At 32.0% G+C, this 57,277-nt stretch overlaps 3 protein-coding genes across 4 annotated transcripts; all 3 read right to left on the reverse strand.

Moving 5' to 3' along the window:
- Nucleotides 1-10,322: 10,322 nt before the first annotated feature.
- LOC112515573 (floral homeotic protein APETALA 2) lies at nucleotides 10,323-15,069 on the reverse strand. Its single transcript, XM_025122468.1, has 10 exons — nucleotides 14,519-15,069; nucleotides 14,294-14,319; nucleotides 14,167-14,197; nucleotides 13,953-14,040; nucleotides 13,471-13,616; nucleotides 12,650-12,694; nucleotides 12,466-12,557; nucleotides 12,190-12,302; nucleotides 11,593-11,781; nucleotides 10,323-10,806 (listed from the first exon to the last, which is right to left on the reverse strand). Exons 1-10 carry the CDS (start codon nucleotides 15,067-15,069, stop codon nucleotides 10,627-10,629), a joined length of 1,461 nt encoding a protein of 486 aa, XP_024978236.1. The 3' UTR covers nucleotides 10,323-10,626.
- Nucleotides 15,070-33,737: 18,668 nt separating this feature from the next.
- On the reverse strand, nucleotides 33,738-40,831 carry LOC112515588 (CBS domain-containing protein CBSX1, chloroplastic-like). Of its 2 annotated transcripts, XR_003069536.1 has the most exons (9): nucleotides 40,538-40,831; nucleotides 39,208-39,295; nucleotides 39,063-39,127; nucleotides 38,377-38,425; nucleotides 37,228-37,280; nucleotides 35,828-35,943; nucleotides 35,648-35,705; nucleotides 35,043-35,193; nucleotides 33,738-33,980 (listed from the first exon to the last, which is right to left on the reverse strand). XR_003069536.1 is itself a non-coding variant. In XM_025122483.1 (8 exons), exons 1-8 carry the CDS (start codon nucleotides 40,739-40,741, stop codon nucleotides 35,119-35,121), a joined length of 708 nt encoding a protein of 235 aa, XP_024978251.1. In that variant the 5' UTR covers nucleotides 40,742-40,831; the 3' UTR covers nucleotides 34,918-35,118. The 2 variants fall into 2 exon arrangements, 1 of the variants encoding a protein (XP_024978251.1); XM_025122483.1 differs by lacking the exon at nucleotides 33,738-33,980 and having other exon boundaries at nucleotides 34,918-35,193.
- A 6,437-nt stretch (nucleotides 40,832-47,268) lies between these two features.
- On the reverse strand, nucleotides 47,269-48,258 carry LOC112515783 (ethylene-responsive transcription factor ERF008). The gene has a single exon (XM_025122710.1). The coding sequence runs from the start codon at nucleotides 47,988-47,990 to the stop codon at nucleotides 47,505-47,507; it is 486 nt and encodes a 161-aa protein (XP_024978478.1). The 5' UTR covers nucleotides 47,991-48,258; the 3' UTR covers nucleotides 47,269-47,504.
- Nucleotides 48,259-57,277: the final 9,019 nt, after the last annotated feature.

A 57,277-nucleotide genomic window follows, 5' to 3' on the forward strand; every position in this document is an offset into this window, starting at 1 on the left:
TCGAGTTCGAGCTTGATTCGAGCTTGATTCGAGTTCAAGTTCGAGCTTGATTCGAGCTTGATTCGAGTTCGAGTTCGAGCTTGATTCGAGCTTGATTCGAGTTCGAGCCTGAAAAATAGTTTTCGAGTTCGAGTCGAGCTTCGATTTCGACTACTCGCGAGTTTTCGAGTCGAGTTCGAGCTTCGAGATTAGGTTTCGAGTTCGAGTCGAGTATAATGATACTCGAGCTCGACTCGCATCATTTACACCCCTAATCCAGACTTCAAGATTAGTCTTTAGTGGCCTTGTTTTGGTATGGCTTTGCTCTGATTGGAGATCCAGAAGAGCTTTGGTCCTTAAGAGCTAGAGGAGCTCTGGTCCTTAAGAGTCAGAGGAACTCTGGGTGATCCCGCTTAGTGTGATGCGAGGACTTTGAGGATCTCGTACATAGTAATGCGAGGAACTAAGTGATCATGTTCCCTGTATGGCGAGAAAGATTTATAAATTCATGTGTGAACGTGATATTTGAGTTATGTCTTATAAAAAGGTTATATATATTTGTATAATTACAAATATGATTTTTAACAAGTTTTGGTGATTTTCAGCCTGTAATTACATAAAAAAGGAATTCTCACTAGACCTCAAGGTCTAATTCTCATTTTGTGTTTCAAAAATGTATATTGCAGATCAAGTAATACCAAGGGATAACGAAAAGGGAAAAATATGAATTTTTCCTTTTGTGCTTTCATGGTTCATGAAGAAGAACTTATTATCTGTTGAGTTTGGAATACTTGTATTATATGCAAGTTATGTACAAGAATGTTATAGAAAACTTTGATTGTTATTTTTTTAATATAGCTTCTTGTACTTGTTGGGATCGAATGTGTACTATAAAATATACGGTTATATGCAAATGTGGATCTTGGAGTGTTACAAAGTTGGTATCAGAATCCGAGTTTAAGAAATTTAGGCATTCAACATGATACCTAGACTTAAACTGTATCATTTGCATATTAAGGGGATATGACATAGGTAGAACCATTGGAATAAATATGACAAGTTAAGAGAACGATATGCAAAGTAAATTCAAATTACAACTAGCCAATGTAATTATGAATTTACATGTACATATATGTACTTGTATACCTTATCATATTTGGGAATGTGATTATATGAATATTAATATTGAAAATTTACAGACGGCCAGTCATTCTCGAAGGTCTGAAAGGATCTCCCTCTCCCGCCCAAAGGACACATGGCATTGTTTAATTGGTGCTTTAAAGAAATTTTTAACAAAACAAAATGACTAAATTGCCCCCTAAGTTACCAGATTGGAGTTAACTTTATTAAAGACAGAGACATCCAATATATTTATTTTGAAAGAGAGATAATATCCAGATTCTGAGCAAACCAAAAAAACCTATAATGTAATTTACTCTAGATTTTAAAATATATTTTTACTTTTTAAAATCATTAATAATTGGTTTGACAAAAATATATATTAAAAAATTGGGCATAATACTAAAAAAAAGATAATCAAAGAGCTAAGATGGAAATATTTTATTCTGCTTGTTTTTTTTATAATATTACTATATATAGTAAGGTTTGTAGACAAACAATGTTGGATCCAACCAAAATTTATTTATCATAATATGTGAACCCCACTGGTTCTCTCTCTACATTTTTTAATAATTCCTACAACACAGCATGATTACTAATCAATGCTTCAACTGTTTATCTGAATATTTAAATATTTAAAACTTTACATTTTAGGTACCAAAATGAAAGTTTTGAAAATACGATACCCAAAATAAGAGTCAAGTTAAAGTACGTTATTTTTTCATGCAATTTGTCCTTTTTAATATATAGTAAGGGGCCGTTTACCAAATTCTTACTTGGGTAAACACTTATCAATTACCTTACCGTATGAATATGAAGAATCTTACCCGGTAAGAACGAAACAAATACCGATAGTCTTACTTGGTAAGTGAGGGCAATGACTGTTATCACAATTAGCGCTTACCGGATAAAATTGTTGCATATGATGACGTTTTTGTTGACTAAAAATTTTACCCGATAAGTAAATGATAGTGTTGAATTTTATCGATAAGTACTTACCGGGTAAGTGTTTGGTAAACGACCCCTAAAACTGATTAAATAAACTACCAAATCAGATTATACATAATATTATTATTATTTTGTTAATGACCCCAGATTTTTAATTCCACTTTTTTAAAAAGTTTGTGATATTAATTAAATAATATTATCTGGTATATTAAATAAGAATAAAACCGAATTTTATTATATTTTAATATATTTTTTCCTTAATTAAATAATCGGTATTATTGTTTTGTTTAAAAAATTAGGTGAGGTGTTATGATTTTAATTGCAAAAATATATTAATAGAAACCTTGGCAAATAATTGATGGACATGATTAATGATGTCTTAACCAACGTACATATTTTAATATGTAACGTAAGTTTTTTTCATCAAATTAATAAAAATGCTTAGGAATGTCCGAATATTCGAAAAAATAATCGTTATAAGGGGTATTGTTGACCAAACTTTGACTATGTCTAATTTCGTACCTGGACTGAACCGACTAACTAGGTTTTATTCAGACCGATTTTAACTGATTATGGTTTAAAAAAAGGAAGACTGATTTAGGGCTGAAAAACTAGACTAGGCTTGGGTTTGGTCCTTTGGTGTGTATCGTACCAGATTATACGGACGAGAGTGAGTCTAACGGATGATGAAAAATACGTGTAAGGTTTTAATGACCTTTTTGCCTAAACCTCCATTTCTTCTACCCGTTGTCCCCCTTTCTTGGCCTGCTTCGCCTATCAGCACGACGCCTCGTTATTAATATGTTTGCTCGCCGCAATTGTGGCTTTTTTTTTTTTTTTTTTTTTTTTTTTTGTAAGGGTGTCCGGGCCAAAGCCGACTAATCCCCGGCAAATTTGGAGGCTAAACATGGCCTCACTTAAATGTCGCCAACACTCCCCTCCCAGGGCTCGAACTCGGTTTCATGACTATGTCATGCTCAAGCCTTTACCACTAGGCTGGAAGGTCTTTGACAATTGTTTGATCTCTCATATTATGTTCCACCTATTAATTTTGATGAAAGTAGAAAAATGCGTTTTGTTCTCTCGGTCTCGTTCTGTTCTAGTTTAATGACGTATCAAATTTAAGACAACTTGTTTTTTATTTGTCAAACAGGGGAAGACCCAGTGTATAAGATAAGGTGGTACATGCCCTGCTTCGTTCCTCTGTTTTAAGGTAAAAGAACAGGGTCGTGAAAGGTGTCACTATATATATTTTGAAACTACAATATAATAACAAAAATTTGTCTTGTGGAGTTGGTTTGAACGGTTTTTTCCCCATCCTGGACACGGGTTCGAATCGGGTTTCAATGAATTTTCTAAGTCTTTAGTTAATTTCAAATTTGTTATCTTTTTGCAAAAAAAATCGCGAAAAAAGACTCAAACACAGGACCTCAAAATACCAAAAGTAAGAAACTAATCAACAAACGTCGTTGTAATAACGTTTATCAACCACATATTTTATTTAACGTATTGTATATACATGATGAACAATGTTCATCAACAACATGCTTTTACGTAATGAAGTTAATCAATTAAACAAGACCCGTACGATAAGGCACACGAAGGTAACTTGAGTCGACTAGACACTAGAATAAAGTTGGGTTTATAAGACGTCATAACGTCTAAACGTCATAATAAACGACTTTATAAGACTTACATATATAAGACCAAAAAATTATGTTTCCTATGAAAAGTATTGCAATAAGTTTGTAGGACGTTTTTAGAGATCTTAACAAGTTTTTAATACACCTTTGAAATAAAACCTCATACTAAATCTTATTTTTATATGACATTATTTCTCAAAAAATTTCCTGCAAAAGAACTAATTTTGAAAAGTGTCTTAAAAACTCAGTAAAACGTCCTATAAATTTAGTTTAACACTTTTACATATGACACATAATTTATATGAAGTAGTTTATTAAGACACTTAGGGGTTGTAGACTTGCGGCTTAATTAGGCTTATTGGTCTATCTGACTTATTCACACAGCTCATTTTGGTTGTTTACTTACGGCTTATTCGCACAGAACATGGTTTAATCGTACAGATAAAAATGGTGTGTTGTCCTCATTCAACCACAAAAATGACACTCATACCCCTTATTTAAAGCATCGTCTCCTTCCCAAATGAGACACCCCCCATCGTCAACCTCTTTATGATTTTTTTGATGTTTAAATAATTAATATTGGAGGGTAAATCGGTCATTTATGTTATTCAGACTGTTGATTCAGATAAAAAAAATAACATCACCCATTTATCCAGACAGACAAATTTATCCATACAGGACTTAATAAAAAATTCGGTAAACAACCTCTTAGACATTTTCGACATTCAGTAAATCCACTTTTGTTGTCGTGGGAATTAACCTTTACTCTATAACGATTTGAATTTCAAACCAGTTAAGACTCGAACCCAGAAATTTTCACATACGGTCCAAATCTGAAGTCGATCGATGGAATCATTTGTGCATTTTAAAGTTGCATTATATTTAATTATAATATATGATATTTTATAAGTAGCATTAGAGAAATAAATAAAAGTAATAATAAAAAGAAGAGAAAATGAAAGGTGGTTGATTTTTATATGGGAGGGGTGACGCACCTCATGACGAAGTTGCATCTCAATTAGATGGTTTGGTTGGTTACCATTTTTTTTGTTTCAATAAAATGCAACCTATGCTATTGGATCATTATATTTATATGTTTTTAAAAAAATTGCACGTCTTTCTAAAAGTACATTACTTATATATATATATATATATATATATATATATATATATATATATATAGGGATGGGTTCACTTGTCACCTATGGTTTTTCGTGAGACCCGTAAGATCAATTTACGTTCATTGATCAACTTTATAAGCTAATGATCTAACGGTCTAAAATTGCACGGTGACAATTTTGTGATTATTGATAAGTCTCGTGGTGTTTGTGAATGTTCAAATCTGACGATTGTAGATCTAATCCAAGGGTTGAGAATTGGTATTACGGGTCTCACAAAAAACCCTTGGTCTCACACGATTCCAAGTCTCTCTCTCTCTCTCTCTCTCTCTATATATATATATATATATATATTTGGGATCATGTGAGACCAAGAGTTTTCCGTGAGACCCGTAAGACTAATTTTCAACCATTGGATTAGATTTACAGTCTAAATATTCATAATCACAAAATTGTTACAAGACTTCTCAATAATCATAAAATTGCCACCATGCAACTTTAGAACATTAGATGATTAGCTTATAAACTCGATTAATGAACATAAATTAGTCTTATAGGGGTTCATTGAAAAAAGAACTGACTAGTTTGTGATAACCATGAGATCCAATATGAAATACTCGTTTTGAGATATTTAAGGATATTTCTGAAATAAGTTAAAAGGGTAATATAGTAATTTTACTTTTGACAACTCAAAATATTTAATTTTTTTTTTAGAAAAAGAAAATATTTAATTAAAATTATATACCTAGTATATCAATTACCTAATATACATCATATTTTAACGACATTTGTGAATTAAAGTGTATCATAGTGATAACGTTCACAACGTTTCACGTGTATCACAATGTATTTTTATTTGTTTTATGAAATATATAATAGTGTGCATTTTCGTTGTTTTCATTGATTTACAAAGGGTATCACATTATGAATCTTGTATGTATATCTGGGTATCACTATACTATAAATGATTTTGGAATTATCTTTTTAAAACTATTGATTTTCAAGAAAACAAGTATTAAGTTTTATGTATAAAAGGTTGTCTATCAAATGATTAATGGGTAAGTTTTTAGTAACAAAAGTTACATTGCCTCTTACCGGATAAAAATTCTCGGTTTTTGCTATGCTCATATGGTAAGATAATTGGAATATTGAACGCTTATCTGATAAGTGTTTGGTAAATGACCTTTAAATTAATAATGTGTACTAAGGAGCTGTTTACCAAACGCTTACTCAGGTAAGTGAGCACCAAGTTACATTATCTTATCAGACAAATATGGTGAGGACCTAGAATCTTATCAGGTAAGAGCGAAATAAGGACCAAGAGTCTTACCCGGTATGTGAGGTGACGACTCTTACCATAATAAGCGCTTACCGGGTAAATTGTTGCATACGATACCGTTCTGGTGGACTAAAATCTTACATAGTAAGTAATGATAATGCTAAATTTTATTGGTAAGTAATTACCGGGTAAGTGTTTGATAAACGGACCCTAAATCTTATAAGTTTAATAATATTTATAAACAATAACACGTGAAAGTTTGAATATTGTTTAGGTGCATACAAAGGATTTATCTCAAATTTTTTAGAAAGATCTAAATCATCTTGAATGGGGTATTTTGATATAATTTGTTTAATTTTAAAAAATTAAATAAATTATATTAAAATATCGGGTATTTTGTCTCTTTAATTTGACTAGTTGTGTACCCGCGCAATGCGGCGTGAGCCATGAATTTTAACGATTTTGAAGTTCCATTGGTTTTATAAGATAAGATTTAACGGTGGTATAGGTTACACTTGGTCTTTACATATTAATACAATTTGAATAAATAAGAGTTACGGTTCCAATTACAGATTATCGATGAAAAAAATTGTATGACAGTTTAAAATCCAATATATTTAAAATCCAACATATTTAAACGACTCCACAAATGTGTTCGATTTACACAAAGAGCAAAGAACCAAGAAACTTGAGTTTTAAGATAAACACTCAAAACCAATAAGGAAAACTACAAATTTGACAGATCATAAGTCATGAAAAGACAAAAAAAGATGGGTTTTAGAATGAAATTTCAACTGCTTACCCTCTTTCTTGTCCAGAAACTCAGATTAAAGTTGAATTAATACATGTATATATATATTTCAAAAAAACCCAAGAACATATTAATTCATAACATATTATACAGTGCAATTTGGACGCCAGATAGCTGCCAAAAAGCACAACCCAGAAAACATAATATGCTCTCCAGCCAGCCTAATCCCAAAATATAATATATATATATATATATATATATATCATAAATATTAAAAATATTTTTTCACAATATATATAACATATAATAATATAATTAAGTCAAAAACTATTCAATATTGGACTCGTTTCGAAGGTATTAACGAGACGATTATAATGATGTAACTTGTTAAAATAAAAATGTATTTTTAAACATGTTTTAATTGATATACGATTATGTATGTTAATTTGATAAAGGTTTAAAATGAAACATTTAAAAACAAAGGACGTAAAATAAATTAATTAACTAATTATAGGGGTATAAAGTGAAAAAGTAATATAAAGGGTATCTTGGTCATTTAGAATTTTAAGATTTTAAGACTTTTGATAAATTTGCTTAATAAGATAGTATAGATAACCGTATTAATAATTTTTTTAAAATTTTTTTAACCCGATTTTTAAAATTTCAATCCCGGGTATACTAATCCAACAATATTACAATATTATATAACATTCACAAATTATTAATACTAGAAGGGTACTCGCACAAATCGCAATGCATCGAGATACATTTTGATTTTAATATTTTATTTTATTCTTTATCTCAGTCGATGTTATAATATGATCTTATGTGATTTTGAAAAAAACGATGATGTTTTTATTTTTAATAAAATATAAATTTGAAGATATCATAAAAATTTGACAAAAATATATCGATATTAGTATCAAATTAACTATTTAAAATTCCTTATTTTTTGTGTAATTTTTATTTCAGTTTTTTATTATAATTTAATTTAAGTTCAATAACGAAGTAATATATATTTTGTTTAATAATATAATTTTCTTATACTGATAATAACTAATTATTTTGTTAAAACTCGATAATCATTCTAATTATATTTTAGATTTTTTATATTTTAAAAATGAGATGTTTATCCTTAATTTGATTATGTTTATCCGTAGTTAATTACACGAATTCAAACATGGAGCTTTAATAAGTTGTACTTGTGCATAATTTACTTGTAATCTGAAATTTTAAGTAATATGCATCAATGTACAGTACTTCATACATAAAAAATAGTTTTTGTTAAATACTTTATAATATACTATAGATGTTTGAACCTTATAAAATTAAATTAAATAACCAACATGTAAGTAAATATATTCAAATATAATATAAGTATTGAGCCTACTAATATAACAAAATACTCCATAAAACTGATGGTCAACAAAAGACTGTTCTTTGTAAAAAAGAATTAAAGAAACAAAATTTAGATGTATTACATTATAATATTGCACAGATACACTTCTAATTACGAAAACACAAGAACATGTAATACTATAGGCCATCACATGTGATACCAAATGGAAGGAAGAAACCAGAGGTGTGGACGCAACTTTGTCTTGTGACCTAGTTTGCTGTCAAATGGGCTATTTGATAGTTACTGAATGATTTACTACAAAATGATTAAGAAGTTCTCATGATATAGTGCAAAATGAAGTATAATTGTTTGGTAATTATTTACAATGAAATTAGAACGCTGAATGGTTAAGGGAAACCCAAGATACAAAATCATTTAGAGGGTTTTAGAACCATTAAGAGACAGACTTTTTTTTTGCCAAACAAGATTCACCTCTTCACGATTAAGAATGACTCTTAATGAAACTATTAAGAGGTAAACAAACAACTCAATCCCCCCAAATTTCTAATTAATGTAGTATCACATATAATACAAGTATTCCCGTATTCTCGTAAAATGGTGGTATTCATATTTGAACAGATCCCTATATACATTTTCCATAGAATCACACACACAAAAACAAACATACAAGAACAAAATATATGAAATAAGATGATTCATAACTTAAAAATCAAATTAATTCAAAGATTTGGATTGGTTTGTACGGGTTTATAACAAATATTGATTGAATTTCTGTTTGATAAGAGATCTCCTCCCTTAGATGCACGTTAAGATGAGATGCACCAGACCAATCCTTGTATCAAGTATGATTCATGAATGAGTTTGAGATTAAAGGTGATCAATGGTCTGGATCATTTCATATGTTTCTCGCCTTAACTCTCATTCTCACACGAATCTTTACCTATATATATATATATATATATATATATATATATATATATGGGCTTAATCAAATGAGAACTAATTAGTTTGTGGTAACTGTGAGAACCAATATTGACCACAAATTAATTGATAAATTAGGAAATTTATAATTTTGACAATTTTGAATTAAAATTTTAATGCAAATATATTTTTGGTATCTTAAAACTTTTCTCCCTCCTCTGTTCTCTCTCCGGCCACCGTCCTCCGGCCACCGTCCGCCGGCCACCGTCCGCCGGTGATACTGCAATGGTATCACAATGCATCATATATGTGCTTGGGTATCATATTGATGTCGTTTGCGTGGTCGATCGAAGATGTAACACAGTGGTATCACTATGCATCTTATATATGATTAGGTATCACAATGTATCTTTTGTTTAACATAGTCAATATTTTTAGATATCACAGTGGTATCACTGGAGGACGGTGGTCGGAGACCGGAGGACGGTGGCCGGAGAGAGAAGAGAGGAGAGATGAGAGTTTTAGAATACCAAAAATATCCTTGCATTAAGATTTTAATTTAAAATTACCAAATTTATAAATTTCCTAATTTATCTATTGATTTGTGGTTAATATTGGTTCTCACAGTTACCACAAACAATTCAGTTCTCCCTTGAATAGGCCCCTATATATATATATATATATATATATATATATAACATGTCCATTTGTACAACCAATGCAACCCAATTAATTGAGATATTTATAGAAATGATGAGAGTTYATTTATTATGAATATATATATATATATATAACATGTCCATTTGTACAACCAATGCAACCCAATTAATTGAGATATTTATAGAAATGATGAGAGTTTATTTATTATGATTTGAATATTTATGAAAGATTAATAGAGTTCATTAATTATGATCAATACTTTATATTATGAAACAATCAAAACTTATATGAAATCACATATTCATCAAATTAAAWGRACRGTTRAGATTRARTTGTATTAGTTGTACAAATGTAAAATGTTATATAATAACCAACCTATATATATATGTATTATATATATATATAGATATTATATATATACATATATATAGGTGGAGGTTCAAACGAGAACACATCCATTTTACGAAAATGCGAGAACACTCTTATCATATATATATATATAAGAAAGAAAGAAAGAAAAAAGAATCAGTAAATAGGTTGATGATGATCCAAAACCAATAAAATTTCTTTAAAATTTCCTTAAATAACACCCAAATCCAAAGAAAGGAAATCATTCTATGTTTGGGTACCAACACATCCTGAAGATGAAGAACCCTAGCTAGAGGGGAGGGGGGTAGGTAGCTACTCTTAACACAAAACGTTGATATCTTTACAGGCAAACAAACAAAACAAGAACTGGCGGTGCAATTTTTTCAGACAGAAGATCTTTCAAGACTTGTACGAGTGATAGGGGTACGTAGGGGGTAGCAACAAGTGTGTGTGTGTGTGTGTGATTGATAGCTGAATCATCAAGACAGAGTGGTGGTGAAGCCATTCTTGTGCAGCTGCCATGTTTGATGAGCATGGGGTGGGGCGGGGGGCTGTCTCATGTTAAATCTTTGTTGCGGGAATCCTGATGATGCTGCACCACTATTTGCATACAATAAACCTCCATTACCATTGCCATTGCCATTTGACCACTGCTCAACCTATACATACATTTTTATATATCTCATAACCAAGAAATTGCTCTAATCGCACATGTATATATACATACATATATATATATATGTATGTACGTATAAGATGCAACAAACGCTCACTACAACAAAATATATACTTTATAGGGCACATAGAGAGAGGGAGGTTTAAATGAGAATCGTAACCAAATAAATTAATAAGAAAACGACCAAATCACATGTGATTTTAGTTTTATACTAACGGTCAATGCAAGATTGTGGGGTGACATGGCTAGTGACCAAAGATACGTGAATCACATGTGATTTTAGTGTAAAATCATATGTAGACCGTTTTCTTAAATACTTATTTGGTTGTTGTTCTCGTATAAACCTGACTATCTCTCTCTCTCTCTCTAGCCTGTTTTTTAGGTCTTAAAGTTTATAAGACCAAACATAGCAGGTGTCTCATATAAAGTGTTATAGTAAGTTGATTGGACGTTTTTGAGTATCTTAACAAGTTTTTATAATAATTTTGAAATAAAATATCTTGGTTATTAGTATTTTTACATGACATAATTTGAAAATGTTTCATAAAAACAAGTGTCTATAAAATAATTTATTATGACATTTAGACATTCTGACGTCCTATAAAATCGATTTTGTGGCAGTGACTTTTGTGTAAAACACACGAAACAATTGTTTCATTCACGATTAAAATACCCGTGATCAAAACTTCGAATTCTTGACTAAACCAAACAGCAGGAAGGTTGGAAAACCGAAAGAAATGAAGGCATGCGAACAAATAGAAGGACTCACTTGGTGATTTGGAGAATTGAGGGGCGGTGGGCGTAACATATGAAACATGGAGGGGTCACCGGGTCTCGTTAAATGCCCATATCCATGCGATTCGTTGCTACGACCCTCAGATGATCCAGCGGATTGAAGATGTGTCTGGCTTATAAGCTGTAATGTCTCCGTTTCGTTATATCGACCCACTCCAAATGCCTTCTTTACACGAATGTAAGGTTATAATTAACCAATCGATCACACAAAACTTGGAATAACTTGTAAATAACATAAATCTAAGGGTCATTGACCCAGCGGTACCCAGGTTACCAGCAAAACTTGGTTTTCTAAGAAGTCAATGTTTTTTTTAATTAACTTGTATATCCAATCCACTATGTGAGCCGACTAATCCCAGTGCGACCACCTGCTTTGCAAATAGCCCGGAGTCACCGCATTTGAATCTCCGTGGCCACAAGGGGATTTTTATTCTTATTTGGATTTGAACATGGGACCTCCTGGTACTTTTGACCTTCGAAGCCAGACTCAAACCAATCAGAAACCACCTTTGTGGTTTTTCACCTCACTAAATGTGAGAATTGTATGCGAGTGTCAAAAAGAAAAACATACCCCGGGTCTGAATCCAAGATCTCGATTACTTTGCTTATTCGGGGCAGAATTGTGCCCTAAGCTCAAATCAAGATTGTGATAAGAAGACGCATGATTGTCGTTATTCGAACATTCTACACAAAAACCATGCATTTTACAGTCAACATAAACAAAAAAATTCAAAACAAAACAACATAAAAAAGCATATATATATATATATATATATATATATATTAAAGTATATAATATTTATATACGACAAATGCAACAAATAAACTCACACACCCTTATTATTACCGGTGACATTAGACTCCTTTTCATAAATCTTGGGATCAAAATTGGTAACAGCATCCTTTCCATTGTATTTGATGGCAGCCTTGTCATAAGCCCTAATAAAAACATATATATTTTCATTTAACCCCCCTTAAATACAAACAATTGACATATCAGTCCTTCAAAAATGAAAAATACTCATATTTACCTGGCAGCTTCAACTTCAGTGTCAAACAGACCCAGATATACATACCTATAAGTGCAATGAAAGAAAAATAAGCCAAAAATGGAAAAATATCAAGTGTCTTTGAAGTGATTTAACTTTGATGAAATGAATACAAGTAGGTAGATAGGTCTAGCCATAGTTCATAGCTAGCCAGCTTTATATATAAATAGAAATACAAGTACACCTTCTTTATAGGGTTAGTTTTGAAATAACTACACTCTTATCCAATTAAATAATCACTTTATTTTTTTTAAGTAGACGACAGATTTGCATAAAATAAAACCAGTTTTAACTGTACCACGACAAATATCTGTATACAATGCCACTGATCTATAGAACCAAACAACTATACGTCCTATATATATATATATATATATTATTGTAAGACATTTTCATAGAACATACATTGTTTGACCCGTTAAACATAATTCCTATAAAGGCGGTTGCATTTAGACGTCTTTGATGTCATAATAAAGTCAATTTTGTTGCTTTGAGATACATGTGATACTAGGGGGGTGTTTGGGATTGCTTATAAAAACAACTTATTGACTTATTTCGGTATGACACCGGTAATGAACACTTCTGAGTGTTTGGATAAACACCCTGTATCGGTGTCAAACCAGTAATAAAAAGTTTTTGAATAAGTTAAAACCTTTATGACTTATAATAAGTTGATATAAGTTGTTTCAAATAAGCAATCTCAAACACCCCTTGAATGTTAATCTATTGAAGAAGTTGTATGAGTGAAATCTTGAAGTTTTGACGACAGATTTCAAGAAAATGGTGGGTTGAAAAGAAGGTACTTTTTGCCCAAGAATTGGCCCATTCTTGCTTCCCATCTACCACATTTGTGCAAGGTAACACCTCTATACTTGGAACTCCCTCTTGGAAATCCAGTACTTTGTCTCCTTAGTACATGCACAAACTCTTCCTTGGTTAGATTACTCATCTGTTTCCAAAAAACCCAAAAGTCACAACAACAAAAACAACAAAAACAAAAACAGTTAAATAATGATATAGTTGCAGGTAGCTTTCTCATATGGTAAACAAAGTGTGGATCTTTCTTTTTGAAAACAAAAACAACAACAGTTTGTGGAAAGTCTTGAGGGAAATTAAAGACTGTGGGTGGGTGTGTGTGTGTGTGGGTGTGTTTTCTTGAAAAACAGCAACAGAAGAAACATGTTTCAAGATAAGGTAACAGATGATTACTGTTCAAGATAAGGGGAAAATCTAAAAACACACACACTAAAAAGTGAAAACACACACAGTGACACCAACCAGTTACCTGTTTCAGGTCATCTTCGTAATCTTGTAGGCTGAAATTTATATCGGCTTCGATTCCACGGAACTTGATAGCTGCCCTATCGTATGCACTGCAACACCATATTTTTGGTTGATTTATTTATTTAAAATATTTGTTTTTTTTAATTTAAATTAATTAATTAATTGTAAAAGAAATTAAATAAAAGGGTTTTGATTAATTGTTTCGCAGTTCTCACCGTGCAGCTGCATGTGCGGTGTCGAACCCACCTGTGTAACAACGACGAATTTATATTAATTTCCTTAATAAAAATGGTGCTAATTTATGGAAAATAATTTATAAAATTAAAAGGAAATAGAACGTACCCAGATACACCTGTTTTCCACAATCCCTAAATCATGAAAAACATGATTTAATTAGACTATAAATCGTTAACCTAAAAAGGGTTTAAAAGAAGACGAATTTTGTTTAAGAAAAATCGAATTTTTATTTCGGAAAATTAAATTCAAGGTTTATTTTATTATAATATTTATTGTTATTAGATTTTTGGTTGCAAAAAATAATTAATTTAAAAAGGGTGAGAAATCAACCATATGTGCGATTCCCATCGGCCGGTTCGTCGGTAAAAAGTGACTCCACGATACTGTGAGCTTCTAGAACGTGGTCCACGGCGGCTTTTCTTGAGTGGCTGGGGAACTTCCGGCACGGCAGCTTTCCCGAGAAACCCACCGACGCTGCTGGCGGCGGTGGCGCCGGAAATAGGACCGGGAGACTGGTGGCAGAATTGAACACCGACCCAGTGAGCCGCAGGGAAAGCCGTGGCCGGGGAGATACCAACGGCGAGGGAGGTTGTGGGACCCACTTGAGGATCATCGATAGGGAAGAACTGATGGGTTACCGGCGGCGGATCGCCGTCCATAGAGAACCCAAACAACCGTTTTCTTGAAGTCATCCTCTCGGAATCGTCCTCGTCGGAGGCGTCGTCTTCCTCCATAACCACGACGGAGGAACTGGAATTGGATACGGATCCGACCCGTTTACCTTTACTATTAGGTTCCTCATCTACTTCCACCGGCGAAGAACAAGCGTTGGATCCTTCTTGGTCCTTTCTCAGATCGGGTGACCCGTTTAGATCCCACATTTCTCCGGCCAAAAAAAGGGAACAAAATCGATTTGCAGAAAGCAGAAGAAGTGATCAAAAGAGGTCTCTACATGTGAATGATGATCAGAAAGAGAAAGGGAGTGTTTGTTTGTTCATCATCTTATGACTAATAATTTGAAGTCTAAAAAGAAGAGGTGAGAAGAAGAATAGGAAGAAAAAGAAACCTAGGATTCATAAAGAAAGATAGGAAGAAGGTGGGCTATAGATACATATATGTATCTATCTATGAAAGTATAGATTGTGGCGGGGAGGGGGGGTGGGGTTGGGGTTGGATTGGGTTATAGCTTCTCCCAGCACCTTCCCTCTCTTACTAGATCTTGTCTAAAATTTTCTCTGCCAAATACTCTCTCTCTCTCTCTCTCTCTCTATATCTATACGTATATATATATATATACACATATATATAATTTACATGTATATTGATTCAAAATAGTTTAATTAATAAAAAAATAGTGCAATTTTCTATTTTAAAGTTTGAAATTCGAATCATTCCTATTAAAAAGGGATCATCTGCAGTTTTTTTTTATAAATTATTTAGGTTAAATTTTAGGTATTGTTTTGTAGTTATTGAAAGGTTTGATGCAGAATAAAACATATAAATATGTGATAATTATTTACAACGAAATTTGGACGCTGAATGGTTAAGAGAGACTCATAATATAAAATCATTTAAAGGGTTTTAGAACCATTAAGAAACAATTTTTTTTTGTCAAACGAGATTCACCTCTTAACGATTCAGAGACTGCCTCTAAATGGATTTATTAATAGGTAAACAAACAACTCTTTAGTACTATATAAATCAAGAGAGAGTTTTAAAGAGAAATTGTTTAATTAGTATAAACCATACAAATTAAATCAAATTAGATATGTATGGAAATGATAAAAATTTATTTATTATGATTTAAATATTTATAGAATATGATCAGGAGTTTATTCATTATGATTAACGTTTTAGATTAAGAAATAATCGAGATATTTAAGAAATCATATATTCATTAGAAGATATACAGTTAAAATTGGTTTGTACTGATTAAAAAGTTTGTATTTACAACTCTCCTGTAAATCAATAATGTATTATAGGTTATGATTTACCATTAAATGTATTTTAGATATTTGATTTTTTATTATTTTCTTTGGAGTGTAAAAAATGTAAAAATGATAAAAATTTAATTGATTTTTCCCTCTTAATAAAATTTTATTTCTTCTTATTTTGTTAAAGGATACATCAAATAAAATACTAACTTTTAAGTGCTAAAGTAATCAAAATAATAATAATAATAATAATAATAATTCAAAATCAGATCAAATTATGTATTAAAAACGTAAAAAACAAGTTTTGATATTAATATCTGTAAGAAGAAAATTAATAAATAGAAGTGTATATAACAATATATAGTGGGTTGGGTTCACACGAGACCAACTTGTTTTCATGAGACCAGTGAGACCATTTTTTTACACTCGAAATTTCACAGCAAAATGCTGTGAAGGTAACCTTCACAATGTATTTGTTGTTAGATTCGACTTTTTTTACCTTCACAATATTTTTGTGGTGAAGGTTTGGCTTTTTTTTTTCCTTCACAGGGGTTTGTTATAAAATTTCAAGTGTAAAAAAATGGTCTTACAAGTATCATGAAAATATATTGTTATCACGTGATCCCAAGTCATATATAATAATGGATTTACTTTTTTAAAATACATACGTTATCAAATACAATACGTCTAGAATTATAAAATAAATTATAATAACAAAAATATAAATATGTAATTGATAAATTTTTATATTATCATATGTAAATAAAGACTTTTTTTCCAAATAAAAAACCAAAGAATTTTCCAAAATGAATAGATTTTAAATCGCAAACTATTTTCTTATAAAATATAAAATTCACAAAAAAAACACCATACTTAGAAAAAAATTACGTTGGTGTTTTTCACGTGATCAGTTAAATAAAAGATATAATTTCTCAACCAATAATCTCGGGACCAAATTTTAAGAAACACTTTATGAGGGTCGACAATGGTTTTTTGTTTGTAACGTCATGCTTGTAAATAGTAGTGGTGGTCATGGTTTTAGTGATGATGACTTATAAAACATTTTCCGATAGAGGACAAGAAAATTACGTAGAACAAAGATGTAAGATGCCGAAGTTGAAAATAAATGTCTACTAAGAGAATATTTCCTATACATATTTCAATCATTATTCATTAAGTAAATTGCATGAAAAAATAACATACTTTAACTTGAGCGATTCTTATTTTAAGTAACGTACTTTTAAAACTTTCATTTTGGTTCCTAAGATGTAAAGCTTTAAATTTGCATAAAACAGAAGTCGAACAAATAAATAAATATTGGATATGGTTTTTATTTAAAAATAAATTATTAAAAAATATTAAAAAGAAAAAAGTAAATGGAAAATTAAAGAGATGTCCAGGAAAGGAAAGAGACAAGACGAGGAGTAGAAAGATGACTTATTATTTAATTTCCTTAATTAGCTACTGTTTAATTATTATCATACATTCACTTTCAACATCAACTTTCTTTTTACACTTTTGGCCTTTCCTTTTCTATCCAAACCCTATTTCTTTCATTTCTATACACATTTTTTTTAAATATGTTATTAAATAATAATAATAATAATAATAAAGTATGGAGGGTTGGATTTACGTAAGACCAACTTATTTTCGTAAGACCATTTTTTTTACACTTGAAATTTCAAAGCAAAATGTTGTGAAGGTAAAAAAAATCGAACATTCACAGCGTTTTGCTATAAAGTTTCAAGTGTAAAAAAATGGTTTCACGGGTCTCAAGAAAACAAGTTGGTTTCACGTGATCCCAAGTCAAGCATGGAAGAGATACAAAGCACAAAAATACCAAAACATTTATGACAAATGCATAACAAGAGATAACACGAGTTATCTTTGATAAACTAGGTGAAAAGGTAGTTGTTATTTGATAAAAAAAATAGTTGATAAATTAGATGATAATATAAATAGAGATGGCCAAATGGGCCCGGTTCAGACCGGGACCGACTTAGGACCGACCCGGCCCGGGACTGATTGGGGCCACTGGTTAAGGACCAGTTATGGTTTTCATCCAAAAACAAGGACCGGCCCGATTTTTTTTTTAAAAAAAATATTTTTAAATGTTTTTCTAACTTTTTCTAAGTGTCTTTGATTGAAAATCAAAAAATTTACGATAAAACACATTTTTTAAATGTATTTGACTGAAAACCAATTATATAATTGTAATAAAACGTAATTTTTAAGTGCATTTGATTGAAAATCAATTATAAAATTGCAATAAAACGTATTTTTTAAGTGTATTTGATTGATCTAATTATATATTTTAAAGTGTATTAGAATAACATTAAAGTATTTTTAAAATTTTATCAAAAAAAATTAAAAATATGTATATAAAAGAAAATGTTTTTTTAATATAGAACCGGTTTGGGTCCGGTTACAAGTACCTTTAACCGGGCCTTACTATTTTCGACGGGACCGATCCGAATTGTTACTGTTCCGGCCTGGGACCGGCTTCAGCCCTACTCGAGACCGAATTTTAGCCATCGCTGATATAAATTACCCAAAAGATGGAGTTTTGATCGGTTATGTTAAATACAAAGAGCAAGTTTTATAAAAAAAAATTGAAACTTATTGACATGCTACATTAAGTAGTTATTCAAAAAAGTCGTCTATAAACTATGGGTAAATTTTCAACCAAACTAGTTACAACTAAACATGTGTACCAACCGTACCAGTTAAATTGATAATATTGCACCAAGTATGCAAACTGAATTAATACGTGATATTAAAAGTCGCGTACCAATTATGGTAGCACCATCATATTGAATTATTTAATTAGTTATAAACACATTTCTTGATTCTTAAGTTTTGTACTACCGACTACTACTTTGTTTGAAGATTTGAATGTTTACAAATTTTATTCCTTACAACTGAAAACCCTTAAACATAATATGCGTTACTTGCAAACTCTAAAAAATTCACTTAAAACTTGAACAAATTGACAAATTTTTATATATGTAATTTAAAATTGGTACAAAACTAGTACTAACATGTACCAACCGAAATATATGTTGGTACCAATTAGTTGGTATCAAATATACTTGGTTGATATACGGTATAAAACTTGACTTGTATATCAATTATAATTGATCGATATACAACAGTGAATGTGAAAAGACCTAAATTCCTTTTATTATCTAGATTTTAAAATTTCACTAGATCCAGGAATTCTAATATTCTATGTTTTTAGTTTATATTGTAATTGTAAATCATCTAACAAATGATATTACCTGTAAAAAAAATAACGTATATAAAAGTAGGGATTTAGGGGCCGTTTATCAAATGTTTACCCGGGTAAGTGCTTACCAAGTCACATTACCTTACCAGATAAATATGGTTAGGACCAAAAATCTTACCCGGTAAGAGGCCAACAAGGACCGAAAGTCTTACCAGGTAAGTGAGGACGATGACTCTTACCATGGTAAGCACTTACTCTGTAAATTGTTGCATACGATACCGTTTTGGTGGACTAAGGTCTTACCCGGTAAGTAAGTGGTAGTGTAAAATTTTACCGGTAAACGCTTACCGGATAAATATTTGGTAAACGGCCACTTAGTGCAGTTTGGAGTCAAACCAAACTGCACATGTGGTTTGAGCATTTTCCCAAACCATAAACTGCACCGCATATATCTCACTGTAAAAAATCGCACCCCATATGTTGTTTGTAACTAATGCACTTTACATTTACAATCCAATAATTATAAGATTAAAAATTTATTATAATCTGATTCTCAAATATATATTACATAATTAAAAAGAGTTCAAGAAAACTAAAATTATTACATAATTAAAAATAATCTAAAAATATTAAATAATTAAAAATAATCTAAAAAACTAAAAATATTAAATAATTAAAAATAATCTAAAAAAACTAAAAGTATTGCCTAATTATTATATATTATATTAGTATATATATATATATATATATATATATATATTGTGCGGCGTGGTTTTTGAATTGTGGTTTGACAACTGAAAACCGTAAACAAAAATGTAAATCACAAATTGCATTACAGAAGTTATAAATCACGTCTTATAGTATAATATCGTACGGTTTAGATGAATACCTATATATGAAAAACCTTTGATAAGCTTATAAAGTATTACGGAACATAATATCATTCCTCTAAATCTTGCTTGAATAACTTGGAAATCTAATCCGCTATACGAGCCGACTAATTACAGGGCAACCACATGTTTTGCGAGTAGCTCGGAGTCACCGCATTTTAACATCTGTTGCCACAAGTGGATTTTTATTTCTTCCTGGATTTGAACCTGAAATCTCCAGACATTTTTGACCTTTGGAGCCTAAACTCAAACCAATCAAACACCACTTTTATGTTTCATAATTTTTATTTATTAAAATCAAAGTTATCAACAATTATTAATTAATTAATATGCACACCAAATAAAAGTTTGGATCGAAAACTACAAAAATATTATTGCATTTTCGGATACATTTTGTTTCTATTAAATAGACAAGTCAAATTAATAATCAAACAAATAAATTTTACATTTAAATTTACCCAAAAATAAGAGTTTTTCTGTTTTTTTTTAGTTTAAAATAAAAACTATTTTAATATTTTTTTATAATTATATATTTGATTTTTGATCGATTAAATTCATGAAGTTATTGCTATTATCACATATATACCAGAGAATGATGCAAAGTTTTTCAATATGAAATGGTCGACTATAAATACTCAAATTCAAACAAGAAATTGCATGCGTTTGACGTATTGGACATATGCTTCTTACCATGTTGGCCACCACTTTGGGTTCCTCAATGCTCTTGTTAACATGTACAACAGATGAAAATATACATAGAAAATTTGATCTGACTTGGTAAATGTGCAACCAGATTAAGTTTAATATTTCAGTATTTTACGTTCAAAGAAATATATGTAACTGAATCTAATAGAAGGTTTTAATTTACCAGTTGTTAAGAGTATTGGTTATATATGATAATGATAGTTTTTATATTTATTGTTTTTTTTTTCCGTCTCAATACATTTCTATTTAGTTTATATCAAATAAGTGACTATTTTTCAGTAGTATTTGGTCGTTTGTCAAATGTGTATATATCAGATAAACACTTACCAATAAGAATCTTCGCTCTTAGTTGCCTTATTCTGTGCAACATTTTTTTGCTATCAAAATGGATTGTTAGCAGGTGTCTCCTACCAATAAGCGTTAACTGGGTAAGAGTTTTCTCTGTAGACGGATAAATTTTTTCAAGTTGTAACATCATTTGACTATAAAAAACAAAGTTATGGATATTTTTTTCTTATACAAAAGCATCATTGGTTTTTTGGTCAGTTTCTTTTTTTTTGTATGTTAGGTCATGTGTTCGAGTTTTTTTATCCCAAAGTATTACCGAATCATGATAAACTTGAAGCTAAAAACTAAAAAGTTAAGGAAATGATACCAATGAGATTTAAACCCACACGTGGAGGGAAAGTAAAGACCAATTAAACCACCTCTACCTTTATTTTTTTTACATTACGATGGAGGAACTAATGTGCCACCATATACACTGTGCTAAGTCTGCCCCTACAGTGACTTTCTGGGTAAAATTCTCAGTTATTGTCATGCTTACCGGCATGGACGGACCTATGTATGTGGTATATGTGGCACGTACCACCGTATTATTTCTCCGCCAAAGGGTAAAAAAATTAGGTTTCGTGAACGGTGCAACCGTATTAATTTGTTGTGTGTTACCGTATGTATTTTGAAACTACGATTAGAACAAGTTTTATTTGGTAGAGTTGGTTTGCAAGGCTTTTATTCCACCCCACACCCAAGTCCGAATAATGTTAGTGTCATTTTCTTAGTCAAACGGTGTCACCGTTTGAAAAAAAAATCCTATATTTTTTTTTTCTTATGATCAAATGGTGTTACCGTTTAAAAAAATTTATGGGTCCGTCCCTGCTTACCGGATAAAGTAATAACCAATACTAAATATTTTTTTATAATTACTAGATGGGGGCTGTTAGACGAAAGATTGTGTGAGAATAAGAGTTAAAGTGAGAAGTGTAAGAAGAGATTTAGACCATTAGTCAAACCAAAACATGAATTACGTTTTAGAAGAGAATTGATATGGTGTTTCTCATTAGTATTAATCTAATAGAACTCTTCAATCAGTATTGATCAAAAGATGGAGATCCCTTCTGACCCTTCTCATCATAACTCTTATTCTCATCGAAACTCAACCCAAAACTGTTATTCATACCAGTTTCTCATTCATATAGCACCTTATTTGGTACCCCTAGATAAGGGTATAAGGTAGTTGTTGGATTTGAGGTTATTGGTGAAAATTGTAAATAGAAGGTGAGGGAGGGGTAAAATTGGAAAAAAGGAAAAAATAATGATGAAAATGGGAAAGGCAAGAAAATGAGAAGTTTCCAGAAATGAGCAATCCAAGAGTACGGGAACAGCTCTATGTTTCCTCCCTCCAATAATACCCCTTAACCACTCCTTATCTTTCCCTTCAATTTTCTTTTTTATTTATATTTATTTATTTCACTCTCTACAAACGTCAATGTAATGTTTCTATTTTTGGTAATAAAATTTAGAAAAAACTTCAACCCTCACACACCAAATTAGCATAATTATGTTGAAACGACAATATATTATTATTATTTTTTAATTTAATTGTTAAAATCAATCAGTTGAAAAAATTAGGGAAGTGTTTAAAAAAAATCCATTTTAAATGATTAAGGGGTCGTTTATCAAACACTTACTCAGTAAGCATTTATCGGTAAAATTTAAGACTATCATTTACTTATCGGGTAAGATTTTAGTTCATCAAAATGGTATCGTATGCAAAAAATTTACTCGGTAAACGCTTACTGTGGTAAGAGTCGTCGTCCTCACTTACCAGGTAAGACTTTTGATTCTTTTCTCGTTCTTACCGGGTAAGATTCTTGATCTTTACCATATTCATCCGATAAGATAATGTAACTTAGTGTCCACTTACCGAAGTACGCGTTTGGTAAACGGCCCCTAAGTTTCTAAACATTTTTTTTAAAGAATAAACCAAAAAATTTGCTTATATGTTTATTCTTTTAACCCAAAAATCTACATATAACTGATTAGTAAGATTTTATAGTTAAAATAAAAGGCTAAATTAATTTTATCGTTCCCAAACTCAGTATCATTCAAACCCTTTGAACCCAGCGACGTCGTTCCCTCCCGTCACACCTCGTTGCCTCATCTCTTCCGTCCTCCAAACCGTTGTTGCCTATCCTATTGATCTCTCTTTTTTAGTCTATTTTCTTTTGTCTTTCCATTCTCCCGTTTTTACCACAATTTACTGGAGTAACTGGACAACTATGAATAAAGACAAATAAAAAAAAGAGTAAGAACTGAAAAACAAAAGGTACAGATCAAAACGAGCAAGATCGATGACAGAAGGCAACTGTTGTGTTGTGATGGTTTAAAATTATCCAGAATATTCTATGTTTGAAAAACATAATGATTTTGCATTAACGGTTTTAAAAAAATTATATGGACCAAATTAAAACGAACGCAATAATGTTTTTGTTTGTCAAAATTGTCTTGTTTATTATGTAGTCATTGACATGTCTTTAATATTTAAGATCAAAGTTATTGTCGTAAACATAAAAACAACTCCTCTAACTTCTGTAGTTACCATTTCGGCTTTGGAGGGCGTTTGAAAGTCCGTTCTGAAAGCGATTGTCAAATTCTCAAATCAAAATAATCAGATAATAAATAAAATATGTAGCCTCTGGCATGTAGCTTAATTGGCAAAAGAATGGAGTGATTTGTCCAAACACAAGACATGTCTTGGGTTCGATCCCTAAGCTCCCACTACTCTCACCCGTTGAGTGAACCAAAAAATGTCTCATCATATTGCTGTAGGCAGGTTTTGTGTGAGACCAGTTGAAATTGTTGATAGTCAATTTGTAAAGTTAATAAATAACAGTATTGAACTTTATACAATTAGAGATAAATATGAATATAACAAGGTCTAAGAATACTTTGTTTTTCGTAAAAAAAATTAACTGATTGAAGGAAAAGAATTACTTTCTGTAACGAATTTATACATAAAAATGACGTAATAAATATTATTACCCATCGCAGATGTTTTAACTCTGTCATTATTTTCTTTTTATTAAATATAATCGCAGAGATGAGTTTTTAAAAAATATCTAATATGTCATCTAATTATAATTTTAACTCAAACTACTATAATTATTAATTTTCTACTTTATCTGTTGATTTGTGGTTGAGATTGGACCTCACAGTTACCACAAACTATTCAGTTCTCATTTGATTAGGCCCCTATATATATACGGCTTACTCTAATCTAATGTGGTCCTAAATTAAACCGTTCGTCAATTAATCCGAACCTTATTTTCCATTAAAGACAAAAGCATTGATTAACTGACTTTTACCCTATATATATATATATATATATATATATATATAGGTCCACTCAATATTTACAATATTTATAATTTGTGATAAATTAAAAAACACACTGTGAAACCCAATCCCAACCACAAATCAATAGATAAATTAAAATATTTATAATTTTGGTAATTTTGAATTAAAATTTTAATGCAGGGACATTTTAATTATTTTCTCTCATCTCTTATCTCTCCGTTCTCCGGTGATACCACTGTGATACCTAAAAATATTGACTCTGTTAAACAAAAAAAACACAGTGTGAAACCCAATCACATATAAGATGTATTGTGATATCACTGTGTTACATCTCCGATTAACCATACAAACGACCTCAGTGTGATACTCAAACACATATAAGATGCATTGTGATACCAATGTGGTATCACCAGAGGACGGTAGCTGGAGATCGGAGAACGGAGGACGGTGGCCGGAGAACGGAGGACGGAGAGAGAAGAGAGGAAAGAGGAGATAGGAGAGATAAGAGAAAATACCTAAAATATCCTTGTATTAAAATTTTAATTTAAAATTACCAAAATTGTAAAAAAATTAATTTATCTATTGATTTGTAGTTGAGATTGGACCTCACATTTACCACAAACTAATTAGTTCTCATTTGATTAGCCCCCTATATATATATATATATATATATATGTGTGTGTGTGTGTGTGTGTGTGTATGTATATATATACGACTTACTCCAATCTAATGTGGTCCTAAATTAAACCGTTCGCCAATTAATCCGAACCTTATTTTCCATTAAAGACAAAAGCATCGATTAAAACGGTATTTGTTAACCTTTTATTTTTCCTCCATAGAAATTGATTGATTTCGACAATACAACAAGAACCATCTCATTCATGTATCCAAATTACAAATTTATGATCAAAATAAATACAACGAACTCGTTATTTTATTATTCGGTTTCGGGTCCACGTCTTTTTATCCCGAAGCTAAAAATGAGTATTTTTGGAAACAATAATGCAAAAAATGTGGTCCATTTTGCATCACTAAATGGTCCCCAAAGGCAAAAAAATAGTCCTTCAAACGATCGCCATTATCTTTCCCGAAACTTGACGTATAATAAACATGTTTTTTGACGTTTTTTCCTGAAATGAAACACGATACGACGTGAATTTTTTTTATTTTTAGATTGGATTTTTCAAAAGAAATAAAAAAACCTAGAGATAACAACTTTACGTTATAACAAGAAATGCCAGCATTTCGAAAATCAATACTGGTTTGTCGTTTATATTGATTTTATTCTCGCAACAGTCGTCTGATACTTTAAAAGCTTATTTATTTCTTCGATTAAATCATGTATACAAATTGATTGACGGAAATAACAGATTTAGAAAAATATATGATTATGGAAAATCTTATTTTTTAGAAAAATATTTGACTTTTCAAAGATATTGTTTATATTCAGTAAAAAAATGGTTTATGAATTTATAGAATTTGATGGCAAAAATCAAGATATAAAATTTATAGATGCAAATCTTTTAAGCTATTTATATATGCTTTTAAGGCATAGTTGGTTATATCAAAAAATAGGTGAACAATCAGTGGTGTCTGATTGGTTTGAGCTTGGCTTCAAAGGTCAAAAATATCAGCAGGTCTCAGATTCAAATTCAAAGAGAAATAAAAATCCTCTTGTGGCCACGGGGGTTCAAATGCGATGACTCCGGGCTATCTGCAAAACAGGTGGTCGTCCTAGGATTAGTCGGCTCGCATAGCGGGTTGGATATCCAGGTTAATAGAAAAAAAGGTGAACATGAAGGGGGGTAAATTAATATAAAAATATAGTTATAAATTTTATTTTATCATATAATGATAAGGCTGTTTGGTTAGTTTTTCATTAAGTCTTGTATGGATTGATTTGTCTGTATAAACTTGAAAGAGTTTTTTATAGATGGAAGGAGCGTGATTTTTTAATTGGAAGGGTAGCTTAGCAGAAAAAAAAGTTGGTTTTTTTGTATGAAACTCACTCTAGAAGCTTACTGAATAAGTCACTTTTTCTATCATTAAACAACTACCAAACAGTCATGTATAGACGATTGAATAAGTTGTGAGTCTGATTAAGCTGCTAACAATCAAACCCTAAGTTAGTTTTTGGTTTTATACTATAATTTTTGGACGCCAATTTGACAATTTATCATAATACAGTATTAATCTTGAGGGGTTAACTCAGTACTGGCAATAAGACTTGAGTTTTTGAACTAATTTTTGTAAGTTATCAGTTTAACTCATTTCAAGGTTGTTGGGAGTTTTTCTGGTTGTTCTCCAGGACCCTATGAAATTAGTCACGGTTACATAAAAACATGTAAAAACTTCTCGTGATTCTTAGTGGCTTTTCGTATACGCAAGAATAAGTGTGAAATTAACTTCTTCTACAAAAACAATGCAATTGAAAATACGAAACGAGATAGAATTTGTAGATTACGAGAATTGCATCGTAAATTTAAGTGGTTCATGTCTCTTATCCTGTTTTACTTTCTTTGAGCTCGTTTTGAAAGTCTATTTCAGTAAATAACTTGCATATTTAACTGAAACACGAAAACGGATACATAAAAGTGCATTCCCTAACAATCACTCGAGATGATAACTTCTTTTTTTTAACCTGGATATCCAACCTGCTATGTGAGCCGACTAATCCCAAGACGACCACCTGCTTTGCAGATAGCCCGGAGTCACCGCATTTGAACCTCCGTGGCCACAAGGGAATTTTTATTTCTCCTTGGATTTGAATATGTGACCTCCTTGTACTTTTGACATTTGTAGCCAAGCTCAAACCAATCAGGCACCACCTTTATGATTGAGTTGATAACTTCTTATTAACTATAATATAGTGAAAAACCTAGAAACAATATAACTAAATCACTTACCGTGATTTATTAATAACGTATGCTCAAGTACTCAAGAACGAGCGTTACTCGTCAAAATATGTTTGTAAAATCTAATCCTCAAGGATATATCACAATTTTGTCGTACACAAACGTTTTTCAAAATACTGATTTTAGACCCAACAAAACACAAAAACACATCTGGTATTTATAGTACAAAAACAGAAAAGGGCCATATGCCAAAAATTACGATTGTTTAGAAAATAGTCGTTGTACGAAAACAACAAAATAAGCGGACTACACGCATGGAAATCCGCATCATTCAATCTATGCATAAATTCTTGCTTGCAAAATTCAAATTGTTGACCTTAGAGTTTCGGAATATATGTCTTCTACAAGAAAAGTAAGAGCATCTCTAACAGATTCTTCAAAATAGAATCAAAATTCAAAATCTTTAATAAAAAATACATTCAACTCTAAGAGTTTTTTGATTTTAAATATTACTATATTGATTGTATTGTTAAAATATTTAATACATTTAATAAAACTAGAAGGGTACTTGTGCAATGCATCGAGACACATCTCGATTTCAACGTTTTGTTTTATTATTATATATGTCGATATAATACAATTTTATCTGGTTTTTATTTTTGAATAAAGTATCATAAAAATTTGAAAAAACTATATCGAATATTAGTATCAAATTAATCATTTAAAAGTTCTTGTTTTCTGTAATTTCTTTAAATCAAAATTTTTATTATAATTTAATTTAACATAACGAAGTAATTTAATTTAGGTTTAATAATATAAGTTTTTATAAAGTTAATAATCAAGTATTCTGTTAGAAATCAATGATTATTTTAATTATATTTTAGATTTTTTATATTTTAAATGAGATGTTTATCTTGTATTTACATGAAACTTTAATAAGTTGTACTTATGGATAATTTATTTGTAATCTGGAATTTTAACTAATATACATCAATAAACAGTACTTTGTATATGAAAAATGGTTTTTAAGATTTTTGTCAAATGCTTTATAATATAGTATATATATATATATATATATATATATATTTAAACATTTAATTTTAAATTTTCTTATCAGTGGGATATAATAAAAAAATTGTTTTTGAGAAGTTCTCTAAATTTAAAGAATTTGTTAGAGCAAAAAACTTGCTCAAAACTTGAGGAATTTGTTGGAGAATGTGATCACTTGAAGTCAAATTAATTCTTGAACACACAAATGTTCCTCAAGATTTTTCGATCGAAAGCTTCTTCAGACGTCATCATCTTTTGAATGCTTATCGAAGTTGGATTCCGAGCATTAAACCATCGTTGTCGACTTCCTGTTTTACTCTAAACAGGAGATCAACACGTGCATGTAATATTTGTAATAGTCATTCCAATACAAACATGTAAACCTCTATCGACTTCTCCAATGACGGAGGCAGGAATTTTGTCAAGGGTTAGCCCTGTTTAATAAAGCAAATATATATAGTCATAGGTTCATTTGAGAAGTGATAAATGTATGAGAAACACATAAGTGATCCTAGCTCTTCAATTAAAAATTTAGCGGTCAAGATTTGAAGGGTTGATTGTGTAGCATCGGATAATTTGGTCGCATGGTAACAACTATGTGGAAGATAAAAAAGGTAGTTTTATACCTTTTACAAATAGACGGGCAAACAAGTGCATGTGTGAACTTGTGTGATTCATGCATGAAATATATGGCATATGTGAATTCATGTGATTCACACACGAATTATATGTGCATGTGTGAACTCGTGTGATTCACATATGAACTCTTGTAATTCACATATAAACTATTTAACTAATTCACATATAGCGTTATAGTTTTTGGATCAAAATCAACATCTTGGTCAAGATCGTTTTCTGGATTCAGATTCATATTGAAAAAAATACAAGATTCGATCAAGAAAGAATTAAGAAATTTGATAACCTAGAATTGTAATATATGATTGAGAAAGAATTGAGAGAAGTCAGGATATAATCATTAACAAAATCGAGATCGTATATCGCCAACTAGACTTCCATTGTTGTCGTCAACAATGACGATATAGTGATTATCGTTGCCTCTTTTTTCTATTTACCATATTACCCTTTTAAAAAATGATTATTTGATGATTTGATCAAAGTGCTAGGATCACTTTTCTACTTTTCATACATTTTTTATTTCTCAAATACAAACCATAAAGATATTTATGGATACAATCATGATCCATTCATTATGATTGAGATATTTATGAAAATGATAAAGTTCATTCATTCATGGCTTTAAATTAAGACACAGTCGATGTATTTATGGAACTAGATATTTATTAGATTAAATGAACATTTAAGACTGATTTATATGGTTCGTAAAAATTACAAGGTTATATATATAGAGAGAGAGAGAGAGGAGCGATCAAATGCAAACCATGTTATTTGTGCAAACTGTGCAAACCACCCTTATTCGTTGATTTTATTGTTTAATCTTATGAAAAAAAATTATGGAATTGTTTAATCTTATGAAATTGTTTCATATAATATTTTTTTATGAAGTTGTTTCATATATGGTTATAAAATTGTTTCATATAATACTTATGAAATTTTAATAAAACTGTTTCATGTATTTCTTTAAAATTAATATAATGAAGATGATAATATTCATGATTAACACACTCCACAATAAAAATGATTAATCAACCTCTCATAATTACAAAAAAAAAAATCAACAAAATGAAAAATTATAATTGGTTGAATGCGGTTTGTACGGTTTGTACAAATAACATGGTTTGCAAAGTAACTCTCCTCTCTCTCTCTCTCTCTCTCAATATATATATATATATATATATATATATAGGGTTGGGTTCACGTGAGACCAAAGGTTTTTCGTGAGACCCGTAAGACCAATTTATGTTCATTGATCAACTTTATAAGCTAATGATCTAATAGTCTAAAGTTGCACGGTGGCAATTATTGAGAAGTGTCGTGGCAATTTTGTGATTATGAATATTTATATTGTAGATTTAATCCAAGGGTTAAGAATTGGTCTTACAGGTGTCACGAAAAACCTTTGGTCTCACATGATCCCAAATATATATATATATATATATATATATATATATATATATATATTATGAAATCATATTCATTGCAAGGTTCAGTAAAGAAAATGCAGGGCCTTTGGTTGGGTCTTGATAACTTCTACGAGTCGATCGTGAAAGAAATTAAAGACTAAACAAATTTGGGTTTTATTCAAATAAATATAATTTTGCAAGTGTGGGGGCGTCAGTGAGGCCCCTGGGCCAAAGCACGCTCCGCCCCTAGACTTTTCCATCCTCGACTCGTTTATTTAATTAAAAACTATCATAACTTAATAACATTGATTATTTGAAAAACTAAAATCTTGTAGATGACTTGATCGACATCAGCATAGAAAGTTTCATGTCAAAATTTACGACTTTCTGGATGACCATTTATCGAAATTGGTGTTCTAAAAAGCCTGCCACAACCACAAGGGTGGTACATGATTAATTTGAGCTTGACTCCAAAGATCAAAAATACCAGGAGGTCACATGTTCAAATCCAATGAGGAATAAAAATCCCTTTTTGGCCACGGAGGTTCAAATGTGGTGACTCCGAACAATCTGCAAAGCAGGTGGTCTCCCTGGGATTAGTCGGCTCACATAGCGGGTTGGATATCCAGGTTAATAAAAAAAAAAACCCTGCCACAACAACCGTGATGACTCTATTGCTTAATGCTCGTGTTTGACGTTAAGACCGTGGGACGTTATAGCTTGATCTCTGTTTTTTGTAACGTAATATTTGTTTTTCTTACTATTTTAGTGACTTACTTTTTATGCTTTAGTATATGACCAAGTTTTAATTACTGAATATCATTGATTCATTCGTAAAAAAACGTGTGTGTGTGTATATATATATATACACACAAATATGCCATGATAAGTCATCTATTGATAAATGTTGTGGCCTCACCGTATCTCCTACTGGCTTGAAAATTGACTTGTCAGCTATGTCACGGCGTACCCGCTATTTAAAACTTTGATTAAACCTACGATCGAATTGACAACCATCTCAAGAGACTATTATTGTACCGAATTAAATTAAGAATTTTAAGACGGAACAGGTATTGGGATAAAATAAAATGCGGAAAAAAGGAAGTTTTTTCTAAAACGAGAACAAATCAAAAGCAAATACAACACGAAAGAGGAATGAGAAGATTGACAACAATACCAAATTTGGAATTTATGACCAAAATAAGCACAAGCAACCGGGGATTCTCCTGGCAACAAGTCTGGAATCTTTAACGATGCTCCTCAAAGGTCACTGGTTCGAGTCCTACAAGACCACTAGGAATTTTTCTGTCAGTTCTTCAAGTTCCCTGGAATTAATCGAGGTACATGCAAGCTGATCTAGACGAAACACACATTTGTTCAATATTTTGAATTTATTATGGCAAAATTTTAAGTATATTTTGGAAAATTTTCAAGTGGGATTTTGTTAACTTCTAATCTCGAATGAAACTTTCATAATTTGTTTCGGTTTTTTTTTTCATATTGTGCGTGATTCCTCGGTCTCAACATCACATGTTGCATGATGAACGTTATTTTTTTCAATCCATGATTGAAAACATCGTCTTAAATTACACAAATTCGTACTGTTATCTAGAGATGGATATCTTTATCTGATTAATGGGGACGGTCCGGTTAAGGATTGTTTGGGACCGGTCGGGTCCTGAATAATAATGGGAATTGTCAAGTAGTCGTTATGGACCAGTTACAGGGACCGAACGTGAAATAGTTATATATAACAACACTTCAATTATAGTAATATATAATACCCAAAAAACATCAAATATATAGTTGACGTTTAAGAAAACGGTTACTTGTAATGCTATAAAAATCAATCGAGGTCACCGGATATGGTTTTCCTGCTCGATTGAGAAGATTTGGTGAACCGACTAGAACATGGAATGAGCACGGTAGACGAACGATAGAGGAAACATCCCCAGTACGCAAAAAATGGCATCCTCCACCGGCACCTTTCGTGAAATGCAATTGTGATGCGGTAATTGCGTTCAAGAAAGTGGAAGAGTGGGATCAGGAGTTGCCTTGAGGAACGAAGATCACGCTTTAATCGCTTGTAAAATGGTTCGATCAACGGATGCCAAAAAATCAAGGAACGTGAAGTTGTGGCTTTGGTCGAAGTCATATGTTCGGAGCAATCAATGGGTTATCATCATGTGATATTTGAGTCCGACCCCAAGTATGAAATTTTGTCAACTTTGAACCGTAGGGGCGGGTACCACGACCCTACCGGGAGGGGAATTCCCGCTTTGGCAAGTAGGCGGGGACGGAGATTTATTTCCGTCTCGAAGCAAGGTCAGGATTACATTACCCACCCTTTTCAAACGTTGATTAAATTTTTTATTACATTTAATATATTTAGATATAGTGTATATAGATAAATATATATGTATGAGGTTGGGTTCACGTGAGACCAAGGGTTTTTCATGAAACCCGTAAGACCAATTTATATTCATTGATCAACTTTATAAATTAATGATCTAATGGTCTAAAGTTGCACGGTGACAATTTTATGATTATTAAGAAGTTTCGTGGCATTTATGAATATTCAGATTGTCATATTATAGATCTAATCCAAGAGTTGAGAATTGGTCTTACGGGTCTCACGAAAAACTCTTGGTCTCACATGATCTCAATTCTATATATATGTATGTATATATTATTAAAGAACAAATATATTTGATTTTCAATATTGGTAACATTACAATTCTAACTTTGAATACTTTGATTTTTACTAAACAGATACCCAATGGGTTCCCCGTACCCACCGGGGATTCCATCCCCCCAAACCCCTCAGGGATTAGTTGGGGCAAGGTAGGGGGCTTAAACAGGGGTCGGGGTCAGGGACGAAGGATGTGTTACCTATCCAATACCCGCCCCATTTCCATGATTAATGACCATCCATCATCATTTAGGATCTGGTGTATTTGAAATAGACATGGGATTACCCCACATTGGCAAGGCGATAATATTATTAAAGGAAAACAGGCCAATTAGGTGGACCAATTAATTAGTTATGACAAGGTCTAGTATTTTCTCCCGGAGACTAGCCCAGATCAGGACCGCCTACGTTTAGACCAATTAAAAGCTTTTGGAGATTGGAAAGGGTTATGGACCGATTGGTTAACTAAAACCCCCGTCTCTACTGTTACGAAGTCGTCAATCGAGAGAAATGTAGATGAATTGAACTTATGGAATAAAAATGTTTTTGAAAAGGTACATGACATGTGGGATTGAGGAAGGTTGGCCCTACCATCTTCATGGAGTTATAATGAATGACACTTCTTGCTTGGAATAATTTGGTCTTCATTCAATACAATAGCCATTAGGTTTTGGTACTTCTGAACGTCACCTCATTTCCTTCTTACCAACTTGAGTAATTATAACCTACCATACTAGATACAGATTCATTTGAAACCTGTAAGAAACCACTATTCATAATGAATATCATGAATAATGAAAAAAAGAATGTATTCATGAGAAATAATATTTATGAATATGTAGATATATTCATTACGAATAGTTGGTTTTTTCACTGTTTATAATGAACTTTCTCCTACCACACTAAACCTCTGGGTGTTCCAACTCGAACCAACAAGTGACCTCAAACACATGGTTTTCAAGTTCTTGAACATTTTCGCAAGGACGATAACCTTGATGTCTAATTAGACCCGTTATGAACCCACTTAGACTCGTTAACCCATCATGCCCACTTATATGAAAATGACCCATTAAGGACCACTAAGACCTGTTATACCTCAATTAGATCCATTTAGGTCTAATTAGACACGTTATGACCCACTTAGACTCCTTAAGAAAAATAAGACCCATTATACCCACTTATACCAAAATGATCCATTAAGGACCACTAAGACTGTGATAAAAAAACAAAAGGCCTTTGGCCTAGCGGTATGTAAGTCTTTGACCTCCTAGGAAGTCAGGGGTTCAAATCTAGCGGTAAGGAGGGTGTGTGAGTTGAGTTTATTTGTTCTGTTTGCCGTATATAAATATTATATACTTCAAAAAAAACCGTAATAAAGCATTTCAATGCGCCGAGTCTCCTATTGTGTTTAGATGCTTGCCCTTCCATCATTATAAGAAAGGGGGATGCCTCAATACTGGTGACCATTGGCCTTTGATTTCAAAAGATATCCATTTATGGCAGCTTATTTCTTTAGGGTACACAACTTAGGTATGCATACATCTTATCCCCACCCACCAGGTGGGATATATTGGGCCCTACATGATCCATTTGTGGCAACTTATGTCTCCTTAAGTGTCAAGAGGGGTAACAGTCTCTTCCTCTCAGGCATAAACTATATCTATTTGAATCTGTTCTACCAAATGAATTCAAGTAGTGCAGTAGCTAACTTAGGTTTTCATTGGATATTATAATAGATCTACAGATCATATACAAGCATGAAAGAATATCAAAACTTAGACCTTAACGAATAGTTTTTAGTGGGAGACTGGGGATTACCAAAATTTTTGTGACTAATTTCATTGCTACGTGCATTCAAATCACCAAGCCAGGCTGCGTACACTTCCTCCAAATCTTATGTTTGCGTTTCGCCAGCCTTTTTTATTTGTAGGGCGGCTCTTACGACATTTCCTCTTGTAATAATTCCAACCTTCATATGCAAGTAGAAGCAACAGTGATTAAGGAGATAAATGACTACCAAAAATCTTTCGAGTAACCAAAGAATGCACAAGGCCCAGGCTTTTCCGGGCCTAAGCCTGTTTTTCAGTAAGCAAAAGGAAGGCCCAGTTTGGGGCCGGGGCAGGCTTTGGGGTTGAAAGAGGACCACTCGGCTTTTTCCAGGCTGGGCTTTAACTGTGCCTTAAAAGACTTGGAATGGTCAGACTTTACGGCCAGGCTTAGGCTTGGGCTTGGGCTTACTAGGCCTAGACTTTTCAGGCCAGGCTTTGGGCTTGGGTTCTTTAGCATCTCTACCCAGCAGTATCCGGGTTATTGGTAGATCCCAACCTCCTTCGAGATCAAGGTTCAAGGTAAGGAGTGTGTGTGAGTTTTGCCATACATAAATATGATATACTTCAATAAGATCTCCTGAGTAAGGCTCTTACCAGCTTTCCCTGACCATCTACAACAGGAAGGCGGCGATATTTGGTTTCAAGCAACAATCTGACATCATAGAATTCTTCTATAAGTCGGCTTTTATCTTAGAAAACAGGCATATCTTTGCCATGATACAGAATAACAACGACAGGATTGAAACAGGAAAAACGGAGAAAGGTTGACCAAACCTGGCAGCATCCTCAAGATTAGTATTTTCACGAACTACTAAAGGTGCAGGTGTCATTAAATCACCAACCAGCTTTCCATCCGTTTTACTAAGCAACTTTTGTACCTCGTTGAATGTCTGCAATCATCACTTGGATTAGATATGGCATGCAATAGATGCAGATATAAAAAAACTCTTCAACAAGCTGCTGGATCTAAATGGCCATGCGATTAAACTCTCTGAAGAGCTTTCTCACTTCTGGACCTTATTTGGTTTTATGTGAATCAATTCACTGGAAAACTTTAAAACATCAATTCGTTCAGTATATTAGTAGCAGACATGAAGAAAAACTAGCCATTTGTTGTTTGACAATTTTACTTTTTGCTGCAGCATCTACAGCATAGGAGGTGTTATTTACTATTTAGTCCTACACAAAAGCACTTCCCCAAGAAAATGAGAATGGATATAAATTGTCCGGAAAGGGATCAACGTCAGTTGCTAAGAAAGTCCACAACTCGTACATCTGGACTGGAAGAACTGGACAGGCAAGAGTTAGGTAGGCGGGTGAAAGAATTGTGGAAGGTTTTACGCTGTGTTCTCGAAACCTTTTTTACGAAGGAAAAGAAAGGGAGCGAAAGAGGAGGAAAGTAAAAAAAACTCGTGTTCTTGAACCTTCTTTAGGAGAGAAAGGAAAGGGAAGGAAAATAATGAGAAGTTTCCTCCCAAATGTGTGAGGTAAGGCAAGGAAAGGAAAGAAACTAAAACCTTTCAGAAAATTATTAAAATTACAAAACTACTCAATCTTTCATTCTAAATGATATATTTTTAAAGGATATATTAGTTAAATGAACATCTTTCCTTTCCTTTCCTTTCCTTTCCTCTCTCTTGTTTTAAGAACATGAAAAAAAATCTTTCTTTTCCTTTCCTTCTTTTTCCTTCCCTTTCGAGAACACAAATAAGATAATTCTTTTCCTTTCCTTCCTTTTCCTTCCATTTCTTTTCTATTATTTTCTCCCCAAATTCGAGAACACAGCCTTAGGGTTTTAACTTGGCATAGGTAGTTTAGTAATTTACCAGCCTTGTTTCATCTCCCTGATTTTTGTTCCACATAATTTGAAGGGACAAAAAAATGCACGTTTGTCCCACTCAGGTCATATCCTGTCCAAGACTAATGCCATGCCAAATGTGTGACAGCAAGTTTTTGTACAATTCTCCCCACATACCAAACGCAACCGGAATGCTGTTGTGGGACATGAATATCTCTAAACCAACTGTCTAGAAAGTCAAAGACCGTATACCTCCAATTTCACCTAGGCTGCTAGGCACTCAAGTAAACAAGGGAACTGATTGAAAGAAGATATGAGAAGACAAAACAACACCAATCCAACAAAGGCATCGTTAGCGTAAATAGTTGATAATTACCTTCCAGGTGCTATCTACCTCTGGGAACATGCTCGTATCAGCTTTAGTAGCACCTAATTAAAAAAACTGAAATATTTCAATCTTCAAAACGCCAGTTATTGCAGGAAAAAAATAAGTGGGAGGAATAAGAACTATTAAATTATATGAAGACGACAGGATAGTATGAAAGGCAAATCCTAATACAACTTGCTTAAGTCAATCATTTTCCTCAACCCCATGGGTACATAAGGATCCAAGATACATATCTACTATCAGCAATGCCCAATCAATTCACACAATTATATTTATATAAATCATACACCATGATAGTTCATTGTTTTGTCTCGTGAAATAGGGACAATAGTAGTGTTGATTTGCAACAGATATTTGCGTGGTTAAAGTTGCAATCTGTCAGTCGCAGCTATATGAATTACATATAAAAAACTCCAAACATCCTTAAGTCCTTGAATATATCTCTAGTTTGGAAGTAACAACTGGTTTCAACATTGACAAGATATGTACTTAAATAGCACACACCATGAAACTTCATCATGCATCCATGCATGTGCTCCTTCGAAAAAGAAATAAGGGACAGATGCCTGGTAGTGTTATTTTGTGAATAGGAACAAGCCAGCCATGTGATCACATGATCTCACATTGGTTGCTGCTAGATTATATTTGACATGTAACACCACCTTTTGTAGGTGTTGACCTCTTCAGAGCAAGAGGACACAGGGCCATAGTGGGTAAACTGCATTAAAATGTCTCCTGTTTTCAGTCTTAGAAATTCGTAGTAACATTAAGAGTTGACGCATAAAAGGGTGTGAATTCAGTCACATATTTAATTATAGACTTAAATAGTACAATATATGAAAAGCAAAGATTCCCCCCCCCCCTCCGAGGGGGACACCCAAGCAACACACACAGAGCTACATTTTGAAGTCGGGGGTAGCTTGTAGGGAGCTGGTGAAGTTCTAATGCACACTATCCAAAAGACCCTAAACCTCTAATGAAATAAAGAAATTAACACCAATACCATGTGAGAGGCTCAAGTAGGAAACATGAAAAGGAATAACTGAGATTCAAATATACATCCACATAGAGAACAAAAATATTAACAGCCGTAAGAGTCGAGTCACAAGATGTTTGGTATTTCAAGTTATGACTTACCTGATACAGAGTCCAGTGCTAATAAGTCATAGTCTGAAACCAGCCCAACCTGCAGAACGAATGAACCTTTGAATACATCATAAGAAATTTTACAGGTGTTCATTCGCTGCCCTGCTCATCATATGGGCAGATTGTTTTGTGAATGCATAAAGCATATGAGATTATCAGGTAACTTGAATAAAGATTCAGTCAGACTTCTACAATTTGAAGCTTACTTCTTGATATAATTCAGCTTAATTTCTCACAACCAGTTTACTCCTTAGCTTGACTCTGATGATATTAGTGATAAAACCACACAGAACTTGTAAGTTAGCATCTGACAAAAGAGAACCTAGTAATGCCATTGGACAGACATATATCGATGCCATATTGTTTTCTAAGTTAGAATACTCATGGTCTTTAACTTCCACAATTTATATACGCGGAATGGCCAGCAGTTGAATTCTTTGTACTCGATAATTGAACCAATATGAAAAGAAATAAAACCAAACTTCGGCCAAATCCTCCAACAACCAAACTACTAGGGGTCTGAACTTCATTCCAGAAGAAAGGCCCCCCATAACTTATAGATATGAAAAGCACCACATTGCAATTCATATCTTAACGCACCGGATATAATACATAGAGCGTGATATACAGTTGCATTATAAGCACTTTGCATTAAACTCAAGAGGAAAAAAACTTGCCAATTTCCAGTCATCGTCAATTACAGGAAAGCCGGTTATTCTGTGTTCTACAAGAGCTTCCAGAGCTGTTGGATGAAAATCAATTAGAGGAGTGTTTGGGAAGCTGAAATGATCTATAAATTTGGTTGTATTAACACAGCAATACCTTCGTCTACCGTTGTTGTGGCCTTCACGACATGTAACTCCTCTCTCGTAGTCATAAAATCACCCACGATCAACACGCCATTTCTTGGCTGGAAACAAGAATGAAACTTGTCAAAGATCCTGAAGTAAAGAAAGAAGGCAGCACTGTTTACAAACAACTCTAGGAAGCTTGATGAATTTAACCACCACAAGGCTATGTTACGCATGTTGCGAATAAATTCAGTAGATACATGGAAAATCCTAAAGAAAAACATCTTCTTGGTGAAAAAAGAAATTTTAGCCACTTGCAAAGTACTGCCAAATACAGGCTCTTCTACAAGAATGGCATAAAAATCAAGTTTATTTGGATTAACAACAGTTATTTCTACACTGGAGATGCAAATGACGGAAAAAGTACATTTGGTCATGCATTTATGACGCAAAAAGCAGCAATTCCAAGGTCTCTAATGTCAACAAGAAAGCTGAAGTTGTTTCAGCTGCAGCATGCATTTGTCAGACAATCTGGTGGCAAAATATTCTTGCAAAACTTCACTTTAAACAAGAGAACCTACTTCTACAGTCTACTTATTGTGATAATGGATCAACAATTAAGCTAACTAAGAATGTTGTCCTACATGGAAGAAGTGGACCCAAAAATAAGAGATTCACTTCCTACGGGATCTTACGAAAGGAGCCATTGGTCGGGAGAAGACCATGTGGTTGACATTCTAACCAAGCCTTTTGAGGTTGTCAGCATTTCAAAAGCTAACGGCAAGTCGGCAACCCCAACTGTCCTGCAAATTCCACATTTTTCCAGAGAGGAAGCTCCAACCGACGGGCAAAAAGAATGAAAAAAATGCCGGAGATGGGAGAGAAAAGACATATATGCCATGTGGTTGGAGTTGAAGCAACCTTTGGTGTTAATAGCACCACCAATTTGCTTTTTTTAACAACAAGGGTTTGTGGCGTAGTGATTGAGGCCAGGGGGTGTGGTGGAATATCCCATTTGCCCTGGGTTCAATTCCAGACAGCCATAATAATTGCCGCCATTGAGTTTATAAGGGTTGATGTCTTACGGTTGCAATTTACCCAACCTGGGACACCCTTCCAAAAAAATTGGTGTTCTTTTTGGTGCTAGGGTTGAAGATGATCCAAGGAAGATGCATGGTGTTTGCACTATGGATAACCTCTAAACTAGTAGTCACGCACTCAATGAAAAATCATGCTGAATTTTGTACCATTACATGCCGGAAGCAAATTAAAAACTGGACGAACACGTTTAATGATTATACACACATGAAAGAGATAAAAACAAAATTAGATTGACAAAGTAATTAAGAAAAAAGGTATACCGGTACGGAGTTACCCGTCAAGGTAGCTGCTGCGGCGACGGTGAAAGTGGGTCTACGAGAAAGTGGAAGGATGCAAGGAGATGGAAGTCTATAGGTAAGTGATGGAGGGGATGAGATTAGACAAGGGATCTGATGGTGGAAGACGGTGGCGGAACGGACGTGAGAAACGGAAAGTGGATCTAGAAGCGGCGGAATCGAGGCCATTGTTGATGTTGCGTGGAGCAGGGAGATTTGGGGAAGAGATATCTAAGCGGAGAAATCCCAGAAGTCGATGGAAAATGATGGTGAAATATTTGTTTTGTTTTTTCAATCATGATTTTTCTTTTTAAAGCCGGATTCTGTTAACGAGGAAGGAAAAATTAAGGAGTTAGCTTAAGATTGTTTATAAAAATAATTTATTGATTTATTTTGATATGATATTGATAATAAATATTTTTTGAGTGTTTGGATAAATAGTTTATACCGGTGTCAAATCGGTAATAAGAAGTTTTTAAATAAGTTAAACTATTCTAACTTATAATAACTTGACAAAGACTTTTATAAAAAAAACATAAGTTATTTTAAATAAGCAATCTCAAACGCCCCCTAAAAAAAGACTTCGAGAGGAAGTGCGTGAAACAGAAAAACGTATTAAATAACCGGGTTTTTCGATTATAAATTTTTGGGATTGATTTGGATAAGTGATGATAGTTGAGGGGTTATTTTAAAAATTGGTTAAAATATCTACACTTAAACAGTATTATGGGTCTTTTACCAAAATGCTTACTCGGTAAGCGTTTATTGATATGAATCAACACTATCATTTATTTTGATATGTAATAATTTAGAACATCAAAACATATCGAATGCAATAATTTACTGGGTAAGCGTTTATCTGGGTAAGAGTCGTCATCTCCACTTACCGAGTAAGAATCTTCATTTCTTCTCATCGCTCTTACCCAATAAGACTCTTGGCCCTTCTCATGTTCATCCGATGAAGAAATTTATCCGGTAAACACTTAGCAAGTAAATGTTTAGTAAACGGCTCCTTACTCTTTTAAGAGATTAGGTGTCATTATTATCCTATTGGAAAGAAAAGTTGGTGAGGGTATTTTCTGGCTATATTGTGTTCGAACAAACAGAAACCGAAAGAAAAAGAAATCATTGATTAGTATTCTTGTCTGGATAATTTGTTGTTGATTATCATTCTCATCTCTTTAGATGTAAATTTCGTAATGATTTAGATAAATAATTTAGATGTAAATTTCGTAATGATTTAGATAAATAATTTAGATGTAAATTTCGTAATGACGATGAATAAATATGTGAAATGTATAAATTTATCTATAAATTCAACACAATATTTTTCTAATGAGTAAAATAGACAATTTAAACAAATTCAAACATTTATTAGTTTACAAAAAACAAACAGCCTTATTGATTCATATTTAGATTTCAACACCGCCTTTTATTAATCAAAAATGAAATAAAGCTTCAGACTTTAACATCTCTTAAAAAACAAACTCCACCTAATAGAGTAATTATTTAATTCTAACTTTTATTTCTGTATTATCATTCATTAAGCCCAAACAAAGCATTAACCTTTGAGTATTAAAAGAGAGGGTGAGTAATGTGCGAATGGCCCATGGTGGCCCATTTTACGTTTTAACTATCGGCCCAGTAAGCTACTAAGATATTTTCTTAACATATTTATGGTATGTTTATTAAGAGTTTGAGAGTTATAGTTTATTCGATCAGTTATATATGATTGTTTGATAGTGACTTAATAATATAAAAAATAATTCATTCAATAAACTTCTAGGTAGAGGTGTTAAAAAAAACTGTTGGACTGTTCAAACCAAGTAAAACTGGACCATTTTTGGCGGTTTATATATTCTGGCGGTCTGGTCTAGTCTGAAAAATAGCCAAATCGTTCAGTCTGGTCTGGTCGGCGATTTGAACGTTTTTTTAGTGATTTGTATCGAACCGATCGCTAAAAATACACATGTATTAATCATATTTAGTTTTCATGTTGTAGTCACAACTTTTACGATACGATTAAAAATATTTGTTCAAGACATTATGTTTTTAGTTTTTTTTTTCTAAATTGGCAGTGTATCTAAATCGATCCAATTCCGAAATCCGGGAAAAATCAAATCCAAATTCGCTTGGAAATTTCCTAAACCGTCATTGTGGTTTGGTTTATGGTTTGGACGGTTAAACCGTCTAAAACGGATCTCTAGATTAAAACAACACGCTCATTCCATCTCTGAATAATTAATTTTATGTTCAAAAAATAAGAGCGAAAACAAAGTTTGTTGCATTTCGATCCTAAAGGTAAGAATTTTCAAAATTCAGTTCTCTCAAATATGAAAAAACAAAGTTGTTTGCATTCGATGCAATTTTTCCCATTTTATACATGATAAAACCGTTATAATTTTATTTTATTTTATTTGTTTAATTCACCTTTTTGAAACGAACAGAATCCTTTTAAATTCCTGTAGATTTCATGTATTAATGATTTCATCATTCCTCAGCAAAGGTAAATGAACTGAATTTCATTCTTTATCAAATGTAATGGATTTGATAATTTGATTTTATAAACACAGAAATAACATTTGCATCCAATTTAACCAATCCCACCTCTAAAAAAGTACGAAAATGTCAAAAACGGGTATTTTGGTTATTTATTGTTATTTCATTTTAATTTTGAATCAAACGAAGATTGAGATTTCAATTCATTTGAGAGATTGTATTTGAATTTCTACCGACCAAACGCATGGTCAAATTTCATTTAATTCATTTAAAATCAAATTTCTTTGATAGATTTCAATTCCACCAAAATCCATTATACGAACTAAGGGGCCGTTTACTAAACGCTTACGCGATAAGTACTTACCGGGTAATTTTCCTCACTGGATGAACATGACAAGGGCTAAGAATCTTACCCGGTAAGAACGATGATAAGGATGGAGAGTCTTACTCGGTAAGTGAGGGCGAGACTCTTACCCGGATAAGCTTTTACCAGGTAAATTATTGTATATGATACGTTTTGATGTACTACAATCTTACCCAATAAAATAAATTATAGTATTGATTATTAACGTTAAACACTTACCGGATAAACATTTAGGTAAACGGCCCCTAAACGTACTCTAAAAATACGATAAAATATTCAAATGTTATACTTTAAAGTCTTTGCATATCATAAATTAAATATTTTGTATGAACAATCGATTATTATATTGATGATATAATTGGTTTTATTACCAAAAATAATCCATTTCACATATAACTATATGAAATACTTTTTGTTAATTAACCTCCAGGACGACCACTTGTTTTGTAGGGTAGCCCGGAATCACCCATTTGGATCTCCGTGTTCACAAGAAGATTTTTATTTCTCCTTAGATTTGTATCTGGGATCTCCAGACACTTTTGATCTTTTGAGCCCAAATTCAAACCAACCAGACATCACTCTTATGGTTAACTATATGAAATACTTATGATTAATGTTTTATAAATTTGTGTTAAATTCACGTTTTATTTTTACTTATATTATTTCATAACTCTACATATTTTATTGACACGTTGTATTCAAAGTATTGTGATTTTAATATTTTATAATAGTTATTAATAAATTAAAACAGGTTTGATTAAATTTTAATAATAATAAAAAAAAAGGGTAATCTTCCCAATCATAGTTGGAAGCCACAAAGTAAGTTGTCGCTTAATGTGATTTTGTCGTGCCCAAATATTTAAATATCTACAAGGTAACAAGCTATTTGTATAATCGTGTTTTATATTTTACTATATATTATATCAGATAAATATATATATATAATATATATTTATATAGCGAATGATCGTGTGAGAAGAGAAGTTATGATAAAAAGTATAAGAATATATCTGATCCCTTAATGGCTTTTAATCTTACGCTCACCCATGAATTGCATGTTAAAAGGGAATTGACCTGATGATCTCATTAGTTTTGACATTCAATTAAAATTGAGTTTAAGGTGAAGATCTTTTCTTACGATTCTCACTATAATTTTCATTTCTCCCAGAACCCAACCCATACTTATATACTGTTGTATACATTATATATACAAAATCACTTGCAGACTCAATAAATCATAGAGTAAATTACGTTTTTTTGTCTCTATGGTTTGTTAAAAATTGTGGATTTAGTTCTTGTGGTTTTAAAACTTTGGTTTTCATTCCTATGATTTGCAATTTATTTCTGTTTTTGTCCTTGATTTCAAAACACTACTTTTAAATATGAAGAGCTAAAATATAAAAGCGACAAATTTTAAATCATAAGAACAAAAAAAGGTAATGAAATACAAACTATAGGGATGAAAAGAGAAAATTTGAAACTATAGGGATGAAAATAAAATTTTCCAACAAACCATAAGGACTAAAAATGTAATTTACTCTAAATCATATGAACTAACAAGTTGCAAATTGGTTTTCATGTTTCACATATAAAACAACAGGTACAAAATGACGTGTTTATACAATGTGGGAATGGTTCCAATGAGAACGCATTTGATTTATGCAAATACGATAACACTTGTAAGCTTATCATTCTGTTTTAAGACATAGTTTTAGAGGATTGAGGGAACAGTAAAATATTAAAATCAATATTTACCCTTTTTTAGGAATATCAAAGGCATGCAAAGGTAAATTGGAAAAAAGTTTCAAATCACGTAATGAACAGATAATTGTGGACGTGATCATCACTGGTTTTCGATACGTCATATAATTATCACAACAAATAATATCATTATTACATTAAAAATCACATCATAAGAAATTTTTGATCTGTTAAAACATTATCCCATCAGCAAAATCACGTCACTATCACATGATTTATGATTATCGACATAAGAAGTATTCGATGATACTAACAACATTTAAAGGATAAAGATAAATCTAAGATAACCATAAATTGTTGATAGATACAATTTTTTTAACTCGTTCTAATTTTTATTATGGGTTAATTGATCCATAGGCCCAAAAATGTTCTCTCATTTTCGTAAAACATGCATGTTCTCGTTTGAACCTAGAACCCATACCTATTTAATGTTGTTTCATGTATGAAATGTTTGATACTATTTTATATGTAAAAAAAAAACCTTAAAACATTTTACCTTCAAAATAACACTACAAAAATGTTGCAGTTTAATACGTATTGTTTCATTTTAACCATAAGGATGGTGTCTGATTGGTTTGAGTTTGACTCCAAAGGTTAAAAGTACCAGGGTTTAGGGTTTAAATCCAATGAGAAATAAAAATCCTCTTGTGGCCATGGAGGTTCAAATACGGTGACTTCGGGCTATCTACAAAGTAGGTGGTCGTCGTGGGATTAATCGGCTCGAATAGCGGGTTAGATATCCAGGTTAATAAAAAAAACAGGTGTATAAAATTTTACTCAAATTATTTGGTTTATAAAAAATGTGAACCATATCTCTCTCTTGATATATACAAATGTGTGTGTGTGTTTGATTGTTTTATATTTTAAATTAAATTCATCGTTTTTGTAATTTTCTTAATAAATTAATAAATATACTATCGTCTAAAAATAAATTACTATTATTTTATTAAAAACCTGAAAAATAAACCATATATATTGTATCGTATATATTATATACACACGCACATGTTACAAATGCCCGAGGTTAAGGACATGCATATGTACCTTTTCCCACTTTTAATACATGTTCCCATATTATATATTTATAATGCAACAATTGTCGACATGACAATGGGGTGGGGATAGAGCGGGTTTTGTAATTCCCGACCCCGGCCCCAGTTTTTAGTAACAACCCTCGGCCTCCAGCGGGTACGGGGATTAACATCCCGTCCGCGGTCAAAACCCGGTCAAACCTCATAAAGAATATTTGTTAATTCGAGTCTAACGAGGATCCACAGCCCCGGTTTGAGTCTACCGTAAATCCCCAGCCATGGGACCCGTTTTAGCGGGAAATCCCTGTCTCCATTCGGGTCGAGGCAAAACACCATCCTTAAACAATTGGATTTATTTTCTACATATTTTATTTTGTACCCTACAAATTTTGGTTAAAACCTATTTATTTTGTAATTTTAGAATTATATCACATATACTTTGTGCAATTTTAATATAAATCGTCACTAATGGAAGTGAAGTAACTAATATATAAAAAACTAGATCTTAAGATCGGATCTCGTGAAGAATTCAGAAAGGTTGTTCATCACTTAGCCTTAGAATCATTGCACCATTTTTGACATCCTTTTTTGTGTCGTGAGTCTTTCGATCGCTGGCATCTCGGTTTCGGTCCTCGATGATCTTAGCAACCATTGTCCGTTTTGTTAATTTTTATTTGAGTTGGCTCGGTTTAGCCTCGTTTTGCACCCGTTTGTTTCTGTACTTTCCTTTATGCTCTAATAAAATGGTGTGTCTTAAAAAAAACAAAAATGACATTTAAAAGATTCAATTAAACCAATTTTTCCATGGAAAACTCAAGTTTTTTGAGATAATTTTTTTCTCCATTTAATTCTTCAATAATTATTTATTATTTAAAAATTAAAACGAACTTTTATGACCACGAAGGTTCAAATACGGTGACTCCGAACTATCTGCAAAACATGTGGTCGTCTTGATATTAGTCGACTCGCATAAATAGGTTGGATATCCGGGTTAATAATTTTTTTTTAATATTAAGATAAAATAATAAATAAATGAAAACAATCGACCCAACAGAAAGGAAGGCGAAAACGTGAAGAACAACAACATCGTATGTACATTATTTTCCTTGTAAACATCAAAACTTGTTTCATCTGTTTCCAAGATAGAAATAGATAATACATAAAATTAAAAAAAATAAAAATAAAAATAAAAATACTTTCTTGCTCCAAATTACCCGGGGGACCTTAAGTGAATTACTGAATTACCCTCCAACTCTTATAAATCCCTACAAAACCAAAAAGGTCATCATCGTCATTCTCACCAATAATCTCCCTCCGGGTCTTCGGGTTCGGGTTTCTTATTCAAGTCGGGTTTCTCCTGAAACCAACAAGGCTTCAATTCAGAAGTCGGTTCACGGTGCTCTCGCGTACCACCCATATGCAACGACGTACAACTCGTCTCTGCATCCACTCTCGCCCCAACCTCAATCGCTTTCTTCCGTATCGACGCCGCCGACAACTCCCCCAAAACCCCATCGGAAGCCAACAATTCCGGGAAATTCAGCCTCGCCGACGGCCCACGGAGGTAGTACACGGCGGTGTCGTACGCTCTCGCCGCCGCAACAGGGGTGGAATACGAACCTAACCAAATCCTTGACCGCTTATTCGGTTCCCTAATTTCCGCCACCCACTTTCCCCACTTTCTCATCCTTATTCCTTTGTAAGGCCTTTGATCATTCTTCCTTCCACCACCACCTCCGCCGCCCCCGCCACCTCCGCCTCCGGCAGCTCTCCTCCCGTCCATCGATCTCTGTTTCAGCGATTGAGAGAGAGAGAGAGAGAGAGAGAGAGAGAGAGAGAGAAAAGGGTAGAAAGTGAGGAAAGGGGGAAATCGGCAGACGAAAAGATAATCCAAAAGCACCGACACCTTTTATAAAATTCCCTGTTGATGTCTGTGTGTGTGTATATATACAGCTCGGCGTGTATATAAATAATGAAATTAATTGAAAAAAAGGGTTAATTGGCCGCCATGGTTTTATGGAGGTGGGGGATTCTTAATTCAAAATTTGGGTCTACTGACAGATGAGCAAGAGGGGTTGTGTGTTGGTGGGGATGGATGAGAGGTAGGGATAATATATAAACAATCGCCAGATACCAATATATAGATATACGTATATGTATGTATGTATATATATATATATATATATATATATATATATAATTATTATTTAATAAAAAATGATAATAAAAATTGCTTTATTTATATTGTTTTATATATTTTAACTTTTTGTGTTTATATAAAAATGTAAAAAAATAGATGGGAACATTTTATATATGAACAACATTGTATGTTTCATATGTTGTTTGGTATATGAAATAACATGTGTTTTATGTGTGTAACGTTAAGGTGACGTTTGTTTTTTAAAATGTATTGAAATTTGAAGTTTTATTTTACTTCTGATTTATAAGAGATGGTGCTGAAGTCTGAAGTATGAATCAATAAGACTGTTTGTTTTTGTAAACTGATAAACGTTTATATTTGTTTAAATTATATATTTTACTCATTAAAAAATTATATTGTTGAATTTATAAAATAAAATAAAAACTATATAATTTCACATATTTATTTATTATCATTACGAAATTACATCTAAATTATATAATACCATCAAGTTTAATGGTGATGATGACATTAATCTCGTTTATAACTTCAAGTTTCGTCAATTTGAATGGCATTGTATAAATTGACAATTTAATTTTATAAATATTTGAATACGGGTGATTGATGAGATAAATGCGTTATCTAATTTTTATATTTTTCAATTATAAATTTGGAAAAATAAATAAAAATCAGTTACATGTTTATACTTTATAACCATATCAGTCACATATTTGAATAAAAAGAATATCAGTGACACTTTATAATAGTACCAATTATATTAACTTTAGAATTATTCAACAGAACTCACAAATCACAATCAGCAAAAAAAGATAACTTACCAAACTTTTTTATCGTGGTATTTTACAGAAAGTTGTGAACTAGCGTTTTTTTATTCGTACAGAAACACGCTATAATTGACAGTAGAAATGAAGATAGATATCAGTTAGACGGTTTTTGTATCAGATGTAATAGGGGTATGGTTTTACGAGAGGGCAACAGAATTGCACTTTATGTGGCGTAAATCATATCCCTAAATTATTGATCAGTTTTATTCAATGAAGAGATTAATCAGTTAAGTTCAAAATTAAAACCAGTAACTTAAAACTAAAACTGAAGTCATACTACAATAATGTAAAAGGGCTAACAAACCGACCAAATAATTTTTCATTGACGTTCGTTTCAAACTAATTATCAAGATTTCAATAATCATTACAGAATCAAGTAAATAATACAATCACGCCGAAGGGCGGACCTATGAGTTGTTGAGCGGAGTCCCATACACCCGTTCAACCGATTGTCACAAGTAGATATTTTTTTTGATATAAAAGGTGTGTCCGCTAGACTTGAGCAGTACTACATGATATTAGAAAATATAACAGACATCAACAAAAAAAAACGACACTCGAAATTAGAGATGGCCAAAAACCGGTCCTGGGCCTGGCCGGTCCCATTCGATCCTAACCTTTTTCATAACCGGCCATAACCGGTCCCAGCGTAACCGGTCCCGGTCCCGGTCGAAAATGATAGGACCGGTCAAGGTACTTCATAACCGGTTATGGGTCGGCGGTCCCGGTCCCAACCGGTCCTTCCATTAAAAAATAAGATTTTTTTATTTTATTTTTTTAATGATATATATTTTTAATACATTATAAAATTTACAATTGGGTCACTCAAATACAATTTAAAAATACGTTTTAATATAATTAAAATTACGTTTTCTTATAAAAATACATTATAAAATTATTTAAAAATACATTTATTTATAAAATTATTTGAATTTTCGGGCCGGGCCAGACCGGTCCATAGTCGGTCCCATAACGGGTCCCGGTCGGTCCTCTGGCGGTCCAGGGCCGGGCCGATTTGGCCATCTCTACTCGAAATCAACCACAAAATCCGAAAAACTTTCATTGAAATCAACCAAAAACTTAAAAATAATCGCTTGAAAACACGAAAAACTTGAAAAAAAAAATACTTGACATCAACCAAAAAACATTAAAATTATTTGAAACGGTGTAATTTGCTTAAAAAACACACCGATGACTTCACGAGCCTTTGATCCACCTTAAAGATGCATCTGTTCATTAAAAATCATAGGTCTACCACTTATCATACCATGAAAATAATTAGCTTAAAGTTAGAAACAGATGTACAAATTTTCATTTACCCTAAAAATGGATGAAAAGATCGTAAAGTCGCTTGATTTATTTTTAGCTGAATTCCGCCGTTTTGAGGTAGGAAAATTATCCAAAATAACCAATTTATACATGGTACACTAACAAAATGATCAACTTTCAGATTTGTTTTTACAAAAGTCGCCCTCGGAGAGCCAATTTAATTTATGGGGGGCGATTTGGGGTTTGAGGGTACGGATGGATCCCATATGCACACCATTTGGGAGTCAAAAATCTGATTATTTTAATCATTTTATACATATTTGCCCTTTACTACTGCAAATCGCCCCTGGGGACGATTTTGACTGTTATTTCATCCTGTAGCGAAAACATTATATTACGTAACTTTTTGGTTGATTTGACAACTCAATGACGACATGACCAGACATTGGCGGCGATTTTCATTTGTATTTTGTTTTTTTAGGACCAAATGCAGTATATACAATTCATGTAGTATCTATATAAAAATGTAGCAATACAAACATTTTTACTCTCACAACCCTTAACCGTTAAACACAATATATCATCACAATTCTTAACACAAATATGAAATCACGTCAACTGAGAATGGTTATGTGTATGTTAAAAGTGGCGATTCGTTCGAGACGATAAATGGTGATGAAATACTCCCCTCCTATGGACATTTTAAACAAAATCATCTCGTACTAAGGCAAAATAACATGTACAATCACCCCCTATATCTAGTCACGTCGTCATTAAGTTGTTAAATCAACCAAAAAGTTGTGTCATAAACTGTCTTCATTACAGGACGGAATAACAGTTAAAATCGCTCCCCGGGGGCGATTTGTAATAGTAAAAGGCGATTTTGTATAAAATGATAAAAAATTCAGATTTTTGTCCACCAAATGGTATGCATGTGAGATTCATCCGTACCTCAAATTCCAAAATCGCCCCTGTGGTCATTTTGTGGAAAAAAATCTTAAAATTGATCATTTTGTTAGTGTACGATATATAAATTGGTTATTTTGGTAATTTCCCTTTGAGGTATTCTTTATAAGATTTTGATTGCTTTCGAGGAATTTTTTTAGTTTTTTTTGTTGATTTTGAATGACTTTTACGTTTTTGGTTGATATTTTTTTTTTTGTATTTACTAATATTCATGCACACTTCAAAGTTTAGCATGTACACTTTTTATCCAAAAAATTATACACGAAACCTTGTTGGGTCTGCACCTGATATGCACCAATGTGTGTGTGCGTGTGCGCACGTATAGACTTGTGATAATGTGAGACCAGACTGTTTTCATGAGACCGTGAAACCACTTTTTTGCACTTGAAATTTCACAAGAAAACATTGTAAATGTAACATTCACACTGTTTTCCCTGTGAGGGGTCAGTTTTTTTTTTTTTTTTTACCTTCACAGTGTTCTATTCTGAAGTTTCAAGTGTAAAAATATGGTCTTACAGGTCTCACGAAAACATGTTGATTTTCACATGTACCCAACCATATATATGTTTTAATGTGAAATTTTAAATATACACACACTTGCATATATAATACACATATATTGATGAATATGATAATATATATATATATATATATATATATATATACATATTTCGATAATATATATAGAAAGATAGGGGTTAGGGTTCAAACAAGAATAATAATCAAATAAAAGAACAAAAAAACAGTCAAATTCACTTATAAATCATATATGATTTTACACTGAGGTTCAACGCAAAGGTATACGGGCAACATTGCCCATCACCTCACATATCGATTTTAATGTAAAGTCACATATGAATCGGTTGTTTTATTATTCTCTTAGGGGTTCTTTGTTTACCTTTTAATAGTTCCATTAAGAGGCAACTTCTGAACCGTTAAGAGATGAATCTTGTTTGACAAAAAAAAAGTTTGTCTTTTAATGGTTCTAAAACCCTCTGAATGGTTTTATATCCTGGATGACCCTTAACCATTAAGAGCCCTAATTTCATTGTACACACTTTATCATGAGAGTCTCTTAATCATTCTGACCACTTAATCATTCTGCACTATATCATTCAGCAATTACTAAACAACCTCTTATTTAATTATTGTTATCATATAAACCTAACACACTCTTTATTTATTTTTTTCGTCCTTTCAAAATATCTATAATTTTTATTAAAACCTTTTTCTTGAATATATCTGATTTTTTATATGTTTTGATAAATTTCTTGACTTAAATTGGAGAACACAGTTGACTTGTTATTAGTATTGACGTCTCTTATTATTACGGTTGTTATTATCGTCAAATTCCTAATTAATAAATAATAAATAATAATAAAATAATAAAAATGGAGGGAAGGTCGGTCGGTGGTCGGTGGATGGAAAGATACCTTTTTGTACCCGCACTTTCAATTTTTCAATAACCATAATTAACCTTCAATTCTCTTGTCCTTCCCACCCCAGGGGCATTCTTGTCCATCCCTATTTATTTATTTATTTTGAAAGGCAACCCGCTTTAATAATAATAATAATAATAATATTTAATGTCGTATTCGTTCAAGATGGCGACCCAATCGGACACCACCACTTGTTTATATCGTCCAAGCGATACGTCGATTATAAAGTAAACAAAATGACCGGGATGATAATAGTGCGGGTTTTTTATGTGTGAATCTTGTTTAATTTTAATTGGATATATATATATATATATATATATATATATAAGCTTTTGGGATTGGGTTTAAATAGAATAATAACTAAATAAGAAAATATATCTGGACGGTTAAATCACATTTGATTTTGCACTATAGTTATATGTGATTACATGTGACTTTGGTTGCAACTTAAATACAGGGCATGTTATCTGCATACTCTTGTGTTGATCGTGTTCCAAAATCGAATGTGATATCAGTGTAAAATCATATGTGATTTAATTGTTCTCGTGTTTTCTTATTTTGATGTTTTTTCTCGTTTGAACGTCTTTCATATATATATATATATATATATATATATATATATATGTGTGTGTGTGTGTGTGTGTGTTTGTGTGTATGTTGTTGGGTTCCGATAAAAAATAGAGTTAATATGAGAAATGTAAGAAGGGATCTCGACCTTTGGATATACATTTAGATGCACCAAGATGAGATACAAGATCCCCATATCAAGTGCGATTAATGAGTGATTTTGAGATTAAATGTGATCAAAGATCCTTATCTCTTCTTACGCTTCTCATCTTAAATCTCTCTCTCTCTCTAACACACACACACACACACACACACATATATATATATATATATATATATATATATAATACTGTTAATTGTGGGTGTTTTAAAATTAGTTTTTTTTTTTTGTTTTGTTATATGTGTAATTTCAGTTTGTAGGTTAGTCTGAATATAAATTTAAAATCTATGTAATGGTTGATGCTGTTTAAATTGACAGTTTATATGTTTCTACGTTTTGAATTAAAAATTCCATCGTCAAACATGTAATATAGTTTTAGTTGTGGGATTTTAATTGTTTTCGGTATAGTTACAAGAGTGATTTTAGGTTGTAGCTTAGTTTCAATATAACTCACATACTTGTCGATATCGTTTCAATTGATATTTTGTATGTTTTCGTTTTTTAGAAATAATGAAAGTTTGATCATCCAACAAGCAACGGATGAATGAACTGTACATATGTTTCAAAATTACAACTGATCGTGACAAGGGAACATCAGTTATAGCTCATCCCAATTCAAGGATAGATACCATAAAGTTTGGTTAACTGGTTGATTTAAATGAATTTCGAATTCATATAATCGAAAAACTGAAACTATTTATACAACATGTTTTAACTGTGAACAAACCGTGTCTGTATGATTGTATAATAGATCTCGTATCAAAATTTTCTTTTGTTAACTGTGGATGACTAGACCAGTTTGTACGCATCTCAACTAATCTCAAAAGACCTGAGAACAATCATGAAAATTCCCAGTAGCCTTGCAAAACTTGAACCAGTGATCTCTGGGGATAATCCCCATAAGACCGAACTCTTATTATCATTTAAACTAACCCTATAAATTTACGGTTTTAACCACTTTCAAAAGATTTTAATTAATTGAAAATCAAAACCATAATTGTATAAATTTATGAGAAATAATATGTTTTTTTTTTAAATAAAAATATGTTTCAAATAAATGAGCATTAAATAAAATAAATACATGCGGTACGATATAATCATTGCAAAAGAAATGTGGATCTCATCGTGAAAACACAACCAAATTATGTAACATCTCTTGAATTTTTAAAATAAATTACACGAAAAAGTAACATATTTTAATTTAATTTATATTTTAGGTAACGTATTTTTAAAACTTTTATTTTGGTATCTAAGATGTATAGTTTTAAACATTTAAGTATTCAGGTAACCGATTAAAAACTAATTTTAGATTAAAAAAAGACTAATTTTAGATTAAAAAAAATTCATGTCATTAACCATTTCAGCAAATAATATTGAGTTGGATACTACATCACTCGCCACATTAGCATGACAACCGGTTAATGCTTCAACCGGTTACCCGGATACCGAAATATTAAAAACTTTACATCATAGGTACCAAAATAAATTTTTTGAAAATACGTTACCCAAAATATTAATCAAATTAAAGTACGTTACTTTTTAATGTAATTTTTTCTTTAAATTATTGAAAGTTGGTTAAATTTTTTGTTTTTGTTAAAATTTTTCAATATTTTGAGAAAGAAAAAAACATTTTTACCATTTCAAAAATAGTCATGGACATAAGATATGTTATTTTAAAAACATTTTTCTAGGTGCAACTGCGCCAAAGAAAACCGATGCAACCATAAGGGTGATGCCTGGTTGGCTTGAGTTTGGTTTCAAAGATCAAAAATACCAGAAGGTCCCAAGTTCAAATCCAAAGATGAATAAAAATCCCCTTGTGGCCACAAAGGTTCAAATACGGTGACTCCTGGCTATCTGTAAAGCAGGTGGTCGCTCTGGGATTAGTCGGCTCGTATAACGGGTTGGATATCCAGGTTAATAAAAAAACCGATGCAATTTCAATTAATACAGTTGGGTTTTTATGTTTCATCACTGAAATTCAAATTCAAGTTTTGATACGAGACTGTAGTCTCTTAAATTTTATGCAATGATGCAGAGTAGTAGTACAAGATAAAATCACAGCGGTTGCACCTTGTAAAGGTCGTAAAACGTTTTACATTATGACGAAATATATTAGTGATACATGTGCCACAACTTGGTTGCAAGTCGATCCACTCATTAACAGCCACAACTTGGTTGCAAGTCGATCAGCCCATTGACAAGTTGACAATGTAAGAGCACGTTCAATTTTGTTCTCTATATTGTTTTCTAAAATAGGAAATACATGGGGGAAAAAACTACAGGTTCAGGGATTTTTAGTTTTCTGTTTTATATTTTAGAGAATTTATAAAGAATCTGTTTGGAGATACTATAACATAACCTAAAAAGTTACGTAAAAAAAAAGAGAAACGAAAAAAATAAAAGAGCACACAGGTTCAAATCTAAGGAAGAATAAGAATCTTCTTGTGGCCACAAATGTTCAAATGCGGCGACTCTGAGTTATCTGCAAAGTAGGTGGTCGTCATGAAATTAGTCGGCTCGTATAACGGGTTAGATATCCAAGTTAACCAAAAGATTCTTTAAAATGGAAATTTTAGGGACTTTTAATTTTTTAACAGAATTTTCAAAACTTTCTCCAAAATGGATAAGATCTTGACAATGAACACATTTTTTTCCTTTTGACTTTTTAATTTTCTCTATATTCTTTGAATATATTAATTAAAAAAGTGAAAAGTAAATCTTAAAATTTATTGAAGCACAATTTAAAATAGTGTTTTTAAAAAAGACAAATTGTATGAAATAGTAACGTACTTTAACTTGATTTCTATTTTGAGTAACGTATTTTCAAAACTTCAATTTTAGGGTTGTTTGGCAGTTTTTGCTGAATGACTTGGTACAGAATGATTAAGAGTCTCTCATGATATGATGCAAAATGAAATAGATTGTTCAATGATTGGTTACAATGGAATTAGGGTGATGAATGGTTAAGGGAGACCTATGATACAAAATCATTCAGAGAATTTTAGAACCATTAAGAGGCTGACTTTTTTTTTGTGGCAAACAATATTCACTTCTTAACAATTCAAATGTTGCATTTTAATGAAACTATTAAGAGGTAAACAAACAGCCCCTTAGTATCCAAGACGTAAAGTTTTAAACATTTAATTACCCGGGTAACCGGTTGAAGACTAATTTTAGATTAAAAAAATCCATGTTACTAGCCACGTCAGCAGATAATATTGAGTTGGATACGACATTACTCGTCACATCAACATGATAACCAATTAATGTTTTAACCTGATTCATGATACTCAAATGTTTAAAACTTTACATCTTATGTACCAAAAAAAAATTGAAAGTACATTACTCAAAATAAGAATCAAGTTAAAATAAATTATTTTTTCATGTAATTTACCTTTTAAAAAAACTAACCTATAGTTGAGCAAATGAAGGTTCTCAATTAAATTTAAAAAATATATTATTTTATAATTACCAAAATAATCTTTATTTACATTAAATTATATGAATATGTAATATATATTCCATAAATATTCAAATCATAATAAATGAACTTCCATCATTTCTATAATTAATTGGGTTGTAAGGGTTGTACAAATGCACAAGGTTGTAAAAGAAATATACCCTATATATATATATATATATATATATATATATATAGGGGAGCGATCAAATGCAAACCAC

This window comes from Cynara cardunculus, assembly GCF_001531365.2.
Source record: "Cynara cardunculus var. scolymus isolate 2C chromosome LG 7, CcrdV1, whole genome shotgun sequence".
Taxonomy (NCBI): Eukaryota; Viridiplantae; Streptophyta; class Magnoliopsida; order Asterales; family Asteraceae; genus Cynara; species Cynara cardunculus.

What these genes read in the sequence shown, in the direction of transcription:
- LOC112515573 (XM_025122468.1), bottom strand. Translation starts at nt 15,069, where the DNA reads ATGTGGGATCTAAACGGGTCACCCGATCTGAGAAAGGACCAAGAAGGA. An exon ending in ACGAAGATGACCTGAAACAG is followed by an intron (nt 13,617 to 13,952) that starts GTAACTGGTTGG and finishes TTTTGGAAACAG; the next exon opens with ATGAGTAATCTAACCAAGGA. An exon ending in TCAATTCTCCAAATCACCAA is followed by an intron (nt 10,807 to 11,592) that starts GTGAGTCCTTCT and finishes ATGTATGTATAG; the next exon opens with GTTGAGCAGTGGTCAAATGG.
- LOC112515588 (XM_025122483.1), bottom strand. Translation starts at nt 40,741, where the DNA reads ATGGCCTCGATTCCGCCGCTTCTAGATCCACTTTCCGTTTCTCACGTC. An exon ending in CACAACAACGGTAGACGAAG is followed by an intron (nt 39,128 to 39,207) that starts GTATTGCTGTGT and finishes TTCATCCAACAG; the next exon opens with CTCTGGAAGCTCTTGTAGAA. An exon ending in AGGTAGATAGCACCTGGAAG is followed by an intron (nt 35,944 to 37,227) that starts GTAATTATCAAC and finishes TGATGATTGCAG; the next exon opens with ACATTCAACGAGGTACAAAA.
- LOC112515783 (XM_025122710.1), bottom strand. Translation starts at nt 47,990, where the DNA reads ATGGACGGGAGGAGAGCTGCCGGAGGCGGAGGTGGCGGGGGCGGCGGA.